The 72,089-nt window shown below is 41.7% G+C and overlaps 1 protein-coding gene across 1 annotated transcript; it reads left to right on the forward strand.

The window, feature by feature from the left end:
• The first annotated feature begins 17,600 nt into the window (after positions 1-17,600).
• Positions 17,601-38,998, forward strand: triqk (triple QxxK/R motif containing). The gene is made up of 4 exons (XM_084563349.1): positions 17,601-17,995; positions 22,189-22,263; positions 30,056-30,141; positions 37,202-38,998. Exons 2-4 carry the CDS (start codon positions 22,203-22,205, stop codon positions 37,307-37,309), a joined length of 255 nt encoding a protein of 84 aa, XP_084419475.1. The 5' UTR covers positions 17,601-17,995; positions 22,189-22,202; the 3' UTR covers positions 37,310-38,998.
• Positions 38,999-72,089: the final 33,091 nt, after the last annotated feature.

Consider the following 72,089-nt stretch of genomic DNA (forward strand, 5'->3'; position numbering starts at 1 on the left):
TCTTTCTTAAAGAATAAAAATCTTCAATATGCTGTTTTTCCATTTCCATAATGCCTAGCAGCAGGATTCTTTACAACATATGTCCACGTTTCTGTAAAGGATCGCAGGAACCCGCATTTTATTACTTAATAAGACTGTGTGATCTTATTTACCTTACACTTGATCCAGTTAAAATGATGGATGCTGTCAGAAAGTCAATTCAATTTAGAACAAAGAAGGCCCACGCTGAGTGGAGGGAAGTTCCTTTACCTGGCCGTCGTTTGCCGTCACGTCGGGCAAACGGTTGGTGTTTGTTGTGAAAAACCTGTATTCTTTAGATGGTTCTTCAGTGAACGCTGCTATTATTTGATGCTGAATCTCCACCCCTCCTCCAGATCTTGCGACAGAGAACAGAGCGTAGAGATGCTGCTCTGGCGCACAGTAGGACTCCTGTCACTGTTCTCTTGTAATTGTTGAGGTAGGTGTGCAGTGAATGGATCAGCGGGGGAGCCAGGAGGAAAAAAAGGTCTTAACCTACAGCAAAAACAAGAAAAAAATGGTATGGACACAGAGAGAATATATACGATCTGAATGTTATACTTGTAGAGTGAGATCACTAGCATAGTCTTGGTCTTCAGAAGAAAGTTTCAAATTAATCTGATAACATGTTTTGTGCAAGTCATATGAGAGCAAATAATTAGACCACAATGTTGTGTTTGTCCAGTCAGGTTCCCAAAGTAAGAGAAAGTACTCTTTACAGCAGCTTTTCCATTTTGACAAAGTACTGAACTTATATTAGTCCATAAATAAGTTGCTGAGGCGTATGGCGTTATACATTCAGACTGATAGTAGCCTCACCAGGAATGCCAGTCTTTTCTGTGTTTTTTAAATTTACAAAGCCCTCGTGTGAAACATTTTCAACTTGCAAGCAGGAGTAAATTCCATTAGCATAGGAAGGAGTGCTGGGGGGTATCTATCCATCCACAGGTGCATTTACACATCAAGTCTGTGTTCTCTTATTTTGATGAAATGCTCTTTTGTGCGCGCGCTACCCCATTATCAACCTGTGGAAGTAAACAAATGCGCGGAACAGATAAAATGCCGACGCCTCTTTAGTAACAAGGTGAATAAAACGCGCCAGTGAGCAGCAATCAGCAATCAGCTGTACGCCTGTAGGTGTTCAGCCTGCGAGTTTAATTTTTTCTTTTCATTTGAAGAATTTTGAGTGTGAAGGGCAGCGGCTGAGCTTGTTGCAGATTCATGCGCTATATGCGCGTACGTTTCAGATATGTTTTCTGCATGCATGTACATTAACCAGGGCAGCCGCACTTTCTGAACGTACGTACAGATACACCCATCAGCCATAACATTATGACCACCTTCCTAATATTGTGTAGGTCTCTCTTGTGCCTCCAAAACAGTTGGGACTCATCAGAGAATGGACATGGGCCTTCTGAGGGTGTCCTGTGGTGTCTGGCAACAGAAAATTCTTAGTGGGGGCCTTTGGGTCCTATGGGTTGAGGGGAGGGGCCTCTGTGGATCATCCTACAGATACTTGATCAGTTTGGGATGTAGTGAATTCGGAGGCCAGGTCAACACCTTGTGCTGTTCTTCATGTATTTTTAGTTGTTCCTAAACTGTTTTTGTGTGTGTCTGTATCAGGCTACCATCAAGGAGTGTCAATGCTATGGGGTGAGGGTGTCTGGTTTGGTCTAGGTGGGTGGTACATGTCTAAGTAACATCCACACGAATGCCAGGTCCAAACATTTCCCAGCAGAACATTGTGTTGCCACAAGCTGGTCAACGTCATTTACTTCTCCTGTCAGTGGTTTTAATGTTATGCCTGATCGGTGGATGTTATCTGCATATTTTTACTGAATAAGTTACTCAGCATCTAAAAGTTTGTTCCCATACTTTTAAATTCTTACACTCCAGACTTACAGTATGCATCCTTGTATGAATGGCTAGCTTGTTATATCTTTCAAATGTCCTCCTGAATCTTGTAGTAATGGATATATTCTCACCAGCTTGATCAATGCAAATCACCATCTAGTAGCATAGCTGTTTGAGAAGGGCATAACAACTAGCAAAACATGACCTTGAAAAAAGAAATTGCTCAAACTCATCCCACAGACAGCACAGCCCTGTGGAATAAAAACCTGCAGACGCTGAATGTAAAAATCTTTCTTATTTATTTTTCAGGGAGTATTGACTAAAAAGATGAGATGCATCTTCTTTAGACAAACAGCGGGTGCTCGGCTGACAAGCAAATCAAAGAAACAGGTGGAAACTTTACAAGTTGAACAATGAATACATTGATAACAGAACTACATGACAAACCTGTCCGTCAGGAAAAAAAATAAAAAGAGTCCTCTCTTCTTACAAGCACTCTTTTAGGTAAATATTGCATCAAAAGATACACCCAGCATAAATCAAACATCTCAGGAGTCATCATATTTTCTACGCGGCCCTTCTTTCCGCCCCTCTGTCTCCCGGTGATGCATTAAAAACACCGGATTCTCTGAGGGGGAACCTGTGATCTCAAAAAAAAAGTATTTATTTTCTGATGCTGCAAAGCAGTTCGTCTGAGATGCTTCTATTCCCCCTCAGTGAAAAATGTTTAAAAGACTGCTTACAGCCTGCTGCATTTGAAAATATATCCCCTGTGGGCTTTTTGGCCACTCCTACATCCCTTAGTTACTTTCATTGTTTGTGTTGGCGTTAATATTTCATAAAGATGTTTCAATATTTATTCATCTTTTTTTCCCCTCCACACGGATACTGTCTCACTAACTCCCTTGTATCATACATTTTAATGCACTGAGCGATCGTGTCCCGCAAGCGGTGTGTGCGAGTTTTTCTACCCCTCCCTCTGTAGTACAAGCATCTTCATTAATAAAACATAATAGATGTCTCTGCCAAGAATCACTCCCTTTCGATAAATATAGTGTACAATAGCTCCGGCGTGAACGCTCTCATCTGTTTAAATGAATGTGGCGTACGGTACATCTTCTGGAGCTGTGATCAAACCATTAAACGCATTTAAATTTCATTTTGAAAATGTGGTGCTTATTTCATGATTGAATTCAGTGTCTGATGCTATCGAATAAAGTAGCCAACCGAAGAAGATTTTGAAAATACACACACACACATAAAAGATTTTCCTTAAAAAAAATGCAAAATGCAAATAATGGTGATTAGTTAGCTGCTTTAAACCAGTTAGATCTTGCTCTGAAAATGCCACTAAATTAAGACAATATTATTAGCAAAATTCACCTAAAGAATCTAAGAAAAATGGCTTCTTTGACCGTTAAACATTATATCTAAATTCTTTGCCGTAACTTGATGACTTGGAGATATTTTCGGTGCTTTATTCTAAGTTGAGTCGTGTAATTACGCTGTATACATTGATTGCTTGTGTGTAAAACATTCATTTGTAATCAGACTATTTTCTCTGCTTTTTGGCACAAATATATTCAAGTTTAATCCTGTTAACAGACAACAGACTTTAGCTCACCAGCTAGCACTTTTTATATATTTATTTATTTTTATAATTTTAAATTTTTTGGGTGGAAATATCTCTGCTATAGCTCTAAAGTATTCTGAAAATGAACACAATTGGATGAAAGATGCTAAAGGGCACCATAATGCTAACAGGAACTGGTGAGATGGGCGCTAATTTTCCATGGGTTCCTCATTAGCCCTGTGTGCATTGAAGGAACTTTGGGGACCAGCTGCCCCTTTGTGCATGTTGGGACTGCAGGAATCATTTCGTCCTTGGTGCTTCTTTCAGTGTAGACTTTTGAGAACGTAAGAGTAGCAAAGGTAGGAACTTCTAAAAGATCTTGGGAGCCTCTAGGTAGGGCTTGAAGCTTGTTGATTAATTTTAAGAACATCTCAGCTCTCTCCGGTTTAACCTGGAGATGTGCAACAGGATTATCTCACCTTCTGAGTCTAGTGAAAATATAAAGCCTAAGAGAGCGGGTCATGGGGGCTGTCAGAAATGTTCCCCTGTTCCTACTCCTGGTTCCTGTGGTGGAAAAGTGCCAATTATGAGCAGCTCTTTTTACACCTTAGAAACATTCTAAAAAATATTAAGTATGAGGAAAATTACATTCAACCATTGATGTCACAGTCAGAATAATAATATTCTCATCAAAATGCAGGCAGTTATAAAAACTGCCTTCTATTCCCACCAAAAGGTTTTTGTCTGGTAGCTGTTCTGGGCTCCCTCTCTTTCTCTGTTCCTGTTTGCTGATCTCACCATCGCAGGAATTACTCATGGTTGTTGTTTTCTGTGAAACACACCTGGCTGCTGGTGGGTACAAACCGCTATTCCCGGTTGTTGAAACGCAACATCACATGACACACAATCAGCACATGTTGCAGTTGTACAACAGAGCATTGCCAGGCCTTCATTATTTAACCTCCTTCCTTCATACATCGCTTGATGGAGCTACATCTTTCATACATGCTCAAAATCTCCCAACGCTACATCTCGCACAGCTTTACATCCAAATATACCAGAACATGTGATGAATTATGGAAACATTTAATGCCAGAAAATTGAAGACACATCTTATCTGGAAGGTCTCACAGGGGAGCAGTCTGAGGTACATTTTTCTTTGCCAGGCTAAACTGAACAGTGTAAGTTTAAATAATGGAATCTGGACAAATTTTAAATTAGGTCTTAATAGGTAAGAAGAAATACCTGCCCTTTCCAAATGAATGGTTGTCAACGTCTCCTAAGAACCCCTTTGATCTCCACGCTTATTAAATCTTTTTAAAAAATCAAGATCATAATGACAGGCTTATTGTTAAGAATTAATCCTTTTAATGCCTAAGCAGCAATCATGCCGGAAACTTTTGACACAAATGGTCACTCTCTTGACACAATGGTTACTGGAGAACTAAAAGGGAGCTGATTGTAAATTATCTGCGGCTACTATGGCTTAAATCAAAAGGAACTCAATCACCATGTCTATTTGTGCAGCGAGCTCCAACTTCTATTTCCATGGCCATTAGCCAGAGAAATGTGCTCTGGCCTCCTCCGCTCTGTAAAAACTTCAGGAAGTGTGAACATTAAAGGTGGACAGGAGTTTTCTGCAGCATGCCAGTTAGACAGTCTCAGGGAAAGACAGACCCTCGGGGGATGGAGGCGGCAGCGTTATCCTGCTGCTTCCTCCGAATAGTAGGCTGGTGAGGGATTATTTACTGCTGCAGGTGGATTGTTGAACAGGTCAGTCTAGTATGTATCGTTTTCAGATAAGTGAGTTTGGCATTTATTTATTGTTTTGGGGTATTTTTCTTTTCTTTTCTTTTCTTTTTTTTTACCTGTGTTTACAAAAGATAGTACCTTGTGATAAAAATCTTGTTTTTGGAGAAGGTGATGGTCAAACTGGTAGCACAAATGTGCTGCATAAACCAACACAAGCAGGTACAGCGATAGCAAAAACATGAACACTAAAAAACAGGAATGCAAGATTAAAACACAGAGCAACACAACTTTATACATCTATATGATAAACCTTGATATCGTTAGCCTCATAGCATAATTGCCTAAGTCATTTTTTGGCCACTATATCAATAAAAAATACCAATGTGCTTGCTAAAAATTGTGTTTTTTCTTGTTTTCCATAAACATTAAAATATGACTTAGGCAATTATGCTTTGAGGCTAATGATATGTTTTCGCAGTTCAGGTTAAATGTACATGAACTTTTTTCATGAATGTTCTGCCATCAAGACTCGCGTTTCATTAACTGTTAGCGCCCTAGCGGTTTTGAAGCTCAGTCTGGTGGCTCTGGCCGGCACCATTTTGGGATTATCGGACTCCTCCTAATGCGTGCCGTCAGCCCAGTCCCCAACGCCATAACCTGACGTGCACCTCCCGAGAAATGTTACAGCGACGCAGACCTCAAGAGCTGTGATTGGTCCGCTTGGTAGTAGCGTATTTTCACTTTAGCATTTCCAGCTAATTCTCCATCTCTGCAATTTTTTGATCAATTAAATTGATTGTTTTGGATAAATAAAGATGGAACACATCGAGGAAAGGTTAACTGAGGAGGTTCGGAGATCCTTGTATGACTCGTCTTCTTGTCCTCTTTGGGCAGTGCTATTACAGAGTGAGCCAGACTGACGAGCATACAAGCATAAATAGCTCACACCAGCGTAGGCTGTGTACGTAGGTTATGCCGTCTGCGTCCGGCGGTACTTTAAACTCTTGGTTAAACCAAAACTGAGACTCAGTGTTAGTAGAGCTGGGTGGGCTGGGCGATGCCTATGCTCACCCACCTTTCATTCAAATCAGCCACGCCCTTGATTATGGATACATTTAAGCTCTGAGGTAATTTATAAAGGTGAATTATATATACAAATTTGTTATATACAAACTGTTCTGAAATCAGCTATGGAGAACAAATTGGACTGTAGGGCTGTTAACTTGTTTCTTTTTTGCTGTAAATTTGAGCATTTTAACATGGAAGCCTATGGGGGTTGCTTCGTTTTTGGAGCCAGTCTCTAGTGGCAATTAGATGAACTGCAGCCTTTGGCTTAAATGACCTTTTTTAAAAGGTACTGACATTGTTGAGTACCTAAATGATGAAAGGAAATATGTGACAATATCAAAATAAGTTTTCAACACCAAGCATAAAAAGTTGGAAAAATATAGTGCATTGTCTTCATCTGTTTAGTGTCTTTCTGGGTTTTAATTAAAAGGTGATTGTAGTGATGACTGATCACCCATTTTAATATTTAATTTTAGGTGGGGATGTTATTTTGGAAATGGCCTGCCGCAATGTACAATAAAACAAATTTTAATTTGGAAAATAGTCAACAATCTTTTACTCTATGTGAGTCCATAATTAACCAAAGTTCAGACCAATCAAGCTGAGACCCAGTGGAAAAAAGGGACATTAATATTTCAATTTTTCTCTTATTAATTTAATCACATTTCATATGCTGATTTGAATTGGCCACGCTCCACCACTCAGAGTTGACTCTAATCCCAATCTAATTACTAATTATACGGTTGGAGGTTGATTGGACCAATCCTCCCAGCCAAGGCCAATTTGACTCCCTCTGATGTTGAGCACCTTTCATGTGCGATGTCTCTCAGGTTTTGAGGACACTGTTCTTTGTGTGTGCATGGATGTGTGCGAACGCGTCCGTGTGTTTTAATCAAATCATTGCTCGGCGCCCTCAGTCAGTAAAAATGTTTCCCCACTGCTTCTTGCCGACTGAATATTTAAACAACAAACTAAAGGATTTGACCCCAGGTTGTTCCTATTAAACAATCAGAAAACAAGTTTGCTCTGGTTTAATAACAGAACCCAATGTTTTCCCTAAGAAACAATTTGAATAATTATGTAAAAATGGCTGTTGATGTATTGCTGTTGTACATATACTTGGATTTTCTCACTTATTGCGTTTTTTCAGGAGATGTTCAAACAGTCATGGATTCAGAAACTCTAATTATGAACAATTAAAAAATAGTTTGCAGTAGAAAGATGTAACAAATCAGTTGCACGCAGCTTTGGAAAACATAAGTGCCTCCACCATGATAAGGAGGAGGTTATTTTGTATCTGTTAAGGAACTTCATTTACGATAATAAGTGTTAATTGTCTAAATCTTTATTTTTTTAATTGCCTGCGTCAGAAGATGGCATCAGGCTGCAGCACATATGGAAAGACCATCAGGTTTTCAAATCGCAGACAAATGGAACAAATTATTCATTTCAGTGTGTGTGTGTGTGTGTGTGTGTGTGTTTTTTCCAAACTGGTGGCCATTCTGTTTCTAACATACCAAACTTTCTTTCACCAGTAAAAATGTTGCAGTGAAAGATTCTTCCTCACAGCGCTTTATTTGCACGTTATCATTGACAGATCATATTTCATGCCTATTTAAACTCTCCCTTTCACACAAAAATAAGTTTAGCACATGGACAGTATAAAGACGGACGGCGGAACTGCTCCTCAAAGGTGAAGCCAAAGCAAGTGGAGCTCCCCCTGGTGGCTGGCTGTAGTATAGGTCATAAGCTACACCTCCTCCATGTTAGTGGATGGGACTTGGGCTTAAAATACACATCAAATCATTTTTTTTCAAGGATGGTGTCTGTCATTTTAGGTAGTTAATATAACGCTGATGAACGTTCAAGTGTCAATTTCATTTTAGTTAGTTATTTGACAATATAGAAACAGGATGTGACATAATGGCGACCACCAGTTGCCATGCCAACCGCTCCGCAAAGCGGTCCATGAGAGTTGTTAAAAAAAACAAAAAACAAAAAAAACATACCGGGCAGACTCTGGCTCCAAACTCAAAATCGTGTCAGTTTGGCCAGTGCAAGGAAGTTGGAACGCATTGTCCATATTTATATACAGTCTATGGTTTAGCACCATTGCTGACTTAAAGGTTGAAGGTCTATATGTTTCACACAGAACTGCAAGGTGGACTAAAGGAATTAAACTCCTGACTAAACATGTCAGGAGCAACAGTTTTGACTGCCACATCATTTTTATTAGGTAATATTACTTTAGAAAGATAATCAGCTGTGCTCTACTTTATCTGTAATTTTCCTACAACAAAATATTCATTATTTATTCATATTTTTTTTATTTAATCTTGGAAACTCTTCACATACGTTTAATTGTATATGCTTGTACGCTGCATTTGGATTTTGACATCTTCAGCTGACCTGGTGTGCTCAGAATTTGAGAGGGTTACACTGGAATTAATCAGCTGGAAGAGTACCATGTTGAAGGTGTTTGAGAGCTGTTTGTAATTTGCATATCTTTAGTCCCACCTTGCACAGATAATTGAAATGCACTTAACAATAAATTATTTCATAGTAAAACACAAATCTGCAACATAAAGTCAGGTGCTTTTAAAGGAATACCACATAAATTCTTGTTTCATTTGTTAGCTCTGCAATCAGTTCTGTGTTTCGCTCCTAGCTCCAAACTTCGCCATCAGACATTGCACCTAAAATAAAGAAAGTTTCAAAAACCAAGAGAGGAAAATAGTGGAAAAATAATGCACAGTAGGCCCAGCTGCACCAGGAGCCAACTTTGCTCTGTTGACATACCCTCCAATAAAGGTTTTAAATCTCTGTTTGAGTGTACGGGGCTCTTAGGGTTTGTGTGTGTGGCTGCAACTGCACGTAGCGGTGTGTGTATTTGAAAATGTCATCTCAATTAGTTGTTGAGCCTCGAGTCGTGAGAGCCCTGACAGGGCAGTAATGAATGGCATCACACTGGGACTAAAAGAAACCACGGCGAACTGAGAGGAATGACTAGAATATTCTATTTCCTCTTAACAACTTCTCAATACAGTGACTGTGTGCAGGACAGAATGGTAGCCATGTGGGCAGAGGAGAGCAGCTTCTGTTGCTGTAAAACGAGGATATTGCTGTATCTTTATCATCTTTCATCCTCCCTGTTGTGTTTTGTGGGGCTACCTCTCAGCTCCCGACATCGGCACTGTTGCTATTTTAAATTTCAACCTACAAATCCTACATGTCGCCGCCAAACCGACATTTACATGGCGTTTTGAGGAAGCCATAATATGTGCAATCAGACAAAGACTTCAAATTATGCTCACTGCCTCCCGATGATGGTATAGACTCAAGGCTGCCGTAATGGAGGCTTTGCATGCAGACAATTAGGGCCCTAGTATAATTAAACTGTCTTTTATCTATCACAGTCATTACATAGACCACATCTGAAGACAGAATGTGGACATTAGGCAAGTCACATTAAAATGTAATTGACTGGTAAATAAAGTAAACAAATAAATTATCTCCACAGCTGTGCAGCTCCAGTCAAAGAATATGCAAGAAAAAGACTGTTGCCGCCGTGGCCTTGACTGCAGGCGCATTAGTATTCAGCTCTGATGCTTGTTTTGGAATCGGCAGTGTACCTTTAAAGCACATCTCTTCTGAGGATTGCTACCTCTTCGGACTTTTTTTATTTTATTTTTTTTTACCTTTTCCTCCTCCCGAGTGCGTCATGCGTGGACTTCATCGCCATGCACATGTAACCAGCGGTGACGTCAGCGTGCGCACCAGAGAGGTTGCCAGAGGAAACTGTCAGCAGTGACTTTTGACAGCCTGCGTGATGGAGGCCTCCAACAGAGTCATGGTCTTGTTAATGACGGCACCACACAATGGGCCTGATTTAAATGCACCAATCAACCCTTATCTAAATATCAAACCTGATTATTAAGTAGCTCCGTATCAGTAGTACTGATTGAAGACATCTGATTATTAATTATTCCAATATTTTTAGCTTGGGGAGGCACTGTCATTCAAAATATATTATTTTTAGCGGAACCTTCTTTTTTTTTTTTCTTCTTTTGTAGGTTTAATAAATTATTTATTCTTTACTATCTTAGATCTTCACATACAAACTGTATTTTTATTCCAGCATGAGTGTCCTGAAAGGTTTTCTGTTGTTGTTGTTGTTTTTTCATATGTTATTTATTTGGGAAAAACTGCGGAAAAAATAGTGGAATTTGAATAAATCAGTCTTTGTACAAAAGTACCGAGCCGTAGACTAAACACGTATTTTCTGAACTCTTCAAAAGCGCAGCTCACTCTGCAGTAAAATATATTGTACATGTACATGAGATGTCAGCCATAGAAATCTCCGCTTTCTCTAACTCCACATAATGGAACTAGATGGGTCTCAGCTTGTGCTGCTCAAAGAATCAAAAAAGAAAAAGTGATATATTTGTTCTGAACGTACTGCATATTTCTAGAAGTTGAATTTCATTTTAAGAAGAAATCAAGAAACATTTTATAAGTGGCCGATGTTTTGTGCAAAAAGAGATCATGCTACGTAGTTTACATCCAAGTGACTGACATGTGACTTTTTATATTTTATGTTCCCCTCAAGAAACCGTATTCAGTCACCGTGGAGATATCCCAGGTTTGGTGCAGTTGATAAAAACACCGCTGCCGCCTGTGTATTCCTCCCGTGGCTGTGCTTTTGCTCCTTCATGCGACGCCGGCCCCGGCAAAACTGATCTGACATCTCCAAATTGCATGGCGATGAAACCATATCACAGTGTTCAGATTTCAATTCCACTCCTTGGGGAAATATTGTTTCAAGCCATTACTCTTCATCAAGAGGACGTCATAACCACTCTGTGGAGCTATTGTCCTCCGTGGCCCATGTTTTCAGCTGTGCCCCTGAGACAATGGCAGACGTGATGTACAAGCTGCAGCGCTCCTGTCATGTCGCCACAAAGGGCCACAGTGCAATGATCAAAACCCTTAAATGGTGCTTGCATAGAAATTTCGTCATTATTTCGGGAGGGGGATGCATCACGCAGCATTCACTTGATGAGATGATCATATGCTGAAATGGTGTAGCTTACAAACTATTTATTAATCACTCGGATACTGTGATCCTCCCCGCTGTCTATGTTGAATATTCTCAGTTGCAGTGCGACTGGCACAGCACCAATGATCCATGCCTGTTCCCCATTCATCTTTTCTCCTCACTCTGTGTACAGAATGCCACAAATTACAGCCCTGGTGGATTCACGCTGCTCTAATCCTCAGCAAAACTGCGAGGGGTTATGTGAGGAACCCTGCCAGTTACCTTGGGGGGCGAATGATCTCTCTGACCTACCCCTACTAACCCCAGTGGTCGCGCTGCAATGGGAAAAGATCTATCTCTGCTTATTATTGCTCGCACCTCCCACCAGTGGCACAGAAGATGAATCATACCTGTCAATCCTTATCCCTGGTGCAGGGAGGCCATGTTTGTTTATATTGATCGGCAGCATATGTGGCACAGCTGTTGCTGGAGGAGGCTGATGCTGGCAGAGGTTTGTTCACGCTTTCCCTTGGCAACGGTACAGTTGGCAGGCAAGGCAGCAAACAGCACACACTCGACTAATCAATACAAACAATGAAGCAGCAAATCAAGAATAATGTTGGAGCAGACAGAAATGAGGGAGAGAATGACGCTTTTGATTATTTGGTACTCAGAAATGACTCAGTGTTGGGGTCTGGTAAAATGTGTTTTCATAATGTTGAACTTTAATCTTTCTCTGCATGTGTTAAGTGAAGATGAACAGTGCATTTTTATCATCTCTAGAGGCATCTGAACCTCATGCCTGTCTTCATGGGAAGCACGCACCTTATGTTCATGTGCTTTAAGCATCTAGCACTTAATGTAACACCCCTGATGTGGTCTGACGACTCTCAAGCCACAAAAAACCTTCGAGTTTCATTATCATCTCAAAAATGACCTAGCCTCGCAGAATTTGAAAACTCTACACATGCAGACGCGGCGTATAAAATAATTCAGGTGCAGGGAATCGCTGGGGCACAGACCTTCCGTGCGAGGATTCAACAAACCACAGAAATTCAGAATCACGCGAATGTGTGAAATTGTAAGTGCAAGTGTAGGCAAATTACTCAAGGTGCAGCATCTGGCAATGATCAGCGGCCATTAATTGGTGTTAACTGGTGCTACTAGTGTTTACAGAGTTGAAGGATAATTAGCTAGGGGTCAGCTCTGGGTTGAAATTAACATGTCAGATCTCTGCAGCTGTCTCATGACAGCTAAGCGTGGTGGTGGTGGGGTGGAGCGGATTTTTGCTGGCAGGGCAGCGCAGGATTATGTGGATGATTGTGTGTGTGTTAGATTTGGATTATTATGGGCATTTTACTGAGTAAGTGAATCAGTCGCTGCGTGTGGATGTGCGCGCTTTTGGGACACGTGGAGAAAGCCTTGAGTGTTTATGCATCTGTGCCGGCGTGGATCACTGCATGAGTCAAAGTGACAAAAATTAAGCACCTCAAGAATAGCTCTCAGCAGGACCGGGACTCAACTTGCCAGAGTAAACAGTGAATAGAACTACTCCAGCCTAGTCAAGCCGTCTGCAGTATAAGCATCGGGGGGACCTCGCAGAGATCCAGCTGCAGCACCTGTACAAACACTACAACTGAGTGTTCGCAGTTACTGGGAGAGAATGAGGCAGACACTGCTCCCAGACTGGCGTTATGGATCCAACTGGATGGATCTTGAACTAACTGGGCTTGAGAGACACGTGAATAGTTGTGCAGCATCTGATGGTGGTTGCATTCATCACTGTGCATGTGCCGCCCTGGAAAAGTGAACACAAGATGCTGTCCCTTTATGGACGTATTTTCTTTTTAGCAATGGAGGGTCACATTTTTTTGACTTTACGTCGCACCCTCAATAGCTAATAGTGTGTTCTCATAACAGTATGTGAGAAATCCATGTGAACGAACACCCTGTTTGGAACTAAAAGTGTCTGCAAAAATTCTGGTAAACGAGTTTTGGATTAAACACACTTCACGGCTCCCCACGTCGTTTCCTCTTTCTCCTCGCTGGAACGCAAATAGTGGAAACAGCCATCGATGTGTTGTTGAAGTGCTCGGAGCCAAACGTTTTAACAGTTTTTGTTGCATGTAGCGCCCGTGTCATTTCCAAATCCCATGTTGAAAGCACATGAAGAAAACAACGTTTCACAACTTGGCAAATTAGACCATTCTCTTTTTTTTCCGTAACATATGACATGAGTTCAGCAGCCAGACACTGATAGTTAACTAAACTAGACCCCCACTTAGCGTCTGTTACCACACCTCAGTCTTTATGTTCTTATGTGACACACAACAGATTAAGTGCGTGAATTTTTTTTAGTAATACTGAAACAGTGGGTCAGGCAGAAGTAAGCAGAACAAAGCCACATACAGTGCTGAGTTTCTCACAATTGCTTCCTTCAAATGGAGTCGTAGTGAGAGAAGTCCATACAAACAGCCCTCTGGTAGTCACAACCTCGTCAGTGAAAATTGGCAGCATTGTTCGAGTTCATGTGATGCGTCTGCCAACGTTTTCAGAAATAGTATAACGTTTTCAGTAATAGGTGGAAGTTGAGTTAATCCATCCTGCGTTTAGTTAGCAGGTCGTTAGATTCATTATATAGTCAGTAGGTAAATACCTCGCTCATTTGAGCTGTTGCCTCTGAGTTGTTTTTTTTTTATTATTTAAAAGTGACTCAAAGTGAAAATGCACTCAATGCCTTATACATATTACGGGTGGGACTCGATTAAAAAAATAAACAAATTAATTAGAGGCTTTGGAATTAATTCATCTTGATTAATCGCATTTTAATCACATAACAATATTTTCTCCAAAAAGCAAACTTTTTTGATTTAAATGGATTTTAGTGAACCAAATAATAGACACAGACATGTCTGGGAAAATGCATTTAATTGCATTTCATAAAGATATTTAACAAAATGAATACTTACAAACCAGGTGAGGCATTGGTTTTTGTATTTTATTATTTTGTGATTTTATGAATCTCACTGGGTCCATCCGAAATCTTTGCCAACTGCTGCAAATCACAAAGGGATGTCTGCCGTGATAGCGCTGACACACCCTAACGCTCCCCACAAGAGAGGATAACTCACAGCCATCGGAGTCACAAGGCTACGATAAATATCTGGATAATGACTGGAGCGAAACGGGACTAAATTCACTGTACGATAACTTATCTCTCCGAGTCTGTGGGGCTTTTTTTTTTTTTTTTTTTTTCCCTCCTCCTTATATGAAGCCTTGCGTTTCATAAACCCCAAATTCATTTCACCCTGTATCAGTGCTGATACAGTTTCCCCGTCAATGAGAGGGAACTCTGGGGCTGGGAGATAGAGAGGAGAGAGAATTCACCGCACACTGCTGCAGACATTGCGGGTAAAACTGAGATAAGAATATTAAACAGGAGAAAGAATTGTGTCTTCTCCTCCAAACCAATAACGTGACTGAGGATGGAAATGAAAAGGGTACTCTCAACTTCAGTCTCTAAGAATTCATATGGCGAAATTTCAAGGGCACAGCGTGTTCCCGAGTATTTCCGAGTTAGATTGAAAACGCAGTTTCAGGGAATGTGTTTTCAATTCAATTACGCAGCTTCTTTTGATAGTATGTGTGTTAATGCACGTGTCCAGATCAATCCTCATTGTTGTTAATAACTACTTTGCTCTGGAACATTTAAAGTAACACACAGGACGTAAAAAAAAAAAAAAAGACAATTCTGCTGTTTACTACTGACAGCGAGAAAATTAATCAGTCCTCCTGATGATGACTGCAAATTGCCAGAGATTATGTTGACACATCTTCATTGCTGCATGTAGGAGGAGGCGATGGCAGAGCTGCCATTTAGCCTGCCAGCGGCCCCAGGGGATTCTTCTTCTCTAGCATTCTTTTTAATGTCTGGCAATTAAAGGCCGTCTAACTGCCGGAGGAGGAGGAGAGATGAGGAGAGAGAGGAATAGAGGGGCCGTGTCTAAAAAGAGTGAGGCTCAAAGAAAATGACAAGAAGGGAAAGGAAAAGGATGAAAAGAAACAGATAGAGACATACCCTGAACTACAAACAAACTACATGAGCGTGTCAGGAAACCAGCCCGGGCTTAACGCATACGTTTCATATAATCTTTGCACCGTGGAGCCATTTGTATCGCCGAGATTCTATTTAATCTCAATCACTGGGACATTTTTCACCTCACACCGACAGGCCCGGAGGGAAATCCTCTCGTCTCTTTTTAAATCGTCGTCTATACGTATCAGCCGACGTGCACAGACCATACACTGGAGCTGTTCATCGGGCAAATCCATCCTGCCTAGTTTTCATCCACTGTAGCGGTTGATGCTAATGCTTTCCATATCTATCAGTGTGACAGGCACAGCACGTTGGTTTGTTTCACTCAACGGGAGAAATTAATCACACACATTTAGTATAACAAGAGAACATTTGAGCTCGGCATTAACCGCATTCATGCTGCTTTTGATGGCCATATTAAGACAATAGTTTCAGGCTTCTCATTGAGGCTATTTGTTAACATAACTTAACTGTGATAGCAGCTTTTGCGATAGCACATTTATATGTACGTCGGCTTGCATTTGAGCTGTGCAATAGGTAATTATGAAATAAAATGTAAGTTAAAGTGCAGGCTCTAAGTGTTTCTCGTAATTTCAGTGTTGCACCTAGAAAAGCCTTTTATGTGGATGCGCGTGATAATTTTCTGTTTCCTGGGTGGCATTTCTGTGGATAAAAATATCATCACCGGTGATTGCCATTCGAGTTCCTGTTTCTGCGTCAAGGGGCAGTGTTAAAGTGCTCGCTATGAGTGTGAAGTAAAGCACAATACAGGCACACTATAGGCAGATTACATCTATTAGTTACTGCTGTGCTGCATGCAAATGGCGTGCCCATGGGAGAGCAGAAAATCATTTAAAACTTCAATAAGTTACAAGCGGTGGCAAGTCTTCTCATAATCTGCACGAAGCCCCAGGCAGCAATGAGGCTGGATGCAATTAGGAGGAAATAAAATTCTACACAATAAACAAAGCAAAAAAAAAAAAAAGAAAAAAAAAAAGACTGATGAAAGAGAAATTAACATAGTGGAGTGAAATTGCTTCATCTTTGATGAAGTCAGCTGTTGCTTCCTTTAATTGTCACAGCACAATGGTATTGTTTACAACAAGGACTTCATTTGTAATAATCTGACAAGCCAAGAATGACTTCAGGCCAACGTGTCAAACTAATATGACGATTTAATTAACGTGACATGTGTCTTTGTCGTTCAAAATAATACGGAACTTTCTGGAAGATGGTGCAGTCATCCTCGCATGTGACAGTCGGATGGATGTGCACGCTGGTCTTTGTGATCATCTTTTGAATCGGTGTATTCAAACAAAAGAACATAATAAGCAATACACACAGAAAGTTTGGTACACAGTCAAATTTAGTATCGAAGAAGATCCCTGCAGGATAGTTCTGTCTGGGTTTTTATATTATCCAGTCATTACTGGTGATTTGTTTATTTGCAATCAGCGCTCTAATGTTGCAGTTCCATCAGAAATAGAAGTTTTTACTTCTTGTTATAAAGGAGATAGTTTAACTTTTCACAATGCACCGCTTTTTATAAACTGCTGAAAAGTTTTATAGAGAAACTATTGATCAACGAAGTATCCAATAACCAGATAAATCAGATAAACGTAGTACAAAAGGAACTGTGATTACCTTTCACCTTGGATGTTTTGTGTTTTCTTGGTTGAACGGTTTCATGGTTATTTATTTATTCATCATTTGCACAACATGTGAGGATTTCACCTAAAATGTCTTGGTTTGTAACTTGGGAAATACCAGTTAATATGCCTGAATTGTAAATGTAATATATCTTACAGTTTTTCAGTGGTAGAAGAAGTACTCTGATGTTTGCTTAAAAGTAAAACAGTGACACTACAGTTTAAAATGTGTGGGGTCACGAGATAAGTCCTACATGCAAAACCCTTCTTATGTAAGTAGAAGCATCTAGGTACTTTTTACACTATTTGATTATTATTACTGATGATTTAACACGCAAACAGCATTTAAATATTGTACCTGACTGAGGTTAAAAAGTCCTAATCTACTGTAAAGTAACTACCACTGTCAGATAGATGTAATAATAGTAAATACACTATAAATAAATATTAAATAAATAATAAATATAGCTGTTTCCCTTTCAATTATTAGGGACTTCACGTGGAAGGTACCATAAAATTAAATTCTCAAGTAAAATACAAAAACTTCTTGTACTGTGGTAGAGTAATTGAGTAAATTTAATTTACATCGCTCTGGTTTTGGGATTCAGGATGATCTAAGTGGGAAAGTCCGACTGTCAATTAGTCACATGCTCCTCCACTATTTTTGTCTAGGCGTCCCGCCCCAGCTGCGTTGCTATTGGTCAACTCGACAGATGCCCGTCTCTGATTGGGCGAGGAGGCTGCCCGTCATCGGCGTTGACGCGCAAACCAGGAACTATCTGTGTGTGAAGAAGAAGTGGTGTGTTGGCATTCTGGGCAAATTTGGATCAAAGTACCACGAAACGGTCAATTCCGTCGCCGTACGTGTCCACATACCACAGCCAGGCGTTTAGCAATGCAGAGTAGCATCTGCTAAGCGACACAGTTTATCGAAAAACAAGAAGACTGTGAGTATCTCCGTGAATGCAATGAATGACAAGAATGTTTTTCCTGTGTCCGTTTCTTAAAATTTTGAAAAAAAAAAAAGAAAGGTGCAACGTAAATCCTACAAAAGCGTCTGGTTTTCATCTCCATGTTTTGCAGAAGGAAAAAAAAAATAAATGCATGCATAGTTGATTTTCAGAAACCCTTCCTCAGTAGTCTGGTGTATCAGGTTTATCAGGTACATTCCTTAACACTGACAGATACAGAGCTATAGTAAATGTTATGCTGTAGCCTACAAGTTGCATTAGGTCCACTTACTAATACATCTGCAGCCAAAATAAAACCAGCTAGCTGTAGTAAAAGTTGTGTTACATTTGTGCTATTAAGTGCTGTTTTAGTGAGGGTAGACTAAATTCTTTAATTATGTGCAATTCAATTCTAGCACAAACTTAAATCTTAACCTGAAAGTTGAGTCGGCACCAAACACCTCAATTTTTGTGATGCAATTTTGAGTTGCATGACTATTGCTTCAGACTATATTGCTTATAGGTACCTATGCAGGTGTACCTCTGCTCCATGATAATGTTTTTGTATTTTCTGGATTGGAGTCATAATGAAACGGTGCTCTGCAAACTATAGGACTTTATTTCAATACAGTTTTTAAATCATCTTAGTATTTTTCAGATGGGAACTCAAGCTGAGGACGTACTACAAGATTTTTTTTTGGCAGATTTTACCCACAATTCCCAAAGTCTACTCCAGTCTGCACTAGTCTGCATGGGTAGTTGACACAAAGGTCTGTTAGTGTGTGGGGGAGTGAAATCTCAAATCTGCAAGTGTATGAGGGGAAAAGACCCGACCTGACCTCAGTAACAAGTGCAAACACTAAAATATTTTTTAGACGAATCCGGACACAGTCTGGTAGTGTGAACTGATAACCAACCAAACTGCAAACATGTGATGCCATCAGCCAATGAAAAAGAGAGGGTGGGACAGAGAGAGAGCTGGATGCGTTCTGTTGGCTTTAGTTGTTTTTTGCCAAACATGTAGTCTGTGATCAGGTGCAGTTGTTAAGTGTGTGACCCCCCCAGTCTTTCTGTCATCATTCAAAAATCTGCTGAAGCCAGTCTGTTAGTGTGCACTCCTAGTCTTTTCAAAATCTGTTAAAGCTGCGAGGAGGTTGTGCAGTGTGTCCCCAGCTTTAGTCGTCTACCTTTGTGACCAGCATGTAAGAGCTTGTGATTCGATTCAACATTCACCAGTGTCTGTTGTCTGTGGCGTCATTCTCCTAGTAGGGATGCGTATTACATCAAGCAGCAATAGCCGTTTGCCAGAGCTGAAGACAAAGAGGAGGAATCGTAGAGATGGAGATGGAGTAGCCTACAGCAACTAGGATTATAGAGGAACCTATGGCGGAGGAGCAAGAGTTATGAATGTAACTTAAGTTTTATGGACTCAGGATCTGGCAGACAGGCAGAATGAAATGGAACGTAGGGAGCATCCGAGAACAATTCCTTCTCCAGATAAAAAAGAAAAAAGAGAATTGGCATTCAGAGGAAGGATTGTAATCTAAAAAAAAAAAAGGAAGTGATTGACCATAAGGACAAACTCTGATTATTTTCGATTATAGGCATATGTCATTTGCATGCGTCAACTGTGTTAATGACAGAAGGAAGAGATAAGAGTTCCACATAGTAGCTTTAAATAAAGTTGTTTGGCACATTGCGTCTTGTTCATGTACTTTGGCACGTTTTACTGTACTAGGGAAGGAGCTTAGGCCTTTTAACTATTACCCAAAGCCTTTTCTAAAATTTCCACCAATGCCACAAAATGTCCCTGTCAGTATGTCGAGGTGTTTTTCAGTCTTCTGAGCTTTGCTCATACCCCACTGATGCCAATGCAAAATATACCGTCTGTGAAATTTCCTCAGTAAGTGGACTTCATGTGATGATAAAGACTCCAAATGTCTTGTTTTTAGCAATTTAGTTATAATGTTGCGGCGCGGCACAACAGAGCCAGTAGCTCAGAGGGCCAACTGTGTCCGACTGTAAACATTTCATTTGGACAATTTCCTCTCTTCCTTTTGTCTTCCTCTCCCTCCCTTTAATTTGCTGACTCTGGTTTCTAACCGCTGGAGAACAATAGCTGCGCATGCATCCTCCTTCTGTGCTGGCAGTAACAATGTTTGAAATGCAGCTGAAGACGGTGTTTTTAGTGTGAGGATAAAACTCAGGTATCCCAAGGCAGCAGCAGCAGCAGCAGCAGCAGCATCCTCCCACGAGAAGGTATCAGTCAGCACCGGCAGCCAGCCACGCTCCTTGAACATGCTAATTCAGTCTCTCTTCTCTATTCCCCAGCTGCACCTTCTTGGATACACATTGATACTTTTTCTTATTCTCCCCTATTCTCCACACGAGCACACCTGCATACACATTCTTACTTTTGCCACTATTTTAAACAAAGGGCTACAATATTGATTGATGCGGCGTGTTGTGAGGGAGCTTGTCTTGAATTTAGAGCAGAGAGCTTTCAGAGAAACAAGTGTGTTGGATTGATGCAAGAACGCAAAGAGTATGAGCACTTTGTAAAGAAAAGTATAAAACAGTAGGGGTTGAACGACTTCGGATGTTTTAAAGTCGACTAATGTGGTGAAAATCGAGTCGACGTCGACTAGTCCAGTGGTTCTCAACCTTTTTGGGGTCCTGGACACCCTGCATATTTTTGATCGACCCTGAGGAACCCCCACCCAATCTGGGGGGTGGCGGCGCAATTTGATAGAAACAGCAGAAACTGCATTTTAAATTGCATTATGGCATTTATTCACTCTTTGAGGCAAATATGTGTTTTCAGTTGTGTCTCAGTCACATTTGAATGAAATAATGTGTTGATTGCGTCACACATAAAATCACAGCAGAAACTAAGGCTTTGCAACAATGAAATCTATATTCTTGACCTGAATACATATTGTAGTGTCTCACACAAAGGAAGCCATGGAGGCTTTTCTGCAAGGTAATTAAAGCTTGAACACTGGCCAGTGTCGGCCGTAGCCCACGTCAACACCATAACCACCATCTGTCTGACATTTCTAATATGTGGATCTTGATTGGCAAACTCTCAGCTCTACCAGAACTCCCGTCTCTCGTGTGGTGCATAAACTGACAACAAGTACAAAAAGCACGCTCCAAAACCACAGCAACAATGTCATATAGTAGAACACAAAAGAACTACATGAGCTTATCAATACTGTTCGCTGCAGATATGTATAGCCTACATAAATAGCATAGCATTTAATAGTACTTCACAGCGTGTTCTAAGATAGGATAATGAGGCCGGGATTTTAAAAAAATGCGGTATGCCTAATAATTTTAGACAATGAAATTCACCAACAAATTGTTGATGTGCAGCCTTATTCTCTCCGTTACCGCAGGACGTTTGGTTAAGTTGTTAAATGACTGCCGTTGAGAGGTTTTGGACCGTTCCTCTGCTAGCGTTAGCGGATGCCTTTTCATTGCAGTAGTACATTTGTTGTATTTCAGGAAAGCACTCCTAGTTTGCTGCAATGACCCACTGGGCTCCTCACCTGTCTTCTCGGAGGCGTCCGTGTTGTTATTGTCACGCGATTGACGACTATTTGACTTCCTGCTAAAAGCGTCATGGCACAGCAGTAAGGTCGACTATTCGGTACAACCCCTATTACACAGGTGGGAATCTATACACATACATGCGTTTAACATGAGTGCACGGCACGTATAGACAGGTATTTATTCCATAGCACAGGTTTAGTCATACAAATGCATAGCTACATGTGGAGGCAAAGGGTGCCATTTATATAATACCAAGCCCTTTCTCTTTACGTCTTACCTCTGAGCTGTCAGGGTAATCAAAAAGACCTCTTGGTGTGAGGGGAAATGGTGTAAGACTAAATGAGATGGATAGGAAGTGCTCACACTGAGAACGTAACACACATGGAAGGTGGTGAGAATTAATTTAATTATGTCTAGCAGATGTATGTGAAAGATAAACCATCTGCCTGATCAAGACCGACTTCTCCATGCATTCGGCTGTGTTTTAACTCGGAATACCTTCCTGCGTATTTCACAATTTATCTCAGGCCGTGGGAACGGGAATGGAGCTGTATCTGCATTTGATTAAACTAAATGATCAGGTGTAACGCCGAGACTCAGCTGTGAAATTCTCTCTTCTCGTTTTCCGCCAGGCTGAGGAAGCAGGATGGGGAAGAAGGATGCCAGCACGACCAAACTGCCAGTTGATCAATACAGAAAGCAAATTGGTGAGTCCTCTGCAGTGCTGGGGAATCTGTTTGTTTGTAAATTATTGAAATGAAATCTAATCAAATATTAATTATTGCCAGTTGATTTAATGTGTTGACACTGGTTGGAAACGGATTTAAAAGAGTTATTGCTTTTCTTTGTTTCGTAACAGAAAATAAATCCTGTGGTCTTTCTGCCATTCATTTGGCAGTTTGTGTGCGAGATGACTGATGGTTTAATCAAAAAGATAATCAATATATTAACTGACAATTAAAAGTTCTCTAAATTAGTTCATGATGCTGTTTTGACAGTTGAGATTGCTCTTCTACTTGTTGTGCAACTCCATTTCCACAAAAATCATAACTCATTCCTTGATGTGGGCAATCCTAACCACAACACAGCAATCAATGCTCCCTCATGGAAAGAGGCCAATATCACACATAATAAATCACACATGGTACAGGGAGGAATTCGGTGGTAGTCTCACATTGATCCCAAACTGCCTGTCAACCCGACTCCTTTGAAGAACTTTGTCAGTGCCGGTTATGCAAGAATAAGCATCATCTCTCTGCATGGTCCCCGAAAATGTTCTAGTTTGCCTTGGATTAAAAAGACATGGAAACCAGATTCACCAGATTAGAAGCAGAACACAACCTGCAGAAGTAATTACAGCCGAGGATGAACAAGCTGCATCTCAGCTGACAGGGAGTGAAAGCCATGCTTCAAAGTTTAATGCCACTCTAATTCTGTAGCATTTAGTCTCCCCAACCCACACCGTCTACATCACAAAGACCTAACTAATGCAGTATTGTTGGAATCAATCAGAAGCTCAGTTCCTTTTCTCGTGCCAGCCGTGGTTGCATGAAGATCACGTCTCATGCCATGTTCCCCTTGTTTTTGTTTTTCCTCTTATGGAGCGAAGCCAAAAGGTTTCCAATGGCAAAGCCGGATAATTATGAGCAGACTGAGGCAAATACAGAAGGAATCTGTGTCGGCCTTACAGGCTCAAAGGTTTAACTTAAATTCCCAGGAGTTACATATTGTTTGCATCAAATGTGACTTAGCAGTTAAGCACAAAAGTCTTCCAGGTCGCGATACAAGGAAGATCTTTTACACCAAATGGAGAAATGGAATGTGACTGTGTATATAAAGCTCCTGGCCTTAATCAGTATCATCACCAAAAGCATGTAGTTCCCAGTGATTGCACAACAGTAACAGCTATAAAAGATTAAACTTACAATGCTAACATGACATCTTGAATTTTCGTTCATCCACACATCATCTGGTTGCAAGAAGTCTAACTAGTAGTAGCTTAAACTGGATAGATGTTTTTCCCGCGAACAGCAATGTTAATCAAGGGTCATTCAGTACGGTAGGCCTGTTTCCATATATATCCTCAACAAATTTGATGTGAACTTTTGAAATAAAAGTAAGTAAAATAGAAAATCTGAATCTGATCAATTTCCATATACTGGTTTTGAACGAATACGATGTCCTCAAGTTAGTTTCTAGACCAGAGAACTGGACTTTTTATCTATATACTGTTAAGGTGATGTGCAAAAGTGCTTAAGATTGCTCAGCTTTTTTAAACTAGAACTAGTAAATCACTCCTCACTTTCTGTCATGCAGTTCACGACAGGCCCTTCAGAAAATTGCACACTTCAGTACCATTAGAAGGAAGGCTCGTAAAGCTGCCCAATAGCCAGGCATTCTCAAGAACCTATGTGCTACTACGTCTTTGCTAGGTGATGCCAGGGTTACTGGTGTTACTTTCGTGTTAACTGGGCTCATAGTTGTCACATGGGCTCTTAACTTTTTTGTTTTCTCTTGGTTTGTGTTGGCATTTTTGCACATCTCTTATTGAATTGCCTTCTTTTTCTTTTTTTAATGTTCATTCTTTTAGCCGTTTAGGCTGTTAGTCTGACAGCAGTATTTTTCTTAGGCATGTGATAGCCCGTTGAGAAATTTATTTTTTACTCCGTGGGCTATCAGGGAAGGGGCTGTCATAGAAAAAGACAACTGTTGCATATGTTTTCATATTGGGACGGATGAATGGTATTATTTAGCCTGCAGATATCCCTTAACCATCTGCCATTGTGTAAAACCTGGCAGGTCCAACAAATGAGAGACAGACATAACATAACAAGCTCATCTCCCACTGTCACATCTCCAATGAAGGGTGCAGAAAATCTTTTATTTTTTTTCCCCCTTCCCATATTTAGTGTTTTCTTTTTCAGCACGTCTCATCAATTCAGAAATATGTAACACACTTGTCAGGAACGCTTTGGTTCCATCTCTGCCGCCGCCTTCTTCCAGCCCCTCAATTACTTGCATTTTTCCTTCCTTTTGAAAATAATGGCCATCAGGCAATTTCAGTGAACCACTGTTTAACAGCAACGGTGGAAACGGAGTAGGGGGAAAAGGTGGAGAAAAATGAAGTCTTCAAAGATAGCATGGGGTTGGTCCTCTGAGGGTTGGAATGGGCCGTGCATGGTAATTTGAAATCGTAATAGGTGGCTTATTCATGTCACATCAGCAGTAGTCCAGGCTGGTTGTTGAGCTGTACCATCATCTCTGCTGGAGTGCTTTTGTCATGTCAGGTGGCCATCAAATGGCTACTGTTGACACTCTCTCTTTAAATACCATTATTAAGCCTTTTATAATTGGCTGCCCTCCGGTTAGGTAAAGCTATAGTGTTCTTACATGGTGGTGCAAGTGTTCTCTGTTCAAGCAATAATTGCTGTTGCCTGCTGAAAACTAGGCGAAATTGTCTACACAGATAAAGACACCTGAAATGTCAAGTACAAAATGGCAAGTTTGAAATGATTAGTCTTAGAAGGTTTCATTTCACGTTGTTAAAAGATTACACCTATAAAAAGGTCCTTCTCACAGGTGAAATATTTCACATCCATTGATAGGTACAGTATATAACCAAGGCGTTTTACTCTTATATCACAGATCATTTTCAGCTTTAAGCTCACATGGATTTCAAGTTTTCACTGCCCTTCTCCTTCACTGACAGAACATGGAATAAATATCTCCCATGCGTCTGGCGTTGGTCCTCCAGTTCTACCACCCTTCATTCTGGCAGATGCCAGCGATCCGCACCATGTGGTCGCTGACTATTTGGCTGCCACGCCAGATAGACACAGTGGCAAAGCAAAGCATGAGAAACTGTCAGACATGCTGTCAGTGTGTTTCCCGAATTGTCCCAGGGCACGCAGAGAGTACTGGACAGTGGGCTGCCTGTCCAAATCACCCTATCACACTGCATGTTGTGCATATGTCGGATGGCCAGGCCCCATAGACACAAAAATACCTTCTCTGTTGACATAGCTTCAGGCCAACTGAGCTCGAAGGCAGTATGTTGTGTACTGGGTTGGTAACGCAGCCTATTGTTGTGGTAATGCAGCTTATTTTCCACTTATTTGACATATGAATACCATGTACAGAGATATAAACAACAGCTGGTACCATGATGACTCATCAACAACTCTTTTATTTTCTTCACATCGCAAAAAACACCATCAGTTCAAATGTCTTTTTATTACATGAAGCGTGACTGAAATGCAGCCGGCAGAACGGTGCTACTTCATGCCGCAGGTCATTCACACGATATCACAATTGAATGCTTGTTTTGTCCAGGAATCATAACTAGGAAGGAAGCGAGTGACAGTCCTACCATGAAATTGTCAGAGCTTGTTTTCTGCCTGTCAAGCCAATCTGAATTGTGACACTGTGTAAAGACATAGCTGAATCTCTTTAATGTTAAACCCATTAATATTTTTAAAAGTACACAAAGTAATTCACAAGGTCGACTAAATGTTATCAGCATAGTTTCCGCCAAAAGAAACCATGAAACCAAAGGTCAGTAGTTATCAGGAAACTAGCTTATCTGATATGATTTAAGCCAATGTCCCACCCTGAAATGTTGTATTTTCACCCTTCACTGCTCTTATTATTTAGCTATTCTGTCAGCAATACATTCAATCCATCATTTTGAAACAGGCTGTCATGCTGCCATATTTTTTTAAGGTTGGTGCACAGCTTGAGTGTCCATGTGCAATATATTTTAACAGGAGTATATATAGTACACCCAAAAATCTGAGACCACATTGAAAAGCTGTCCTCTGAAACCTGATCAGGTATATCCAAAGGACGATCAGGCACAACAAAAGTGATCGCAATGTATGGAGATCAATATATGAAGTTTTTTCATTGAAAGATGGAAAAGCAACTTTGTTACTGATGGAGAATTTGTCAATTAAACAAAATCAAGACTCTAATCAATAGAAGGCTGTTTCGTTGTGTCTAAACCAAGACCTACCAGCGTGACTTTAATGGTCAGTCCAACTAAGAGACTTATGGCTGTAACAGAATAGATTAAGTACGGAGACACGGCAGTGTTTCCAACCCACAACACGATAAAACACTGTGGCAGGAATATTCAAGTTAATATTTTGGAAACACCAAAGTTGGACACCTGCACAGAATGAGCCACATCCTGACCAAGAATTACAGGATCACTCCGTTCTTCGGAGACATGCCACAACCTCCTGATTTGCTTCTCTATGAAAAGGCATTAATACTGCAGCAGGATAAGGAGCTCAAACACACTTCAAGGCTTTGCAAGAGCCGCTTGAAGAACAATGAAGACCAAGGACAACTGACGCTAATGGTCTTCTTGAAGACCGAAAAGCCAAACAATCCTGACTCAATAAAAAGCTAATTTCCCTCATGCTAGGATGTTGCATTGATTGATTCAGTATTAGTCTTTGGAAACGAATGCAACTAGTGGTCTCAGACATCTGGACTTTGCATTGTATGTAACTGAAGCTAATTTGGTATTTCTTTAACTACCAAAGTCTCTTATCATTCAAACAAACTGTGATATTCTTAGACGTCTAACCCTCTTCTATCTTCAATTTAATGGCCACTTTGTATGACACACAAATCACATACCACCACCCTCACCCACCCCTCCTTCCCTTGAGTGCTCAGTCACATGTGACTAATTTTAGCTAATACCCCCTACCTGTCTCATTATGCTAAGCGGAATAATGGCTCGAGATAAAAACACAATTTCTCCTCTGTGTTCATCAAACTCCATTTATAGGTAAACGCAGTGACAAACAAGCACGAAAAATCCATGAAACACCTAATGGAATGTGCACTAAGTGGTGTTGGTGGGGGGAGAAGGCCACGTTCACTTTTCTTCTTGTCATGAATTCAGTGATGACTTCAGTGAAAGGCACATTCAGGGAAATCTCCCAGCAGGCACTCGAGGCCGCCTTACAAGGGTTAATGTTCCTCTGGGACGTGGCATTGTTGTTGCTGTACAGAGGGACAGTGATGCCTTTTCAGCGTGGCAGGCAAAAGCGGGGAGGGACGGGGCGGACGATGTATGTAGCCCGGCGCAGGTAGATAATTGGTGACAGAAAGTGTCTGCGGCGCTGGTGCAGAGGGGGGAGGCGGCGGTGACAAATAGGAGCGCACATAAGACCCGGTGCAATATCATCAGGGCCGTGTGTGTGTGTGTGTGTGTGTGTGTGTGTGTGTGCAGGCTACAGGACGCACAAAAAGACATCATGAAGAATTACAAGCCTGTAAAATGGCAACGTTATAATTCAAAACAGTAGTGGTTCATGTTTTGGACGAAATTTGTGGGAGACATTATAAATGCTGATTAAAAAAAGCTGTATATCTGCCTCTTGAATTTTAATTCCAGCTTGCTTAAGTTCTGTCATTGTTTTGATTATCAGTGGGTGTTTGGCTACAGAAAAGGAACCATATGGAAAGTATGAAGTGTTTAGTTGTTGGATTTTTATTGCACAGCGTTGATCTATACAGTTTTTTCCCTCTGGCTTGATCTATTTCTCTTGATCTATATCTTTTAACTATTAATTATTGCAGATCAGGAATGCTATTTCCCCTAAAAATAGGGCATCAGTGTTACCTCTGTGATATTTAAAAGCATAAATGTCCAATCACACAGTGAAGTAAAACTGCAACCAGTAGATTTGCGCAAAGCCACTTGGTCGTAAATCTCTTCATCTTATATAGCTGTTCCTCCCTACCCACTTTTATTCAACCATTTATATTAAACCATTCCACAATAAAGGGAATGATTTACAGACAGTTGTGAAACGGGAGAAAATATATATTTTTTTCAATAAACTGTAAAGAAGTTAAATTTTACTGTAGGAACAGGATTATCCGTCTCTGTGTTACATGGAAGACGATAAAAATTACCTCATTCATATCTCTCTCTGTTCATTTTTACACTCCTAGCGATGTATCTGTATTCCTTTCATTTTTTATTTTTTTCCCCCTTGGATATTGGTTTTGTAGCATACGACGGCGCCTCCTGTTGCGTTGTCACATCCGGCAATTTGCAGTCGGAAAAATCTTTACACCATTTGTGTGAATGGTGAGCAACCCGAGGTGCCCTCCAATCAAATTTTTCCCTCTCCACTTTCTGACAAGTGGAGGAGACATCCAGTCGTCCCCCTAATGAATTCCCACTAGCTCGCTGTCTGCTCCTGGCAACACGCGCCCCATTTCTATTAGCCCTCCACACAGGCAGTGGGAGGTGAAGGAGGAGTTCAGGACCAGGAGGGATAGAGGGAGAAGGAGAGGAGGTAGAACACGAGATCTCAAAAGAGGAATCAGGGAGATGGAGATGGAGCAAATTCTTAACATCAGGCTAATGATTATCTCTGAGAGAAACCTCATGATGTTCAGTGGAATGTAGTTCTGTCTTTTTGTTTTCAGAATCATACGCACACACCTCCTCACCCTTCCTTTCTCACTATGTTTTTTCATAAGTGGACACTTTCTATTCTCCTCTTGTTCACTCTCCCAATGTAAATTAGGCTTAATTGGCTGTGAGTAAAAACCCCAGACGACCTTCACACGTCCCATCCCCAAGTGAGAAAGCCTTGAAGCTGACCTCAGGGCCTTGGTCTCGTTCTGTTGCGTGTACAGTATATTTCTCTGCTGCGCTCCTGAAGCACATTGATTTCCCAGTCCTTAACTTCCTTGTAAACTATCCTAACCCAGATTTCCCCTGAACCCGAGTTCTAAAATAACTTCAGTGAAGACCCGCCGTTGTGTTACGTCCACGATGTCGGCACATACTGTAAATAGTATCTCGCAAAGATAGAAATACCAGAGCACACACGCACACTGTTCAGCAAGCTGTTGCCTTTCCACCCTATTGTTAGCAAAGTTCCTTTTCCTGCAGTGTGTTGTTTCTAATTAGACCAAGACAGCCGGCTCAACCTCATGTGAAGCGCGCGCGCACACACACACACACACATACACATACACACACAGACACACTCACATGCTTTGCCAGGTGGCCGGTTTGCCCACAAGACTCACCCTTGAGAGTTGAGCCCTTGGGAAGTCAGCTAAGCACAGGTGAACTGTGTGCAGCTCAGGCCAGAAACGGTTCATCGTATTTTCCAGACTGGTGTGTTTGTGCGTGTGTGTGTGTGCAAAGTAAAGTAAAAATTCAGTGCTACATTTTATGTCTTATTTTATTCACCACCCACTTTAATCACAAGGCCACTATAGTAGCTTGGCTTTGGCATTGCTGCAAAACAAAAAACAGAACATGTCGGGTAAATTCGAATAAATTGACATCAACTAAATGTGAAGCTACAGCCTGGTGGTGCTTGATTTCAAGACTAGACATCGGGAAACTGGTTGTGTGAGGGTGTATTTCTTGTTGCAGTGGCTTTCTGTTGTCTCTGCTGATTGATTTTGTGCACCTCAATTATTTTATCTTATTTTCTTTTCTTTTAGGAAAGCAGGACTACAAGAAGACAAAGTCCGCCTTAAAGGCAACGCGACTCAAAGCCGAGGCAAAGAAGACTTCCTCCGCATTCAGGGTGAGACTCGTCTGGCCTTACTTTCTATCCAGGACTACACACACAGACACACACACGTCCTACACATCTACACACACTCTACTATTTTTGCTTCCCCTTTCTGCCTGGGCCCATCTGTGATTCAGCTCGCCTCTCCGTCTGCTTCTTTTATTTTCCATTTGTCCGTCTGCTTGTTTGAGAGCACGTCTCACCACATCATTTTTAACATCCCAGACACTTAGCTGTCTTACTCTAGTAAATTACTGTAGGTCTTTAGGGACTCTAACAATCTACATTATGTCTGTCTACCTGTAATTATGTGATGTGGCCCCAGACTATCCTCAGAGGATCCGTTTGGCAAACTGTCATTAATAAAAAAAGAAGAAAGGGTAGTGTCCTCTGCAGAATGAAAAAATATTTCTTTCACAGATTTAAAACTCAGTGGTGTTCATATTCTTTTAAATTTAGAGGGACAAGGAGAGGCGACGAGAGACGTGGAAAAACATGGCAAACAGAAGCAAAGGAATAATAACCCTAACCCTAACCCTATGAGACTGATAAGTAAAGGGAGGTGAAGGTATTTTCATAAGAAAACATTGAAGACAAATTTCCTGTTCATTTGTGCAAATTTATTTCCAATGGTGGCATTGAAAATTGTGTGTTTACAGTGCGTAAAAAGCCAAAAGGCTTCACTTTCTCATTAAGCCCCGGTTGCCACGAAGTGAGCAGAGATGAACAAATCGCAGCGAGGATTAAACACTGGGTGAAACGGTCAGGTTTTAAAATATGCATCTCTTAGACATGCAAGGCCTCATTAAACACGTCTTTAATCCAATTAGATTAGTCCATATCTTGAAATATTGATATTGGTCATGAATAATTCATCTTTTTTTCGTGCCCAAGACGAGGGGAATTTTCAGAGGTCGGATTAAAAATACCTCTGGGACGAGGATATTAAACTGACTTAGACCTCTTGGCCCCGGGTTCGATTGAAATTCAGCCCAAATGTAATGGATATTTGGTCACGCTTGCTTTCCCATCAAGTCCTTTTAGGGTGATATGAAGTTGAAGAAGTGATTTTTACACAGCTCTGTGACGACAGTAGAAAGTCCCCCCTCTCTCTTTATGAAGCTAAGGTTGACAGCAAAGATTTGGATGCGGTTTTTATAGGCCTAGTTTGGATGTAGGGGCTTCTCTTCTCTTCTCTTCTCTTCTCTTCTCTTCTCTTCTCTTCTCTTCTCTTCTCGCTTTTTTTCACCATGTCCCTGGTTGAGATGCTGGTTTCAGATGCAGCTGGCATCTCAGACTGGCCAGCAGACATGTGGGCACAGAGAATCTGGCAGCTGCCGGAGCAGGCTGTCTCGGGGCTGTCCCTGTAACAGGGCAGTCTGGATAAGTTGGCACGGAGAAGGATGGAGATGCTGCGAAAGGGAAAGGGAAAAACGAGAGAACTTCTGTTCCTACAACAGTGAGCAGTTTTCGGGGTTGCTCACGATAAGGAAAAAAAAAAATGCCACCTGTTGTTGTCTACTCAGATCCTCATGCACACACGTTCAGTCACAGTCAGGTCACGGGGTGTTTACGCAAGCGGCGCTTTATCGCCCGAATGCACGTCTGCGGCTCCTCCAAACGTTGCATGGTATGGGGTCGCGATGGCAGGGAGGAAGAAACTGGCAGGAAGTGCAGTGTGCGGTCTCTCCTCAGGTTGCCTGGAGAAGAAGCAGCGCCTTCAAAGTAGCTCCAGCGCATTATCTTGCAGCACAGGATACAAGCCTGCTGCCTTGTCTAATTGGCACACTAGCCTTCTGTTCACTTCTGCCCTGCTTTCCCCCAGTCTTATTTAGCCGCTGAGCCCAGAAAGCTGGGGAGGGGGGAAAATTGCTTATGGAGTTGGCAGAGGATGGGGACCACAGATAATGAGTGTGGGCACTCTCCAACTGTCATTTGTGTATGTGTGGCAAGTAAGACTGTATAGAAAGTAACATTTATATATTATTATTATGCTTTTTTTTTTTTTTTTTTTTGCTTTTATTTGGCAGTAGTAGTGGAAAAAGGCAAGACGAGGAGGGAATTGGGTTATGAGATGGAACAAAGGTTGGAGTCGAACACGGACTCCACATGGACTTTATGTAGTTCCATCCAATTTCTTCAGTTCAGTTTGACACATTTCACGCAAATATAAAGTTTTGTTAAAGGGCCAATTAATTATTGACCCATTGCTGATAAATTCTCGACTAAAAAAATATCACATCAAACCATGAGCGATGCCGTTCTGATAACCTGGATCCGATCCATAGCGTGTGATTTAGCTTCTCATCTGACTGGAGCGGACTTTTGGTTTCGGCTACTTATTCTAGCCATTAGACTCTTGTGGCTCGTTCACACTATTGAATTTGTCAGGAGATGCTGACCTTTTGTACGATTTACTGTATAGTGAGTTTTATGACTCAGTGAGCTGTGATAGTGGTGACAAGGCTTCTCCTGTTCGCTGGAATGTTTTCTGGAAGTGTCTCTAAAGCGCGAGGGAAAGGAATAAAGTGTATAAAAGAAGAGCTTTAGTTATGTGAAAAGGAAAAGATACTGAGGAAACAAAAAGTCAAAGTCTGGTTTGCTGTGGTCCCTTAGACAGAACATTCAATGTATTGATTTTACAGCTCTAAACCGAAATCAAACTTGAACATGTCTGCTGTGAGGAAGTACTTTACACTTACTGGCCAAGCCTTGTGTGTAACGTGCGAGTGTAGGTTACTGTGTAGTTGTTGGAAAGTGTGTGAGAGCTAACAGTTTTTTTTAAATGGTTAAAATTTTAATATATTTGGTACGCTTGTTGGACAACAGTGTTTGAAGACCTCAACCTGGCCTTCAGACAGATTATTATAGTTTTCAAAGATGTGTCACGTTGACTCGTCGCCACGGTGGCTTCGATTGGTTTGCAGACTACCTCAAGTTTGGAAATCCAGCCATTTCCATCTTGTTTTTTGTGAAGCTATAAGCGACAAGAAGGTGGATCGGACTGAGAACCTAAAGACTTGACGGATGTGGTAGCAACTTGTCAATCACAAGGTGGTCATACCTTAAAGCATACCCACTGTATACTCTAGTTGACTCTCAACCTGATCATCTTTTACAAAATGAACATCATGCTGTAGCTTTCAGTAGAAAGAATGAAGATCCAAGGCAACTCAAAGGCAACTGGCTTCACTTTTCAGACCCAGAAGCTCCGTCTGCTTCTTTTATACCGTCTATGGTTTGTTGATTGCTGGACAATAAAGCGTTCTAGCGTCAAAGTAGTAAGTCGCTTCTTACAAACACAGACAAATTACCAAAAACTTCAATCTAATGGGTCATGAAACACACTCTAATGGCTGCTTGTTTATTACTTTGGCTTATATTGCTGCGACTGCAACAGTTGCCACCACACGCATAGCCACAAACACTGAGTCTAACTTGCTTAGCACAGACACACTGATGTACATGGACACCCACACACGCACACACACATATATATGCACACAAACAAACCCGGGAGGAGAATAAAAATCGGACCAGATGAGGGGATGTCTGCTGAGCTGTGGCTTGTCGCCAGGGTGACAGGGACCGGGCTCCCAGCATGCTGAGTGTGCTGCAGCTGCCGCCGGTGCTGAGAGAGCCACATGATGAAGATGATGATGTGTTTGGGCCCCATCCAGAGGTCTCCATCAAAATGTGGGCAGAGAGGCTGTGTGTGTTTGTGTCTGAGGATGTGTGCGGGCGTGTGTGTGTGTGCGTGTGGGAGCACATAAATTCGTTTGCTAGACAAGACAAGAGTCAACACAGTGGGCTACTCTCCTCGAAAACAATGATCTCAATCAAGTGCAGGTGCTTTCTACAACTCAAGTGTTTTCACCAAAACCCCTCCAGCTTGTTTTCATAGACAAGTCACTGTAACCAGCTGTTCTCTTTCTCTCTGGAACCTGACGCAAAGAAAAAAAAAACAAAAAAAAAACCCGGGCTGCAATGCCGTGCGTCTTTTCGCTTAACTGTTTGAGATTCACAACATTTTCTTTGTGATATCGACGTCAGAATTCTTCTCTTTGTCATATTTTTTCTTTTTCAAAGCTGCTACAGAACACGAGGAAAAAAAATAAAACAAAAAAAACAATCAAGCCTCCGTGATTTGATAACACTTCTCTTTTCTCCAAGGCCCAGGCAAAATAGAAAAGTAAATCAAGCGGTGGAAGCCTGGCGGTTAATATATGAAACTAAAGTGCATGAAATTTAAAAGTTTTCTAATTAAGCGAGGACTTTAAGCTGTTTGGAGGCTGCTGGGATGTAGATAAATGTGGGCTGAGGCTAATGAAGACCAATGCCGCTGATGAGTAGGCACTACAACATGTACACAGATAGCTGGGGATGCTGTGACGCCTTTTAATTGTCACCCCCAACCCCCATCGCCTTCGTCAGAGAGGAATTATTATTAGCCCCCCACCACCCCTCATTTGTGCCGAGCCTTATCTCTCACTTGTTTTCTCTTTCATTTTCACGCTTGTTTTTCATTCTGTCGTTTCCCTCTGCAGTTTGGCCGGTGGGCTGAATTCGCAGTCCTCTCGCTGTGTCTGCGTACTAAATATTAAGTATGGAAATTACTGACCCAATGTTTTCTCAAATTGTCATTCATGTACATATTTTTATTGTTTGCTTGTGTGCTTTTTTTCTTCTTCTTCACACCTGTTCTTTCACACCTGTCGTCGTGCTCTCCTTGCTGCACAATATAGACTGTTTCTTTGTCAACATTGTTTTCCTCCCTAGCGTATTTAAAATCCATAAACAGAAGAAGCGAAATTCTACACATCTGTAAAGACTGGAATCACTCGTGAACGGCTTTGCGTTCACTCGTCACGCCGCCTTCACCGCCGTGGCCCAGTTTTGTGGTCTAAAACTAATTTCTGCACTCGAATCAAATATTTTATTTTTGAATAACCTCCAATCAGACTGTACTCCGCGCTCTTTTAAAGCTCTCCAAGCTCTCCAGTGTTGATTAGAAAGTTTGCCGCTAATGAGTTCTCTTGATAAAGAATAACTGGCATTGTTCAATACCCTGAGTGCCCCTAATGAAACTCCAGCTGATGAAGATTGTAATCGTGTGAGCGCCACATAATGAACGAGCGCTCCAAATTCTCATTTTCAAGTTGAATACCACTCCTTTTGGAAAGCCTCGATTTGTTTGACAATTAACCAATTAAAAAAAAAAAAATAGTCTAAATCTAAAAAATAGGCCATTTTTGTTTGGAAAAAAAGTTTGAACTCCTTAGTAAAACTACTGGTTGGAGAAATGTGGAGCCTGATTTCAGATTGATTTTAGTACTGCAGCCACTGAAATGAGATATTGAAAGGTGGTTTTCATAAATGTTGCTTTGCAGTATGTTTCCAGACCATAACATTATTCAGATTTGAACTGACAATGTGTTGTTTACAGATAAAATACACAGAACCTGAATTAATTCTGCAAGTGGTATCCTATTAATTTCCTCAAGGTTGCATGTTGAAAACGACAGACAAAAGAATAAATGCTATCTGGTGTTATAGACGCTTTGTAAGCTCATCTAACTGCAGCTTCATTTTCCCATTTCTAGTAGCTGGTGAGGAAAGTAATTGTCAGGCCACATACTCTGTCACATGAGCTTTCCTTTTCCAAATGAACCTCTTGCATTCAGAAATATTTTAATATTTTTTGCTTTCTAAAAAAAATAAATAAAAAAAAAAAAAACAAGTTCACATATTCCCAAGTATTGGTGCCAAGTAAGAAGGTTTAAATAATTAATAGTACTACACCTACCACTGTGCCGGCTGTGCACAGTAATTTGGCCGATTTCAAAACGTGTGCTCCTGCCAGTTGTCTAAACAGGCGAGGACGCAAATGAATATAATCCTGACTTGAGTGCAGCTGCTGCTGCTTTTCCCCCTTATCTTTATTCTTTTCCAATCCTCACAGGGGTGGGAGTCAAATTTATTTATTTCCCTACTCTATTGTGTGCCGTGGTGCATGACTGCCCGCTCCAGCAGACAGCGGCGAGTCTATTTCATAACAGGTAATTTACTGGCTGGATAAGGCGTCTACATTAACAGGGATTGCACTGGGTCTGGATTTATTTAGATGTGAGACTGAGCTTCAACTGTGTTTTCCAGGTGAGTTTGTTAAACTGGATATAAAGACTATAAAGACTGGATTAGGTGTAAATTAGGCATATTGTTCATTAAAGGCATACAGTATAAACACAAGCAGATTATGAAGTTGGGAAATATCTTAATAAAAAAAATGCACATGCCACTTGAAATTATATATCTTGAGGTGTTGGAGCTCGGCCATATGGAAATGAAGTCTGTTAGCGTCTCATATCAGCTTTTAATAATGTGACCGTAATTTAGCGCGGAGGTTTAAATGCTTTAAAAGCTTTCCCACAGCGCTGACTGTCCAACTTCGTTCCTCGAATAAGCCGTAGTTAGTTCAAGGACTTAATCCCTTGTTCAAATTCGGACAAAATTAGGCAGTTAATTTATATGATCATCCATGCTTAAAAGTGTTAAAGACAAACCACTTTTAAAGCCAGTTCCACCATTTGTTCTTACCTGGGCCATGACAAAGTAACACCGCAAGAAGACTAAACTCACGTCACCTGGACGGATGAAAATAGTGAAATATACTTACTTTGTTGCTTTTCTATTGTTCAGTACAAAAATTTATTTTATTTGTTTTTTAAGGAACGAGTGTAAAACAGTTTAACAGAAAATGTGGAACTGTGGCATCCCTTCTTTTACTTCTGGGTTAAATTACCGAAATACAATATGTTATGACGTACACGTACAGACTCCTGTCTTTGTCTCTACAGTTGCTCCCTTGTGTGTGTCCAGTGTGGAAATGTCTCCATATACACCGGATTTAAAATTCTGGGCAAGTCCGAAAGGCACTCAAATAATTTACCTGGCAATGATTAGACGGTCAAGTCAGGACAAAGTGGAGTCGCGTCTACTTGTAAGACAGGCTGAGGATCAGGCAGATCACAGTGAATATGACGTCTTAAAACTTTTCCTCTTCCCTTCTCAGGATGCTTTCCTGGTCATCGCGGCCATCCTGTTCTTTGTGCTCTGCGTTTACGCCTTCTTCTACCTCAACCTGAGCACCGAGATCAACCTGGATGTGGACGTGGATTAATAAGAAGTTTTTTTGTTTCTCCACTTCACACACAAGAGCAAGAAGGAGAAGTGGAAGAAATAGTCACATGGCTACTGCGTCCTAATGGCCATCTACAAGGCTGCATATTATACTTTAAACTTGGGACTGGTCAGCACTTTCTTGCTGAGAAGGTGAATGAACCGGAAGAAAGATGCGTCAAACTATTCTTTTTTATAAATGCTTGTTTCTTCCAGTTCTTTCTAGCTAACCTAGAAAGACGTTCTTAAAAGTCAGCGACCTCTTTTACATTCTGCTGCAAAATCCACATTCAGCAAAAGAAAATGAGCTCCTTTTTCCACGGGTAATCCAAACTACAGTCGAGACTAAGCTCTGTTAATCATATTCTGCGGCGTCACGTCCCACTGTTTTCCCCACTAATAGAAAAATGTAAATCTCCCGCAGAAGCTCTCGTCACATTGAGACAAACACTTGCCTCGCATTCCAGTGCACAGACCCTCTCCTCACGGATATCTGGAGATCACAAAGTGTGAGATTAGAATCCACAAAGCCCTCGTCCTGATTGAACATGTGCATAGAATACAGAACAACACATTGCACCTGCCGCACACGCATGGAGAGAGATCTGCTCCTTCCATTTGAATGGAAATTATGGAGATGAATGACGACTGAATAGAGGTGAGCCTACATGCTTCTCGGAAGGAGCACCTTGACGATTTTCCACCGTGTTGTTGTCCTCTTAAGGATGTAATGTGTTTCTATAGAAAGGAATATCAAAGTTTGTCCGGGCTTCTTTTTTCTATTGCTACGCTTCTTGTGCGCTAGGCCTGCGAGGTGCAAGGACGGACCTTCTATCAGCCGTTTCAGTCCAAGTGCTTCCACTGTTGAAGAGATTATTTGTTAGCAAAAGAGGACAGAGTCAAGGGCTTTTATTATAGTCCACATACAGATTTTTTTTTGCTGTCATCACTTTCCATTCCCATTTGCATCACGGCAATAGCAACACTGTAGAGAAATCCGCTTGAAATTTTTATGTTAGTGTAATGCATAAAAGGCCAAATACACAAGAGGCCTTGTGACTTCTTTCATTCCTAATGCTTTTATTTTTTTCAGCGTGTCTTAAAAAATGTTCTGTTCCCGACTTGTGTCCTGCCGCTTGATATGATTCCTGAAATCTGAGACCGAGTTCGAGCTTTCAGTTTCTGCCTTTTCTCCCCCTTTTCTCCCATGACCTCCCGACCTCTAGTAAAAGACTACACGTCAAAGGCACCATTATGATAAGCATGCAACCGTACCCTCGCCCAGCGGCTTTTATCTCGACTTGGTACATCCCGGCCCCCTTCTTCCAACGCTGTGAGTCACATGCGTAACAATAGATAGCCTGGCCTAATAGACCTTCCTACGTGACACCTGTTATCTAAAAGGTCACCGTTACCAACTACGAGAGCCTCGACATCCGCGCAGTGGAACAGATATGGCAGTCTTACCTATTTATTCACGAGATGCGGGGTATTTTTCACGATAAAGTGCTGATTAGTGCTGTTATTTAATCAGTTTGTGTAATAAATTCTACAGTTTGCTTTGTTATGATTCGATTGTGTGACTTGTTTGATTGTTTTTCTGTATTCATTGTCTTAAATTGATGTTAAAGTCACATCTCTTTGTGAAGGAATATGCCTTTTTCTACTGTCAATAAATTTATTTGAATGACATTATTGTGATGTTACAATATGTGTGAGTGAAATCACCTCAGCCTCAGCGTCCGTCCCAAAAAAAATCCATCCGTGATGAATGAAATTGCATTTGTTAAATGATATAAAGCAAGGATTGTGTTTAAATACAGTGATCAGGTAGAGGATACTTTGAATACGCCTTTGCATCACTATCAATAATGATTCATGCCTCCTCTTCCTAGAGGTTTATATTTAGCTGTTAAATGTAGGTGCAGCCATTACTTTGTGCCTTAAAAGTTAATGAATAAAAACTCCTAGTGTCGATTTACTTTTATGGGCTAAAAGCTTGCCGTTATTTCTTTTAGATTGCTTTAATTCCGAGCCATAAACAACTGTGTTCTATCAGTAACGGGTTATTAAACTGTATTGACTGTGTCTCCGCCGGTATTCGTGTTATGTCGTGGCCTTTCCTTGGTAATAGCAAGTCTATGTGCATGTCAGCAGGTTGAACCGTGAGGACGGTAACACTGGTTCCCCACGTGACGCTACTGTAGAATGGAGTTTCTTTCAATGAGAAGTCACAGTATTAACAAAAGGACGCAAGTGTGAAGTCCGTAGGCGTCACGTGACAAAGCCTCTGCTAATTGACGGGGTTCACTTACTTGTGTTGGCACAGGAGAATTAATCACGCAGTAGCGCCGCACGAGCATTTAGCATGACCTTAGCATTCCACTGGAGTTAAATACACTGAAGTTTTACCTACCATCCCGTGACAAATGAGCTAGACGCCTCGCGCCCAACCTCTGCTCATTATTCATGTAAGGTATGTCACCAAGAGTAATTATCCTTCGCCAGAAACTTGCATATGCACCAACACACACACGCATGCACAATATAATGTGCCTCATTTTCCCACACTTTCGGCAGTAGGAAACGTTATCATACATGTATGGCTGTTTACCGAGACATGAATCATAATTACGAACCCGGCGCTGCGCATTCAGCGCATGCTAGGTTTGGCTTGCACGGTGTTTGCTTCTGACAGAAACAAACACATGCATTTTGTCACGTATTGTATTTGCATGATGTCATGTGAACAGAAATGCACACTGACCTTGGTGCATTCTCTGTTTAGTTTCTAAGATGGCGTGTGTTTTGCTTTTTGCTTTTTAGTGTGTGTGTGTGTGTGTATATATATGTGATCATGCTGAGGGGTTCTGGAGCTTCCTTTCTTCAGTGTGTGTGTCTTATTTTCAGTATGCAGCACTGTGCCTGTGGCCATGCTCCAGTGGAGCGCTCAGTCTCTCTGACGGACCAGTGAGAAGTGAGGAGGGTCAGTCCCACCAGAAGCTCATTTAGTCCCTATCTCTATCACACACACACACACACACACACACACACACACACACACACACACACGCACAGTCTCTCTACAAGTCACTGGCAGGGAGGTTCATCGCTCCCTCTCTCCCTCACACATGCATCTGCACACAGACACACACTGCCGCGCTCCCATTAGGGATATATAGTGAGAAGACAGGATTGATGATGCATGTCACAAAGTACTATTGCAAGTCTCACACATAATACCCCCCCCCCCCCCCCCCCCAACCCCATTTTCCTCCCCTTCTCATTGATTCCCTACAATTCTGCATATCTCATTCTGCTTCTGCCTAAAAAAAAATAAAATGTAGATCATAGCCTGTAAGAAACCTGCGGATCATAATGACACAAGACATACAAATTTAAATTTCTCTTTGACACAGATTCTGTGTTTTATATTTATATTATATTTGTCATCTAGTAACTCAAGTTCTATCTTAAATTGGATTTCTTTCTACAATCTTTTTGCTGCGCATTACGAATGTGTACCGTAAATCTGCCATTCAGAGCTCCGCGTTGTGTTTCCCACAGGCCTTTGTCTTACAAATGATCTTCCTACGTCCAACAAAAATGTAGGCGCCCGACTTCTTTAATGTTAAAAACAAATACGTCAATGCAGAACTTGACAGTAATACTTGTGGCTTTTAATTCTTCGCCGACCTCAGTTGTCTGTGTGTCTGATATGAATGCATTAGCAGGATTGTGCTGTGCGGTGGATTAGAAACTCCCCCGTGGTTTGTGAGGTGTGTGGTAATGCCAGACTTAGTGGATTCTGCTGCAAATCACATCCTCCCATCGCCCTCTTAATCCCTGATGCGCTGCCTAATGACACAGAGACTGAAGAACTCAGCGGGAGATCAGGGAAAGGCAGGGAGGGCACGGAGAAAGTGACTGAAAAAGTTGCAAAGACTCAAAAGCCATCGGATGTCTGAGCGTCTCTGGATAGAGAGCTGGGGCTTGTTCCGACACCGTCTCTACGGCGTTCGAACATTTGTGATTTGAAGGAAATGTGCATGTGCAAATTTTGGCTTTTCGAGTGTGTGTGTGTGTGTGTTTACAACTGCTGCGTCTATAATCAGTGTGTCATGAGCAGATAGGGCAGGTGCTCAACAGGTGTGCTCTCTGATACCGATCCCTCTCCATTTGCCTGTCTGTCCCTCCATGTTTGCACGCGCTCATTGTGTTCTTCATAGAGGAACACCTGGGCTCAGCTGCACCTGGGCTTGTTGCCCAGTCCTCTGTCTGACAGCGCACACACACACACAGGAACACACTGGAACGCAGCCAGTTCCTGTTACTGGCTAAAGCAGGAAGCAGCAGATGACATCCTATCCTTCAGCTCCCAAGAGATTCAACACCCTGAGTAAACCATCCAACTTGGACCCACTTGAGACTGATTTACCTGGGAATCAGGCCTCTTGTACACAACAGTTTAATGGAAAAGGAGCACTCTGAGGACTCTGTTTGCACATTAAGCTAATAACTACTGGGTACTTCTGTTGGATCCTCTAAGGCTGATTGTTTTGGGCATCCATTTGTTTTGCCTTTCAAGCGTGGTTTACCATGCCAACAAAAGCTGCAGTGTGATCAGAGCTGTCTGAGCTCTTAGTGAGTAAGCGTCAGTGGCAGATGCCAGATTTAGCCATGGCTTGTCTGTTTTGCTCACATGCCTTTGCAGTCAACAGAGATGACTGTATTCTTAAATAAGCAAAGCGCACGAGTAAACTGTTTCTTGAAAAGTATTGGTTTTTTTTTAAGAAGATGAATAGAATTTGAGAAAACGACTTTAAAAATGTGACGGCAGATTTGACAGGCTGCCCTTTCACATGTTTGAAAAAATGTCAAAGTGATATCCAGCGAGCAAGAGTCGAGACGGCGCAGACTTTGCCGTGTGTCTCCCGACGCAGTGCTTGGCCATGCACTAGTGAGCATGGAATTACCTGAGGGAATAACATCAACACGGTGTCTTTCGGTTCTTTGCGATGTTTGTGGTGTTTACTGGAATAAGTAATGCGATCTCAGGTCCCCACTTCCCTCCGTGTGAATCACTGTTCCAGAGAGTGGGCAGGCATTGATGGACACATTCAAGTAGCGTGGCTCACTCAGACATCAGGCTGCACAGCCGTTTCCTAGTGCCTAGACAATAAATGCAATAATAGAATGAATATAGTACATATTATGTACTTTATGTTACTTAATTACACATACGGCAGATTAGCAACATTAGCGTTTGTGAAAACAGAAAAGAAAGCAAATGTGCAATCAGCCATATGTGCAGTAGTGGTAAGTTTACAGAATAAAATGAAAGGGAAGAGAACATTGTGTAGATCAGAGGTGTCAAACATACAGCCCGTGGACCAAAACCGGCCACTAGAGGGTTCAATGTGGTCCACGGGATGAATTTGCCATAAAAGTGGCAAAAATTACATTGAAGACGTAAAAGTCTTAAAGTAACTGCTAGGTTCACACTGTTTTAGCAAGAGTTTCAGACATAACCTTTTCTTAAAAAATTTCAGGTTGTTTTCGTAAAATGTTTTGTAAAAGGATAGTTCATTAAATGTAAACACTGTTTTAATGTACACCCTTGTACCAAAATGAAGGGAAAAATTTGGAGTTATTTATAGGTCATTGTGCTGTTATGTTACTGGTCCCGACCAACTGAGATCAAATTGAGCTTTACGTGGCCTCTGATGTAAATGAGTGTGACACCCCTGATATATATGGAAGCCTTTTCTCTGTCTCTTGGCAAACTTTATGGGATGTAACTGGCAAGTCGCCCAATATTCCCCCCTTTTAGCTTTATGTTAGTCTCCACCAACTCCTTAGGAAAATATATAATGCCACCATCTAATACCAGTGAAATAGCTGCCCTAAACCCTGCAGCAGATCTAGCGGGTGCAAACGAAAGGGTCCTGTGTCTTTATTTCTAGCCCTAACAGCAGATGATGAACAATTAACTGTTCTTTCATGTTCCCATTTTACAGGCCTCAGGTTGATCTGGGCAGGTTCTCTGACCCCCACAGAAAAAACATATTAGCCACATTAGCAGGTGTAACCTACATCATTAGCTCTGGCATTTTAATGGGCTGGAGCAAGTGTTTTGGCAACTGATACAACGGGATATGATACATGGCCCAAGAACACACCGGCTATCAATCTTTCCGTTCACCTCTCCATCTTGTTCACTTGTTCCCTCTGTAGTTGAAACAAACCTGAACGGATATCGCACGACACGGGGGTAACGAGCCGGAACGCAGTCTCGGTATTTGAGCGATCGTATGCAGGATGCTGCAGACACGTGGCTGTGTTTGTTTGAGTGCTGGTACTGCACCTGACTCATCGCTTGACTTTCCAGTTGAGTCCGTAGCGTTCCCTAGGGAATGTTTACACTCTTAGATGGGGCAATGGGAAGACAGAGCAGCTGCTTGGAAATATTTTCAAGGTAGTAAGAGGATTGTCATTGTCTTTCAGAGGCCATACTTGTGCCCCGTCTTTGATTTAGAAGAGCCAGAGTCACAGGACCCATAACCCAGGGGCAAAAGGCAAGGCACCCGCATGTTTCTCTCTTTCCCCCTATCCCCCCTCTTCTCTGTCTTTGTCCCTCAAATGCACACACTACTTTCTCTATTTGCACTCCGCTGTCCAGTCTCTCTCTTTCTTGTCCCCTTGAGCCAGGGGTCACTAGAGGTCGGGGCAGATATCATTCAGTCAGGGGAACATTAGAAGAAGAAAGAGTCCCATTGAGTCATAAGTTTTCTCTTGTTTCATCTGTCTTTTTTTTTTTTTTTTATCTCTCACCTCTGCCATTCTAGATGTTTTGGACCAGAAAACCTTTTGTCAAGAGGGTAGTGACTCAGTGGACAACAGTCAAGCAAGTTATCATAGGCTGCCAGATGCTTTATTCACTGTGCCTAGATAAGGGTTTGGGGTTTTTTGTTTTGCCAGTTGCATACGTCATCTAAAGAATTTAGCATGCTAACCAACTAGCAGCGAAATACACACTTTATACCACTAGATGAGATAGTGAATCAATATCACATCTGGTTGACTTTCAGACCAATACGGGAGCATGTTTTTCTTTTATACAGTTTTTGATTTTAACCTTTTGTCGAGCAAGTTAAATGATGGGTCATCAGTGAATGAAACATCAAAAGCAACTGTGGCTGAAGCTCTTGGCAAGCGACCTCTGAAGACCAGGATGGACAGGAGAGCTGGCTGGCTAGGGTTTGTGTTTGATCTAGCACAGACCCTGGTGATCTCTGCCACACCCCCACTTCCTCCCACACCAGTGTACCCTCCCATGGCCGTAGACAGCGGAGTCCCGGTCCCTGCAGCCGGCGGACATTGCATAAGGTTGGTGGTTGGAGTGCTATGCTGTAGAGGTGTGTGGCAGGGGTGGACATGCATGCCAATTGCTTGGTTATTCATGAGCTGTAGAGATGAAAGAAAGTTGGACTAAAAAAGAAAAATGGGACAATTTATGATCCGAAGCAAGCTACTGGTGCACTGCGCCATCAATTTTACAAATCCTTGTCCTGCCTTTGGTTTCTAGTTGATAGCTTTATAGATAATCTGTTCTTACACCACTTCCTCACTAATTTAAGTACCGTAAAACTCATGTACATTGTGGCTGAACATATCATGAGTGTATGAGTGTACATCAGTATATTAAGTGCTATTTAACAAACCACCGTGATGCCATCTTTCTCCAGATAGCATCACAATGGAAGATGACTTCTTTAAGGAGCCATATCTGCTTATGACTTGGTGGTCTTCAGCCCCATGAGGTTGACGTTTGTGGTTTTGACCTACTCGATGGATTTACCTGGAATTTGCTACAGACATTAATAGCGTTGGTAATCCCTTATCTCTAGCTAGCATGCTAATAAGCAGTGTACCTGCTAGCTATTAGCACTTGCTCCTCCTAACTTTGAACGTTGATAATTTGTGTTTGTAATGTTTCAGCTAAAGAAATATTTTAATATTCATCTTTCTGAATATACAGAGACGAGTGGAACAAAGGGAGAAATGAGGGAGACAACGGAAAGAACTGGAGATTCTGGTGAGCTCTGTTGCTTGCTAGCTTCATGCACTGTAGCAGTCAAACTTTTGAAAATGAAATACATGTAGTATTTAGTCTTGATAAAGGCCCCATTGTGATTGTGTTTCTAACTCTAAATAACTGCCATTCAAAGTATAATTCCAGGTGTAAATGTTATGTTGATTTGTCTTGTCCATGAGTTAAATGGCTGCACAAAGAAACACAATTAAACACGTTCAGTTGAACAAGATTTGGAATTTAGGGTTTATTGTTGTCTTCCTAACATGATAAAGTCTGAAATATTATTGGCGGTACACGTAGGACGTCTGTTGCGTTAAACCTAACAAAGCTGCTTATGTCACTGAGATAGTGTTTGTCTCGAAGTATAAAAAAGCCCGAAGTTATCACAGAATCACCTGACAGGCGGCTGTCTGGGCTGTCTGCACACATAGAGGCCCACGGAGTGACGGCAGTTTACACAGGTGTCCACACGCCAGAGAAAAAACGTCCTATATTTGCATTCGACGTCTGAACATCCTCCCCTAAAACACACACACACATGCACACACTACAACCAAGAGTGCGAGAGAGAGGCGGTGACAGCAGGCTAACAAGCTTTGTGGCTAAAGTGGCATTTACACAGACGGCCTTAATACCAATACCTTTCTGAAGGACGTCTCTTACACCACGGAGGCAGTGTGTCGTTAAATTTAATACACATCAGTGGGAACTGTGCAAGTGTCTGTGACACCTATCTGTAGCAGACCTGATTTTAATGATGGGATTAGCGAATACACACCTGTGGCCTTTTTCTTTTGCACAAACACTATGGCTGGCCTTTGAGCTGCTCCCATGTTCATCTCCACACTGTCAGTCTTCTTCTTCTATCTACTACCGCCACAGAAGTGTTGATCACACACACACACGATGCATGATCACATGCTCCACGTTTTGTTATTTCCCTTTCAGCAACAAAAACTATGCAAACTACAACATGCCTCCCTCCCCCGTCGGTTTGTTTCACAAATTCTCCCCTCATTTTAATTATCTTTGTATGGAGCATAAGGCAGCTGGCTTCCATATCAGGCTCACAAAAGAATGTTCCTGAATCCCAATAAGACATTTGGGTAAAAACAAATGATGTGCTGTATATAAATATTAGTTCTTCCCAAATGTGGTAATAGTAACGCGTCCCAGAGAGCCTCCAAGGAAAGTTGCAGTCCGCTGCAAATCACATTTGGCTCCGTTTTTCAGACTGAACCCGCATTTTTTGCAACAGCCCGTGATTGAAAATCATCTGGAATAAGACATCAAACTCTCTGGAGCAAAAATAATAAATATATCTCTTTTTATTGTTGTCAAAACCCCAGACGGGAAAAACAATTCCAGATGACAAACAATAAGCAGGCAGACGTCGATAAAAGAAAATTGTGTTTTTTTGACAGCTCCGTGAATTAAAAATAGTTGTTGGTTGACAAACGCTGTTGGTTTATTGTTGTTAAATTCGTTATTGTGTAAGGTGATGATGAGCACTAATCCGGCAGTTGATTATGAAAAAAAAATTGTCTCCACGCTGATGGTCCCTTGTGTAATAGCAGCATCCTCCGTGTGTGGATAATTCAAGAGTTAGAAATGTATAATGAGAGACTGATAATGCATGACCTCTTCACATTATTTGCTATTTTAATTCAAAAAGGGACGCATTTTGCAGTTTTATTGTAAAAAAATATAGCTGTTTTTTTTCCCACCGAAGCTCCTTTAGAAGGCTTTTAGAATAATAAATGATTTACACACATTTAGTAATATTCCTCATTAAGATAATGTGCCAAAAGTATTCGCTGCAAGTTAGCGGGGCTGAAGCCGATTATTCACATTGTTTCCCCTCAAACGGCTCGCAGCTGAGTTTCATTGTCAACCCTCCACTTTCTCTCCTAAAAATAAACAAAGCCGCTCCGAGTTTGATGAATCGCCGTGCTCAGCACTCACACCGACCACTGTTTTGTTAAGCGTTAATGTGAACTGTGTCCCGAAGTGAACTCGGCTGCATTGTATGGCGCCGGGTGGCCTTTCTCACCTTGTCCTCATCATTCCATCACCTTGACCAGAGAGAGAAATAGAGCGAAGAGGTCGCTGCAAATCATTTACAGGTGCCAAGTAGTTGTATGAATAGACGTATTTACTGTGTGTGTGCGTGTTTCTGCCTTGTGTGACTTATTAGGGCTGCAGCTTGTGTTTCATTTTCTTTTTTCTTTTTTTTTTTGTTATTCTAGTGCTGTTTCACTTTTCCAGGCCGTCTTTCCTGCATCTGTCACACCCATCTAACCCTATTCAACATCTACAGTGTATGATTTACTGCCACATTCTCTTTTCTTTCCAGCTAACCAAACCCCCACGCAATTCAGCCCTAACAGTACAACTGACCCTGACCCTGTCGTGCACAAAGACACATCATCCCCCACCACCACCACCACCACCACCGCACACACCTAGCCCTGACCCAACCTCCCCTCCCTCAACCGCAGATAGTGTAAAAACGAGGGCGAGCCAGACGGATCCCAGGCCTCGACACAAGCCAGTACCAGGGTGAATCAGGGAGCATCCCCTGCATACTTGCCCCCTGACTCACCCACAATCTTGGGGTGAGCTCATCCAGCTCCCCTGTCTCCCACGCGCCCCCGTCCCTCCCCGCTTGCTCAACCGCCTCACCTTGCAGAGCTTCTCTTTGCCCTTCTCCCTTTCCTCGTCACTGCCTGTTGTCTCAGCTTTCCCTGCACCACACCTCTTTGTGTGACAGTTTTAATAAAGTTTTGATAAGGCTGTCATTTCTAATAGCTGTGAATTCATTTCTTATCTACTTTTTTTTTTTCTTCTTCATACTTCTGCTTATTAATGTCTTTTTGTTATAATCTCATGTTAATGAGATGCGAAACTGCAAGTAACTCCTAATACACCACATCTGGAGGGATGTTGTAATTAGCATGCACTGCTAATTTGCAGGTTTTACACTTTTTTTTCAACTATTATCATTTTTGTAGTGCCACATTGTCTTTAAAAATTAAATTAAACCTCACACTTTGTCATAGATGTACACATTTTTTTATATATTACTTATATATATATATATATATATATATATATATTATCATGTTTTATAAATAATAAAACAGTTCTATAAATACCCAGCTTTCGACTAGTGAAATAATTAAAATTATGAATCATTTCCTCTCAAATTGTAATGATTAAAGTCACAGTTAAAAATATTTTATAAACAATTTCATAATTTACTGGAGCCAGGTGATTACATTTCAATATTTAGCATTCTATGTAGTTGGTACATCACAAATACAGCTGTTAGCTCGTAAAATAGCCTCTGATTTGCTTCCAGAAAATTACATTTCAGAAATATAACTTCAAATTAAATAGATCAAAAAGAGAAAGACATGTTTCCGTTGCTTGCAATAGTCTGCTGCGTATGGGGAGATACATGCAGGAGCTGCCAAGCCGACCATGTCACGCGTAATCCGTCCACATCACAGTGAAATCAGGCATTAATCAATTGACACGGACTGGATACTAATTAGTCTGAACCTTTGTTGGTCTGAACGATGGCAATCTTGTCTAGAGATCGAGAAAACAAAGAGCAGAGAGTGTGCTTTCATGCTTTCCTCTCTTGCCTTCCTCAGTGGTTATAATACATAAAACATACGAAGAGGTAAATATTTATCACTTACAAACGAGCCCTTTAACTGTTCTGCACAATCACTGTACAAGTACTTATTCGCGAGGCCTGTTGTTGTGGCTACTAACACTGCAATGCTTTATTTTATTCTGATTTCTGCTCACATTGTAAAGTGCAAATAAATGAAGGTCGATGTTAACTCGGATTTGAGAGGAAGGCGTTGCTGTGATAACAAAATCTGAGAACCGCACACAGATAAATGGGATTCCTGTGGCGCACCAATAGTTCCTTTGCAGAGCTATGATCCAATTCATCCTCCTCCCATAGCTATTGTGCCGAGAAAGCATCGGCTGAATATGAAAAGCTTCCCTGAATTTGTTGCTTCTTGCAGTTTATTTACTGTGGTTTAACATTAACCATAGCCTCTTTGTTAAAAATACGAGTGAAAACTAGGGAAGACGAGACGGAGAATATAAACCGTTTTTCTTTTTTATGCCCAGCCGCAGCCCGACGCAATTTCCAACTGGAGCTGTGTACTGCCCTCCGTTGCAAATATTCTGGGGCACAATTGACGGTCTATTCATCTCATTTAACATTGTTACTCTGGAAGGCTGAATTGCATTTGTGAGAAGGAATGGATTATGGCGTATTCACACATGTTGCACACGCTCAAAAAGCACTTAAGAGGACCCCTGGAAACTGCTGCTGGAGGAAAAGGCAAAACGATTTCACCCACTGTTCCCATTATGTCTCCGTGACCCTCATTTGAGAAACTGACACCCAGAGCACTTCTTACAAATCCGTTTAATCTGCAGTCACAGTAACATAGATTCTGTGGGATAATGTGTACAGGTGCAGCCATCACCGCACTATTAGTTTTATTAGTGGTATTTATCTGCACGTTGCTCCCAAGGCCTTGATATATCAACATTTCTGCTTTCAGAAAAAAAAAGAAAAAAAAAAAGACGATTGAAGTAAAAAATATTTTCCATACAGTGAAGTATAGCATAAAGTGCACAGCAGCGGCAACATCAGACTGAAAGAACATGCAATGATAGATTAGAGCACCGGTTTATTTCTAGTAGGCATTGTCCTGCAGATATAATAATTCACCTTGAAACTGGGAAGAAGAGAGAATGGCTGTACAAAAAAGATATATGTACATGTTATGTAGGTTTTTTGCGGAGGGGGTAGACACAGTCAGGTACAACCTTATATACCATTTGACAGTATGTTCTAAAATAATAATAATAAAAAAAAGATTAAACATGGAAAGGATTTCACCAAGTCTGTGTTTTTGAAGGACTCCATATAATTGGTGGTATTTCATTCCACGATGCAGTTTAGTTTACGCTTTTAAATCCGGCACTAGATGATGCAGTCGCCATGCATCTCATAATCTTTCACCGTCCCCTCACGTCTTCGAGAGAGGCATTCAAATGAGCCAGAGTGCTTGTTAAACATATGTTCCAGGCAGGGAGGGCTGAAACGCTGCGGAGGAGTCTCGGGTCCTCTATGGATGACTTTTCTGTGAGGGCAGGAGTGCGTGCAGTGTTCCATATGTGCCTATGTGTGTATGTAGACAAGCCCTCAGCTCCGGTGGGTAACCGTAAGTTTTTATTTTTGCAGGGGTCTTTACATAAGCGCAACTGATGACGTTTAAACACTATTCGTTTTTTCTTTCTTTCTGTGTGTGTGTGTGTATTTGCGCTACTGTGTGTGCCTCTGCTCACATCATTGCCAAATATAATTACGACTTCCCAGGGCTACTTCCCACTGTCTGGGCTGGCTCTCTCAGCGGGGGTAGATTGGGAGAAAATAAGGGCTTATTCACTGGACTATAAAAAGAGCTGTAAACAATCCCACATTGTAGCTACTGGGAGGAAACAGAGAGCTGGCAGCATCAAGGAGACGCACGGCTGCACTGGCAGGCTGACTGGCTGGTTCGCTCTGAGGTTGGCTACTTAAGTGACTATCTGGTTAGTCGGGTTGTTGGGGAGTTGCCTTACGGTTGGGCCGCGCGTCTGCCTGTCTGTGCCAGGCATTAAGTCGCGGTGAAGACAAGGTAGCGAGCTTGAGAATAAATTCCAAAAAGCCACCTCTGTACATAACAATGACAGCTTTCCCAGCATGCCTGTTTTCCTACAGTCTGAAGATGTACATAACTAATATTCTCTGCTTTATCTGCTGTTGTTCTGTGCAAACTGAGTCACACACGATAAGATTGTTCGCCGCATTTCTTTGAATGCTTGCCACCCGAGCCACGTTTCCCACAAGTGATTGTTTTTTTCAGAAGCATGTGGAGTTTTTATTGCGATGAATAAAAGCGGCGACTTTGTGACATTGTTAAAGCCACAATGAGCTAAAGTTTACTCACCTACTGTATAAAACTGTGCTTTATACTTCGAGTGGGAACTTTAATGAACCAGAGTTAATACATTTTAAGTGCTTGTACAGTGCTTGTGAGCAACAGTGTATGCTAGGTCCATTCATTTCCTGTGCAGGTGATAAGCCAGAGATAATCAGCCACACTGTCAGATGAGAAAAGTGTGAATAACTTTCCTGTCTTCTTGCGCACGAACCTTGACCAACTTGCATGTTGTGTTCATAATCAGGACAGAGCGTGCGTGTGCATAGGAGTAAAATAAGCAAAACGAGGTACACAGCACGAGAGGGTGAAGAAAGATTTAGCTTGGGGTCGCAACAATCACCACCTCTATTACAGAAATTTGGAGACTTTTGCAAAATAACATAAAATTGGGCAAGCAGAACGAGTCTTAATCCCCCAGCTCTCCAAGTAAAGTTTTACAGGGATAATTAGAAATGCATCTACATTCAGGCAGCTGCAACTTGCCTGTTGTCCTAATCATCCTGCCTAACACTTCTCTTGAGAAGCTTATTATTTGATATTCTGTACTTGGAGCTAATGATCTCTTATACGCTACCGATGTAGTTTTTTCTCACAGTAATTCCAGGAATATAACCAGATCCTAGTGGCTTATGGCTGGTAGGACACACATATTTCCTGGAGTCTCGGCAACGGAAGAGGTAAGTGCAAAGTTATTCCTTAGAGTCACAATGACTACATTTACTGGAAATGCTCTGGGCTGGAATGGTGTTTTAACTAATTAGTAGTAATCGGAGATTCTCCAAGTAAGTAATGTTTCTGCTGCTATGTCAGTATTTAGAACCAACATACAGACTGGTGCATTTTAGAGCCAAGACCTAATATGTTCAATTGTCTGTTGCTTGTAAAACAGCATCATTTAGTTGAATAGAAAAAGCCAGAAAGCAGCACTCCTTGTTCTTCTTATCACTGAAGACAGTCCTTTATTGTCTGCCTCTGATTAAATGTTTGTTTACGTTGCATGGAATTTGCGCATAGTTCTGTATATACAGTATTGCATTAGTGTGTCATCACCTCCCTGCAGCACAGCACTTAAAGCATCATCACTCGCTCATCAACAACCCCAGTCGCGGTGAATTAATAAGCCTGTATGGCTTGTAAACACGTCCGGCACATAATAATTGTGCAAAAGACATTTACCTGGTAATGGCGCATAATTTCTTCCATCAAGATTCCTCTCAGAGGTGTCCTGTTCTGTGGCATATTGATTCAGCTCTAATGAGAGTCTGGGCAGATAGAGATTTCACTATTGTTACAGGCAGTGTCGTATCACCATCTATCTATACAAACCACAGGGTCTAGGATCTCAGCAGCACTCCATCAATCAGACCTCTATGCTAGAGCAATTGTGCTGGAGCTTCTTTTGAGTAATATGCCTCCTGTAGTCCATTTGGAGTTTGAGTAACACCATCTAAAGATCTTTGAGACCACAACCGAAGCCAAAAACTGATAATTGAGACAGAGAGAAGGATGGATGCCGCCATACAAAGCGCTCTTGACCTTAGACTGGGGTGATGGTTTAGCTTTCAGCATGTCAAAGACACCGGAGACATATAGCCGAGACGGTGCTGGAGCAGCTTCGGGTATAGTCTCTGAATGTGCTCGAGGAGCCCAGCCAAAGCTTGGATTTAAACTTCACTGAACGTCTGTGGAGAAACCTGATGATGGTAACAGACACTTTCCCAGAGTTTTAGAGAATCTGACAGGAAGAACGGGCTAAACTGTCCAAATCTAGGTGTCCAAAGCTTGTAGAGAGTGAAACTCAAAGATGTAAAGAGGCTTCTAGAAAGCAATGAATTAAGGTTATAAATATTTACGTGAATGAAAACATTTCCGTTGTAAGTTGTTGGGGCTGGATTGATGGGGAAAAAAGTAAATATTAATTAATCAGGTACACTACTTTACTTTTACATCAGTGCTGGAATTAGTTAATTGAGATTTCACTCCGTGATCAGTTTGTTGTATTTCTCTCATTTTGTTAAGTCTTTTACAAGTTGTTCCTCAAATTTAAAATCAAACTAACTATATTTAAAGGGGAATTACTGTTTTTTACAACCTGAACCTTATTTCTGGCATAAAATACAATTGTTTACTCACCCATATAACTTTGGTGTTATTTGGAGTTGTTCGTCAGATATTTAGATCCGCTTATATATCCATATAGTGGGAGTGACTGGGGCACCGAAATGCTCTAAATAACTCCGGACTCAACGGGGAATAGCACTAGCGTATCATAACAAAATATTGGTGAAATGAACAAGTTTCGCGGCAGATAATGCGTTATTTAGAGGCTGCATTGCCATGCCCCAGTCACTCCCACTATATGGATATACGCGGATCTAAATATCTGATGAAGAGCTCCAAAAAACACCAAAGTCATATGCGTGAGTAAAAGATCGTATTTTATACCTGAAATAAGGTCCAGGTTGTAAAAAACGGTAGTTGCCCTTTAAGCAGATGTTTAAACAGTAACCTAATTGAATGGACATGTTCTTAAAATTAAATCACAGCAGCTTTGCACATGAACGTCAACAGAGAACATCCCAGGGCTTCCCAGCCTCAAAACACTGAGTCACTGTTTGGATTACTACAGTGAGTTTTGTCTGAGACTTGTTTGACCGTCAGTTCCTGGGAGTCTCTGTTGTGTCCAGATGGTAATGGCTGGCATGGCGGCGCTGCTTCCCGGTGCATTTGTGAGTTGTAAGCAGTTTGTTTCTGTGCATAAAACTGAAAAAATAAAACGCAGATTTCCCTTAATGTTATGCTCTCAGTGGGTTTACGCAACCGTTGCAGATATATAATACGCACGCATTTCCAGCTGCAATCAGCACGTCATTAAAGTTAAATCATATTCAACACTATGTATGCGTATTACTGGTATGGTAAAGAACACATTATTTAATTAGGCCAACACTGAATAAATCTTTTATAAAACATTTGTGTCAAATAATATCATTAGGTAAAAGTTAAAGTATGAAACAATTTCTTCCTTCATAGATTTCATTAAAATATGTTATGAAATGTTTAAAAGATTAATGGTTAAAGTCATCAGCATTATTTAGGTATAGTTTACAGATTAACTGAAAAGGTCATTTAATTGATAGATTAAGTTATTTCAAGTAAATCAATAGATTAATCTGCAAATCTAAAAAAATATTGAGAGATTAAATGACTGAAAAGTCACATAATATATTAATGAAAAACACTGATTGCTCAAACCTAATTTAAAAAAAGCCCAGTCGAACCATATACACTAAAAGTCATTTGTGTACCTGTATGTTTATTAGGTACACACACACAATGATAAGCAGCTCATTAAAACAACCCGTGAGTTTTTTGCCAAGTCCTCTCTGCTTTGGGGACATTATTCTGATATACACACCTCTGTCTGGGAGCAGGGGGATATCGTTTACCGCTGCACAACTCTGAGGAGCCACTTATGCGTGAAAGGCAGATGTGTTTGTGCTGTAAACAAGAGAGGGGAGACGGAGACGGGTGCCGAGCCATGCCAGGAGATCTTCTCCGACTGCCAGGGGGCCAGAATGCTAGACTTCATGAAAAAAATATGTCCAGAAACAATGCTGTGCATGAAAGCACACAAAAAATACATGTTTATGTATTTATTTTTTTTTACCTGTATCCGGCAGTAGCTGTCTGCTGTTTTTGTGACACACTAACACTATGAGAGATCAGAAGGCTGCAAACAGATTTTAAGCAAACTGTATTAATGTTGGATGAGCCTTTTCTTTAGTCCGTAACCGTATTCATGCAAAACATCCGTTTCCTCCACACAAAACAAATTATGTCAATCATAAATCATTCCACATTATCAATGTGCAAATACGGTTGTACATTATGTTCTCGCAAGACGCAGCACAATGAGATTTCACCCTGAAATAGGCTGTCCTCCTTCTCTCCTTAAGGTAATTTCAGTGATGTGCTGTTTATCAGAACCTTTGAATAGAGTAGACCTAGTTATTGCTCTCCCCGCTTCAAAATGTAGTTAATCACACCTCTTCTCAAGCTATTTCCTTCTGTCTTGGCCTATATAATTCCAGCCGTTTCCCATGTTCATTCTGTTCCTTTGGATGATTTGCGATGCACGTTGCATCATCAGCAATATGGAGGCAAAGTGGCTGCTTTGGCTCAGTCTATCGTTGCAATTTTTTTCCCCCCGACCTCTTAACTTTTCCAGTAACAGGCACAAGGTACACAGCCCACTTCATTTGTATAAAATATTACAGCGTTTTTCCAAGTGTTTTTGGGAGATGTTAGTTATACTGTACGCTGGACATCTCTGGAGGCCTGGATAGCGGTGCGGGGATAGATACCGAGCGCGTGAGCCACCTGAGAGCGGCTTCACAACCAATGTGAAGCACAATTATAGCCCGTTCTCAACGCTTTCACGATATCACAATCCTGAGAGAAGTGGGTCCCCAAAACACTGTAGATAAGGGCTGGACTCAATGGGCCAATTATCCAGAACCAGGACAGAAGCAAGAGTGCTGCGAGAGATTTCTAATACTAGTAATACTACAGTGGAGGGGAGCAACGGGCTTAGGACTCTCGACCCTTGGAAATATTTTCCAGCGACATAGTAGACATTTTAGAAAATATTACACTCATCGTCTTGAGTAAAATTGTTGATTATTATTATAATTTTATTCATCATATTAAGCAGATTGATCTTAAAGGGGAACTACCGTTTTTTACAACCTGGACCTTATATCTTGCATATAATATGATCATTTACTCACCCATATAACTTTGATCTCATTTGGAGTTATTCGGATTTAGATCTGCGTATATCCATATAGTGGGAGTGAATGGGGCACCGAAACGCAGCCTCTAAATAACGCATTATCTGCTGCGAAACTTGTTCATTTCACCAATATTTTGTTATGATACACTAGTGCTATTCCCCGTTGAGTCCAGGGTTAGCTGTTATCGTCATCCGGGGTCTGTAGATTGACCTACTAACTTCTGATCTGGATGATGTCATCTCTGAGCGCCGGCTTGTTTACCTGTAATTTGCTGCTACCAGTTTTTTGCAACATGGCTGAATATTTTTCCGAATTCTGAGAGTTTTGTTTATAGCACTAGCGTATCATAACAAAATATTGGTGAAATGAACGAGTTTGGCGTCAGATAATGCGTTATTTAGAGGCTGCGTTGCGGTGCCCCAGTCACTCCCACTATATGGATATACGTGGATCTAAATGACACCAAAGTTATATAGGTGAGTAAACGATCATAGTTTATGCCAGAAATAAGGTCCAGGTTGTAAAAAATGGTAGTTCCCCTTTAAGGAGGAAGATACACCTGTATTCCAATGTATACCATGGTTATATGCATTGAACAATCAAGCGAGCTGGGGAGCATTTAAACCAGTTCTGCCTCATCAACCATCACTAGTGCGTGATCTCTGGACTAGCTTCAATTCACTGTACACGATCAGCACCAAAGGGAGCTCTGTGTGCGTCTCCTCAGACTTTACATCGCCACTTAACATTTTCTACATCCTTCAGCAGATGATGTCAAATTATTTCTTGTGTTTCATGCAACACAGACTCACTCGTCGAAACCACAGGTGTCTCTCTGAGTATATCTCTGAGGGCTGTAGAGCGCACAGTCCTGCTCACCATGAGCGCCCAGGCACACAATGAGCAGGAATGCGTCCACCAAGCAGCAATTACTAGGAAAATATATCAGAAGCTTTAGATAGCCAACAAAGCAATGTTTTATGAAGATTTTCCTGCATGTTCTCATTGCAACAGGAAAGGCTATAATTACAATCTGCCATCAGTTGCAGCCTCTTTACAATTTCCCCCCTGAGAATGTTCTCTATTATAAATGTTTGTATTGTATTTTCTATATTGTGTGATGTTTTCATGTCTTGCTTTAGTAATTCTAGGAATTACAAGTATTTCACCTGATTTCATATCGGCTATGTTTAGATCTCAGATATACAAATTTCCTGCTCTGGAAAATTGCTTGAATGGATTTTAATATCTGATTATGGTTTCTTAGTTGTCATAAAATATATGCATTAAGGAGAATGGTTATGCATTCAGTCCAGTGCAGATCTCTTGGCAGGTTTCTGTTTTGCTTTATTTATTAATAAAGCAATTATGTTCCCCTTTTTTTTTTTTTGTAATTAAGCGCCGTAAATTTAAATGAATAAGTGCTGTTCAGTGGCCATGAACCTCACAGCGTGCTTCTGACAGGTAGTTGTTGTCATTATGGTTAATTTGGTTTGATATTTGACCCCACAGTCCTGCTTAGGAGTATTGTGTATGCGCATTTGTCCTAATTGTTCAAACTTGGCACAAAGGGCTCGGTAATTATTGAAAAGCTAGAGTTTACTTTTTGTAGAACCTCTTTAATCCTTGTTGGATATAAATCTCTTGTTTTCTTTTTTTCATTTTCCTAATTGAATACCCCACTGGTCTTTCTAAAAGAGGCCTGTATTCTCTAATAGAGATGGATAACTTGGCTCTGTAGGTGCAAACTTAATTGATAGTATCATCATAATGTTCCAGTGCGTTCCCGGTGAAAAGCTGAACATGATAATGTTTGTTTCCTCCGTGTGTGTCTGTGTGTGTGCATGCTTGCATGTGCGTGTGCTTGTTTGTGTGCCACCGTGCCATTATGAGTGAGGGCGAGAGGGAGAGGTGTGTGTTTGTGTGAAAGGGAATGTATAAACGGCTGGCAACATGCATTAAGATAGTTGTGTGGTGTGAATGGTGATTTTGTGCACTGGTGTGTGTGTGTGTGTGTGTTCTCAGCTCTGTACACAAGAATGTATGTGTGGGAGTAAGCGCAGCGCGTGTGCGTAGTGTTAATGAGGCCGCATGCTTGCTTGTGTTTGTGTGTGTGTGTGTGTGTCTGTGTATGTGTGTGCACACATCTCATCTGCATGGCGCCATGCCCCATCGCTTCCATTGGGGTGTGTGAGAACAAAGACTTTCCATTTCCAGCGCTGCTGTGCCTGCAGGGAAAAGCCTGATCATAATTAGCTGAATGATGAGTCTCCGCCATGCACCACACAGCAGGCCTGTGGCTGCCTCTCCGCAGCAACCCTTTCTTTCTTTCTCACTCATCTCTCCATTTTCTCTACTTCTACCTCTTTTTCTATTTATGGCGCTTTCTTTTTATTCATTATCTTTCTGATGTGCTGCATATTGCTCATCATCTATCTTCTCCTCCTCCCTCAGTCTGACTCCTTCTCTTTCTCTTTATCATTCTGTCTTTTCATTTAATTCAAAGGAATTAAATGAAGTGACTCACTACATTTTTTTTCTCTCTCCTTTCCTTTACTCTCTCTCTGCTCCTCCTGACACGATCACATTTCTATCTCAAGTTTCCTCTGAGGCTGTGAAAAAAAAAAAAAAAAAATACAGATTGGTCAAGATTGACTTCAAACTGTGCGAGATCAGACGCACGCACAACAGGACAAAGACAAATGTGCCAGAGTACTAAATTGAAATCCGCGATGATACTCTGAATTCTTGAGTCGTCTTTCAGCAATCAATTACAGCGTCCTCCGTGGAAGTATTTAGGGTTTTAATTGGTTAGAGAATAGTTTTGCGACGATCAATGATTTTAATCTTCAGACGCCGTTAATTCAAATTTTTAGTCTGTCTTTTTGACAATAACAGCTGTGTAATTACAGCTCCCATTTAGGACCACATCATTTTGCTTTACGGCTCTAAGTAGAGTTTATCTGCTGTTTCTTTTGTTACCTCACACAGATTATATATCTATATGTGACGTGATTAATGGACACAATGGACATTAATGGGCCGTTACGTTACTATTCACTGGGGGAAAAACTGGATCAAAACAGATTCCTCAAATTACAGATGTGGTTGTTAACAGTGAGTTTCAGGTGGGACACCCACAGATGTTCCTGATAAAAAAAAAATTCACACCACTCATTTAGAGCTGAAGAACCGACTTGGATGATGGTCAAACTTCCTCAAGAAAAAAAACAGAAAAGTTGCCTTTGTTTTGGCTTTATTGTTTAAATGTACCATGACCTGGATGAGTGAGAACCTTCACTGTATATGTGATGTATTACATCATATGACTGAAAACACATGTAAGACTTTAACAATGCATGTTCTGTCATCTGTCATAAAAACCTAAAAATGGCAACTTGGCGCAAGAACATTTCTCTGAGACTTACCCAGCATCAAGAGATAAGACGCTTTCAAATTGTTTCTCCGCTCTTCCCTTGATCTTATCATTTAATTCAGTCTGGCAATAATTCAAAACACTGTAATTTGATTTTTTTCCCCCATGTTTACGGCTCAGTTTCCCTGCTCACCTCCGCGGTGACTGTTCCATGACTGTTTGTTGACTGCATCATGACTTGGGGGATCAGCTGCGTTTCATTATGCTGGGGATTATTAATGACATCTGCTCCGAACACGCTGCCCTTCCTCCATGATAGAGAGCACTGGAAAGCAACAAGGGTTCGGTTAACTAACAGATGAAAGAGGATACAGTAAATAATCTAAGTTGCAGTTGAAGCAAGTGGAAATCCCTACATCTGGTGAGCATCTGTATGCTCGCCTCACAAGGTGTTGAGGTTTGATGCAATACTCTTCTCAGTTATAATTAAGACATATTTTAAACTCCTCTTATTTAGCCAGGATACAGTAAGGGCATCTTCTTGACACATTACCTGTAAGAAAAGATGGTTTTATGAATGTACTGTAGCTGTCTACATGCCTGCCTGTTTGTATTTATGTGTGTGTATGTGTGTGTGTGCCATGCCACATGGGGCAAGGTCTTTTCCAAACTGACGGGCCACCAGAACAATATTCCGTGAGGTGGCTTCTGGGCAGCTCAGTCATTCACTGTGCCATCCCACCTCTCACACAAACAGACACACTTCCTCTCTCTCCCCCTCTTGTTTCCTCTCACTCTCTCTCATCTCACTCGCTACACCACAACAGGCCGGGCAGATGGCAGCCCCTCGGCCCACCGTGCCAGGAAAAGCATGTGAATTAAAGGTTATACCCAGCAGGTCTGAAGAGCTGCCAGCATCATCGCTGCGCGGCAGAGGGGGGCCCCGGCCCACCTGCCTCCCAGGCTCTGGGACATCTGGCTGGGGTTTTGTGGAATGATGAGCGGGCTGCCGCCAACCACCACTACTGCCACCTCGGCCCGGCACCGCGCCGAAAGGAGAAGCCGGCGTCTGTTCAGTTTTTCAGCTCGCAAATGGACAAATGAGCGGGAGTCCGTCTGTCTGCTCGTCTGCGTGTCTCTGAATGAGTGCATTTTCGAAGAGAGGGCGACTAGTGGTGATGTTCCTGCATTTATTTCAGGGACACATGACAAAGGCAAACTTTAAGGCAAAACTCGAGTCTTATTTAACTGCAGTTTTTAAATCCTTTGCAGTCTTTCCATCATTTCTACTTTTCCTTCAGAAGAACTCTGACATATGGGTCCTGAAAAGTTACCTTGAAGAAGTTCACTCTCTACGAGATGGACATTTAAAACCTCCAGACCTTGCAAATCAGAAGCTCGCAAATCTTAGCTGAGTTTGCCAGGTCCATAAAGCGGTTGCCAGGTCAGGCCGTCTGTAGACATTGACTGAAACAGACATGTCACTGGCGAAGGCTTAACAATACAGCCTGTCTCAAATCTGCCCTTAATTCCTTCCCAATATGTTTCCCCTTGTTTGCTTTAGCTGCGAGCAGAGTGAAACGTTAGGACCCCAAGTAGCTTCACAGATGTTGCAGCATATTTCTAGACCTGCCAGCACAGAGGAGCTTTATCAGGGAGCAAGACACATTACATCCACCTCAGGGAGTCACTGACAGTAATGATTAGAGGTGGTTTGAAAGGAATAACCTTTGGTTTGTGAGGTTTTAAAAATATAGGATATTGGACAATACTTGAGTTTCTGTAGATGTAGTGGTTTTAGTAAAATATAACAGTAACATGCCATTAGTATTAGCTACTGGAAATGGTATTAAATGCTATAGACTATTAGATATACACAGATCAGCCACAATAATAAAACCACTGACAGGAGATGTAAATAACATTCACCATTTTGTGACAATTACAATTTAATGTTCTGCTGGGAAACTTTTGGACCTGGCATAAATGTGGATGTTACGTAGACATGTGCCACCCACCTAGACCAGACCAGATACCCCCACCCCATACCAATGACACTCCTTGATGGCAGCAGCCATGCTCAACTCAAAAAACATGAACAGCAGCACAAGGTGTTGACCTGGCCTCCAAATTCACTAGATCCCAAACTGATCAAGTATCTGTGGGATGATCCACAGAGGCCCCTCCCCTAACCCCGTAGGACCCAAAGGCCCCCACTGACAACATCCTGTTGCCAGACACCACAAGACACCCTCAGAAGACCCATGTCCATTCTCTGATGAGTCACAACTGTTTTGAAGACACAAGGAAGACCTGCACAATGTTGGTCATAATGTTAAGCCTGATCTGTGTGGATGCTGCATATGTTGCAGAGGTACAACATAGAAAGTTGGTAAAAATGTTTCATATTGAGCTTCAGGCTAAAGGAATGAGTTCAATTCCACTTCATCACAACTTGGCTCTTGATTCCATATTTTTTTTCTCCCATTGTTCTGATCCTATCAGTAAGAGTAATAATAATATTGTACTAACCTCAGTTAATCAGATTTGACAGTAAATTTTATGGGACAAGTAAAAAGTAGAGAATCAATCCATATTTGGAGTTATAATAGAATAAAAATGAATTTTCCCTGAATTTTAACCAGACTTGACTTCCTGGTTCATACTTGCCTTAGTAGCATACATAGGCTCTCAGTGACATAAGGTGTTATTGCATTTTCGGTGGCCTCTACTTGATGTTGCATTGATGCCACTGTGTTTCCAGACCTTATGATTGATGAGGGAAACGTCATAACCAATAGAAATGATATCTGAAATACTACGTCGCAATAAACCTGAATTAACAATCAGAGAATTAAAGAAACCCAAAAGTAAAATAAACCTCATGTCATCAAGTGATTGATGTGTGATGTCTGACAGAGAGGCTGTACGCTGCAGTATTCTCTGTGAGGCATGTTGTGTTGATGTTATGTGGTCCCTGGAAACAAGACTTGTGACTTGGGTTTTGACCTCTACACTCAAGGGGTCAAAACCATCAGTGGTGTCAGAGGAAAACCAGACGCTCAGTGAAGGTGTTAATGACTGCACTGCCACAAACTCGACACGGCGTGTGCGTGCACTGACTCCTATCAAAGGGGAGGAACTCTTATGAGGTGGCAGTGCGTGTTTTCATTGCTGCTAATGTGTTAATACGCTTATCTGATTTAATAGACCAAACTCTCGCTGTAACATGGTCCTTCTTTCTTTCTTTCTTTCTTTTTTTTCCTCACTAAAACTCCTTCCTGACACACACACACACACACACATACCCACAACTCCGAGCAGCTCCTAATGTCTGGGCCTCTAGACACAGCGCTGGACTCCCTCCCTCCCTGCCAGCTGCCAGCTCCTGACCCCTTGATACATCCTCCTCCACATGGCCCACACAGCTGGTGCAGAGCCTACACAATCACAATATAGGCAGCTCTCGTGCTTTCACAAACGCACACCAGCGAGCGTGCGTGGGCAGACACGAGCGCATATGCCGGTGTATTCAGACATTCTTGCACATATGCAGAAATGCACACACAAATTGAAAGAATCATTCTTCTCGATGCAAAACACGATTTAGCTTTCTCCCCCACCCACACACACACACACACACACACAGATCCCTGCACGCATCTTAAACCACTCACTGTCTCCCATTCCTTTTTTCTGTTTGCCAGTGAAGGTGTAGAGGGCAGAGAGCAGCATCCTGGACACCACGCTATTGTTCCACCGGCTCTGCTAAAGTACTCACGCAATTCTCCTGTGTACGTTCCCCCTTGTCTTCTGTTCAGATCTGTCTGTAGTGGTATATGGCGTAGGGCTTTGCATGAGAGAATGACAAATACTTGGACAGGAGGTTGATGGGAAAAGCATAAGAGAGTGATTTGAGGCGGATGATTGATTTTAAAGAGAGGCTGGTTTGTGGAAAGTGTTTCGGGTGTATTATGTTGTCAGTGGCTTCTCCAGGTTTGTTCATCACAATTGCAGAACTCGAGCGCGGTGAGAATGAAAAGGGTGCACAAAAAGAGCTCGGGAATGTTTTTTAAAAGAAATCCATATTGCTGCCATTGTTTATGAAACATCAGACGCAACCAGTGGCAGGTTTTTAGGCAACTACTTCAGACCTTTGTTTCACGATGCTGGTTTGTTGTTCTCCTCTTTCTGACAGTGAAAGTAATTACACAAACACTGCTGACGAGCGTGTATGACTTATGTTGACAGTCCCTCTTTCCCTTCTCTTTTCTGGCTCTCCAGTGAGAGTCACGCAGACGCCAGATCACATTCTGTGGTAAGGTCGTGACACACCAAGCCAACGGGACGCGCTGTTTAGCCAGTGTCAGGCCTTCGATGAGCATCTGTGGCTCTAAGTTTTGTACTGTGTCCCACTAATCTGACCCCAGTCTGCAGCTTTTCAGCTGACTCAGCATGTTGTGTCATCGGCTGAGTGCTTCGGTGAGAAAGGTCACCCCGACCCGAGAAGAGAATGACAAAGGGCACACGTCTGAAAATCTATTACACAAGAACACGATCACGTAGAATGAAGAAACTGTAGACCGACTGATCCGCATGATTCAAGAGAGGCTGTTCGTCGCTTGCCCTAGCTCCTTAGCCTCCTAGCTAACAGTAGCTCTTCCAGATTCCACTTTGAATTGACAAATTCAGACTACCGCCACCTGCTGGTGTGAAGTTACTCCTTTCACTCCTTTCAGGTGTGCCATCTGGCCGTCTGCTCAGATCTTTGCTGTGCGTTCCAGTGCCGCTTTTTCGTCTGCACAGGCGACGTGAGGTGATGTCACACTTACCCTTCATTGCCGGTAGCTCTTTGCAAAGTTTCTTTTCCATCGTGAGCATCAGAAATCGTTGCTCCCCACTTCACCTCTGGCAAACAATCATTGCCGGCTGACGTAAAAAAAACACATTGCTGCCGGTCTGCCTGCGAGAGAATGTCACCACAGAAGACAGAGTTAAATCTCCACTACACCGCAAAAATAAAGCTTCGCCTGCCGCTTAATCTGCACTGTGTGAACCCCTTTGGCGATGGCGTGGATGTAACAGACATTCATTTATATTTAAAAGTTCTGCATTATAGCTGTGAGTGCCAGTACCACTTTTGTCTCACGGCTGAGCACTTAACAACCTTTACATTATAGGTACCATCCTGGATAAAAATCACTTGTGCTGTAACAGGCAGAAAACATTATATCCTTGTTAGAAGTTACTACTGTGCCTCTTTATTGGTTCATTTCCATACTTTGTCTTTCTCTCAGATCAGCTATGACACAGCGCCTTCTGTATGACACAGCTGGTAGGAATCAAGTTTCTAGCCCAAGGACATGTGAGCCTGCTGGTCTTGACCTCAAATCTTCTGTTTTAATGTCAGAGTTGCTACCAGTTTTCCCTCAAATTCAGGCTTCAGCGTGTTTACACTGCGAAACTGAAGTTTTAAATCGTTCAAAATTCTACATTTCTGTGTTTAATTTATCCAAAGACGTTTTTTTTTTTGCTGCACCAGTGCAGTCTGGTGTCTGTATTTTTCTTCTGGGGCTAAAAGAAAGGGAGTGTTTGGTTGTGGAAAAGGGCAGCCTCAGGGCAGGTTATCAGGCTCCTAACTCGCCTGGTGGGCGTCAATATGGTGCCAGCAGGCTCTCTTGATGAAAAGCAGACAGTCTGGAGCTGAAAAATAAAGCACTAGTGGGATGAAGGGATGGAGAGAAAATATATACAAGTCAGTGTAACAGAGAGAGGAGTGTTGGAATGGAGAAGAGCAATGGGTATAGTAAAAGGAAATATGAGAAGCAATGTGATAAACATTTGGTAACTTGGAGCAAGGTAAAGGAGTGGGACGGCTTTGGGAAGCTTACAGCGGGACACAGTGAGACCTTTCATCTTGCTGTGTTTAATGGCAAACAGGAAAAAGGATGAATTATCGCGGATTATCTTAGGGCTTTAAAGACATCATTACAATTTACACACAAATTTAACAGCAGTAGCCATCAAACATTTTTTTAATCTCCTACTTGTTTGAACTCCAAATGAAGGAAAACAGCTTGAGCTTTGAAAGTACTGCATGCAAATTCAGTATAATCATTTTCCAGTTTTCCTCATCACAATCGAGCATCAACTAGAACAGAGAGACACACAGCTATGCCTAATTGTCCAATTTGTTCCTGCAGTATGCTGCCATTTGTGACAAACACTCTTAGCTAGTGACTGGGTATGTATGTTAGCATCCGAATTCATTAGATTTTCTGAAATATACTGCACCTCCTCCTACGAAATTGTTTAGGAATGTACGTAAATATAACCAAAATGCACACAGCTACGGCCGGCTCTGGAACAAGGGTGTGCTTCATTTGTGAGCAGCTGCAGTGTGACAGAGTGCAGGTGTATTTAGGCGGCTGCTGGCTATCAGGCAGAGAGGTGGTGCAGACACACTGCACTGACAGGGAGGCAGGGACGACAAAGTGCTGTTGATAAGGAATGGAGACAGAGGATCATACGAGGGGCGGCTGGATTCAAGCCCGCTTGACTGAGTAAATACACACTTGAGGCACACACACACAGATATACAAATGCATTGTAAACACACACACACACACAAAGCCGTGTTTCCATCGCTTCAGAGGACTCTGATTTACAGTCATTTCCCAGAGACTAACCTTGACATTGACCTAAACTACATTTTTCATAGCCTTATACTAAATTTCAACCCCCAAATCACTGATTTATGTACTTGGAACTTACTTTATGTCATCTTTATGATCCTGCTACATGAGTAATACAAGTATAACCTATACACTGTATTATTATGCAGCATATAGAAACACTGGAATTTTATTCCATGATCTCACAAAAATAGTCATACACTGCCCACGCTGTTGGAAATGAAACATGTTTTATGGGCAGGGATTAAGAGTGATTACTCAATCCAGTACCTTTCGATATACAGCAATCAGACATAACATTATGACCACCATCCTAATATTGTGTAGGTCTCCCTTGTGCCTCCAAAACAGTTGTGACTCATCAGAGAGTGGACATGGGCCATCTGAGGGTGTCCTGTGGTGTCTGACATCAGGATGTTGGTTGTTAGTGGAGGCCTTTGGGTCCCAGTGCATCCCACAGATACTTGATCAGCTTGGGATCTAGTAAATGTGGAGGCCAGGTCAACACCCTGTGCTGTTTTTCATGTTTTTTTGAGTTGTTCCTAAACTGTTTTTGTGTGTGTGCCTGTGTCAGGCTGCATCCTGCTGGGGATGGCTGCTGTCATCAAGGAGTGTCATTGCTATGGGGTGGGGGTGTCTGGTCTGGTCTAGGTGGGTGTTACATGTCTAAGTAACATCCACATGAATGTCAGGTCCAAAAGTTTCCCAGCAGAACATTGAATTGTCACAACATGGTCGATGTTATTCACTTCTCCTGTGAAAGGTTTTAATGTTGTGGCTGATTAGTGTAAATAATTCTACATTATTTGCTGCATTCAGTACAAATACACCTACATAAAGTGAGTTTGAAAAGAAAGTTTTAAAAATAATAAACAATATAAATTTGTTATAAGAATTATATTCCTCATGCACAGAGCAGCATATTTAAATTTAATAATTTACCACTGTTTTTTTACTTCTGTTACTTGCTGGTCTTCCTTTTTATGCCTCTGTTTAACTGTGGTGTAAGTGTATATTTAAAGATGACACGTTTCATTGCAATAACAGTACTTGAGTTCAAATGTTTTACTACTCATTTCACACCTGTGAAACTGAACACACGAGTGTGCTCGTGTGTTCAGTTTGTGTGCGAGATCTCTCGGGATGCATCTGACTTATTTGAGAACAAGCTGTTAAAATAAAACTGGGTTACTTGAGGAAAACTGCAAGAGCAAAACCACATTTTACTGTGTGAAATACAGCTTCAGGGACACTGTGTTGGACGTGCAAACATTTTGTGAGAGTAAAAGATCCCACGAGCATTTTTTTTTTTTATTCTTCTTCGCACGCAGGAAGTTAACATCTCGATTCTTCTCGCGTGCAGATTAATGCTCATATCGAGCAATATTTTAACAAAGTGATTCCTCAGAAATACAAACTGACAGTAAAGAAATAGTATATAAATACGGTAATGCTGAAAGGAAAATACAAATCGGGAAGAGAGAGAGGGAGTATTGCCACGACCATAATTCTTAAAAGTTGAGCCTGCGTGTGGAAAAAGTTGATGGCAACTTGCCAGAGTCTTCAGTCTGGTTGAGGTGTTTTACAGACGACTAATGAAGGATGTCTTTTAACCTGACACGTGTCCAAAATGAACAGAGTGGCTCACAAGTCTCTCTCTCTCGCTTTTGCATTATGTCCTCCGCTACTAGATGTGTGCATGTGTGTGTGACAGTGAAGGGGAAACGGAGAGACGCAGAGCATGACGAAGTGAAACGACCAAAAAGGAGAAACAGGAGGGAGAAAGTAACCTGAGAGTCAAGGTACTAGCAAGAAAAATGGGAGTCAACGGGTGGTCAGGCTATGATGGCTGCGTCGTAAAGTCAGAAACACAGGAGGAACAGGAGTGTCTAAATATAACTTGTGTTAAAAAGAATTATATTCTATATATTAATATCAATCAGTTGTGGCGGTTGCGGTTTAACATAAACTGAATAGAAAGTCTTTTGTTTACAGCAAGAACATTTAAAAATGTCTTAGCTGGTTAAGTTAATTGGATAAAAACCCATGCTCCAATACACTGGTACACCCAGAGTAAAGTGGAACATGGGAAAAAAAAATATATGCATACATATAGACAGTTAGCAGCTGGCAGAAAATTCTGTTCCCGCTTTAATTCACTTTCAAACACCATTATACTGTGAACGCCAGGTTTCTTTTCTTTACCATGTTTTGTGTCTTATGCGGCCTGTCATACACACTGATGCAACAGATGGCTGGCAAATGAGTTTCCTACATTAATGAAGTCTCCCATTGTTCACGTTGTGTGCGCGCACGGAATTTCTAAAAAGGACTTTGGATGTGAAGCAAACGCTCGGCGAACCTGATCTTTCATTCCTCGACTACTTATTCTGGCCGTACACGGGGAGCATTCCTCTCGTATCGCGGCCCATGCGAGCTGTGAAGCAGCCCAGCACCGCCTGCTCTCCATCACGTCCCTGTCACAAGTGCCGTCGGCAGCTCCCAGCTCCTAATTTGCTGCCTGGAGTTGGTGAGCAGCGGTCTGGCTAGTGTTAAACCACTGAATGATAAGATCCAGGTCCTCTCCTCTTTAAGCCCTTGTTTTTCCACACTAACCAATGCTCTTTTGTTCGAGCCATGGGAATGACTGTTGGCAGGAGCGTGCAGGATTCAATGTACAGGGGCGCACACGCATTCAGATGCGGGGGGGGGACACGTGCCTGAGCATGCACCCAAACGCACACACACACAAATACCAAAACAGGAAAACAGATTCTGTCCATTGCCCCCACCGCTTCTTCCAAGCGAAACAAAGAAGATGTATGAGTTGTCTGGAGCTTGACGCCTGCTGTAGCCTACCTTGACAATTCTTGGAGTGTGTAACGGATGATGTGTGCGTTGCAGCACAGAATATGTCTGGTATGGCTCATGGCTATGGATTACAAGGGGCTTACCCTTACAACATTAGGCAGACAGACCAGATAAAAAGAGAAAAGTTACTTAGTCTGGGCTTGAAGTGATAAGGACAATACAGCATGCTGGCTCATACAGTATCTGCATATCCACCAGGTTCTCGTGGTCTGTTACTTCTCTGAGGCGAGTTAACATCTGCATTACTTCAACACCTTTTTTTCCAGGTCTAATCTAATTGGATTTATCCAATCAATTCAGAATGGATTAGCAATCTTTTAAAGTTGCATCTCAAATAATATGAAGAGTTGCACATCTATCGCAACCATGTTGGCCTTAACTGATTGATACTACAGTGTTGCACGGCAATTTGAAAATGAACTAACTATTGGATTTACCGTTCACACGGGGGAAAGACTCAGACCAATCAGCGGCAAATTTGCTGATCAGTTCCCAGAGGAAAGGGTCTGAGCAAAGTGAGATGGAGACGAAGAGAAAGTTGCCCGCGGGCAGCATCGCCACTCCCTCACCGCCGACTGACTGCGTAATGTTATAGATCTGTTTTTGCCGGCTTTGACTGACAGCTGACCAGCGCTGTCAGCAACCTTGCAGGAGCTCACCACTCCTACATCTTTCACAGACTCCATATCAATGACCTTCAGTTTTCAAACGCCAGACCCGAATATCGACTGAAAACTTCCTTTTATCAGGCGCCAGTCTCTGAGTATTTCCCCTTCAGAAAGCATAATGCAGAAAGCATAACAGGTCAGGCTGTTCACTGGTCCCATGAATCATTCTCCGCAGAAAGGACGATCTTTCAACCCTCGTGTTGTTTCATTACCGGCTGATGAAGTAGTCTAGCCCTGTGAAGTGGAGAATCTTGTTTAGCTTGGCTAAGCTTCCCTGACCTCGGAAATTCATGAATACCATATGTAAAACTCTCTCAAATCCTGTAAATCCATTTGAGAACTGTTGTGTTTTTTGTCATAGTCCCTTTGAGATGGAGCAAAAATATTCTAACCCTACCCTTGTAAATATTTGAACGGTGAAGAGACGCTTGCGGCGAAGCCATTCTTTGTTAAAAGGGAGAACCTGTCTTATCAGTGAATGAGAAATCCAGGTTCTCAGAGGGGTCTGTTTCTTAGCTCTACAATGGGAGTCAGCGCAGACGAATGAAGGTCATCACTGTGCGTCTGGAAAATATAGAGCTTTGTAGGTCTGCCTCAGAAAGCTTCCAAATAACTCCATCACTGTCCGCCTGCATGTCTGTTTGCCCACATACTTTGTATAATCATATCTGTCACTCCTGTCCCTTTCCCGTGTCACTGTCCAAATCTGTCTATTGTGCTTCTTATACGCTATCTCTCTCCTTGACACTCCTTCACTGCTCTTCCCCTGCCTCGCTTCCCCTCTCCCTTCGTCTCTCCACTTCCCCAGATCCAAACATGTCAGTCCTTCTCAATAAGTGTCCAAAGGTCCCCTATGAGGTAACACTCCCAGTGTCTGTTTCATCTCCGAGCATGTCTCAGCTTGCTTGAAATCACATGAATGGCTAGAAAATTGCTCCAAAATAAAAGCAGCTACAAAAGTACAGACCCCGGCAATATCAACCATTCAAACGCGGCTCACACATCGGCGGCTGCCAGAAAATTTATTTTAGTAATGAGATGGAGAGATGCCCTGCGCATATCACAGCTTGGGCTTTGATTTATGCCGCTGAATGAGGTGATGCCGTAATTTGTGCACGAGGGGAAAACACACACAGCCATTTAGTGATGGGATCCAGCTCTGTTCAGTGGCACTCTCCCAGCCCATCTGGCTTCATTTACAATCCAGTTGGAGTCACACACGAACATTATACTTGGCTGTCTTCATTTTTATTGGTCAGCCTTGATTTATGACCATCAAAGTCTAAAATAATTGGCTGACACTGGATGTCTTTTATAAGTCGTGTTCGGGGGGCAAAGCTTTGGCGGCAAAGAAACGCTGGAAAATGAGTGAAAACCGAAGGAATGCATGACGTGATGCCTCGAGAAGGAGCAGCAGAGTCTCTGCAGCCGAGCTTCCACTTGTGTATTTTTATAACAGGCGCCTCCTTGCCCAGCTATGTATGGTCGGGCCAAGCTCTTGTGTACACAGCATTGGCCAAGTCATGTAACTTGTAGATGAAAAACATCTTTGCAATGATAGGTTCAGTTACTACAGAAAACACGGAATATATGCATGCTGTTCCCTAATGACGCTGGAGGAAATTCAGAATGAAAAATCTACAACCCACCTTTTATGTCTAATTCATGAAAATAAACAAGATGAAATTATTAAAGTCGAACTGAAATTTGAAATCCCCTCACTGTTTGTGTTACACATAATCAAAAGAGAATAAATATAAATATCCAAGGAGATGTTTTTGGATATAACAGCATCTGAGGTTCAGGTCTAGTCTAGGCTGGCTTACATTCAGGATGTGAAAGCTAATTAGCCCAGCATGCTAATTGCACAGTTCCTTCCACTTGCGGTTACTTTTATTTTTTTCACATTTCCGTGTTTGCCCAACATTATACAAAGGGAGGGAGCCATGCTTCATTCATGGATCCAGTTGTGTTGATCGCCGCCTGAGAAGACACCGTCCATGCATGTTAGAGCAAAACGCTGAAGCTAGCATCGCTGCTATTAAAGGAGAAGATGCAGGGTGTAGAGTGGAACGCAAAAATTAAAGAAAACATTTCATTGGCCACAATTAGTATACGCCCCCTCAGTGCAGGAGGAGTCATCAACATTTTTATGTCGCTTTCCAGGAAATGACAAACTCTAAAATACCATTCAGAATACATCCCAGTATGTTTTAGAATTGATTTTAAGATCTTACTGATTAAT

The sequence above is a fragment of the Chelon labrosus genome, assembly GCF_963514085.1.
Source record: "Chelon labrosus genome assembly, chromosome: 16".
NCBI lineage: Eukaryota > Metazoa > Chordata > Actinopteri > Mugiliformes > Mugilidae > Chelon > Chelon labrosus.

Bases quoted from the DNA above. Each gene is read 5' to 3' on its own strand.
- triqk (XM_084563349.1), top strand. From the start codon at position 22,203: ATGGGGAAGAAGGATGCCAGCACGACCAAACTGCCAGTTGATCAATAC. The intron at 22,264-30,055 runs GTGAGTCCTCTG...CTTTTCTTTTAG, and splicing joins TCAATACAGAAAGCAAATTG to GAAAGCAGGACTACAAGAAG. The intron at 30,142-37,201 runs GTGAGACTCGTC...TTCCCTTCTCAG, and splicing joins AGACTTCCTCCGCATTCAGG to GATGCTTTCCTGGTCATCGC.